This window comes from Dryobates pubescens, chromosome 31, assembly GCF_014839835.1.
Source record: "Dryobates pubescens isolate bDryPub1 chromosome 31, bDryPub1.pri, whole genome shotgun sequence".
NCBI lineage: Eukaryota > Metazoa > Chordata > Aves > Piciformes > Picidae > Dryobates > Dryobates pubescens.
The window spans coordinates 7884016-7951004 of record NC_071642.1 but is presented as its reverse complement, the minus strand read 5'-3'; the positions used below and the strand labels follow the sequence as shown (position 1 = coordinate 7951004).

At 60.1% G+C, this 66989-nt stretch overlaps 2 protein-coding genes across 2 annotated transcripts in view; both read right to left on the bottom strand.

Moving 5' to 3' along the window:
* NCAPH (non-SMC condensin I complex subunit H) overlaps nucleotides 1-9315 on the bottom strand; it is a 14664-nt gene extending 5349 nt beyond the window's left edge. Inside the window, exons 1-9 of the mRNA XM_054174901.1 lie at nucleotides 9253-9315; nucleotides 8125-8263; nucleotides 6783-6901; nucleotides 5410-5584; nucleotides 3519-3610; nucleotides 2723-2894; nucleotides 1384-1560; nucleotides 540-646; nucleotides 1-8 (exon numbers count right to left, since the gene is read on the bottom strand). The exon at nucleotides 1-8 is cut by the window's left edge and continues 115 nt beyond it. Coding sequence (XP_054030876.1) covers nucleotides 1-8; nucleotides 540-646; nucleotides 1384-1560; nucleotides 2723-2894; nucleotides 3519-3610; nucleotides 5410-5584; nucleotides 6783-6901; nucleotides 8125-8263; nucleotides 9253-9300 — 1037 coding nt within the window. The 5' untranslated portion in view covers nucleotides 9301-9315. The remainder of the gene's footprint in view (nucleotides 9-539; nucleotides 647-1383; nucleotides 1561-2722; nucleotides 2895-3518; nucleotides 3611-5409; nucleotides 5585-6782; nucleotides 6902-8124; nucleotides 8264-9252) is intronic.
* Nucleotides 9316-29643: 20328 nt separating this feature from the next.
* TACR1 (tachykinin receptor 1) lies at nucleotides 29644-56035 on the bottom strand. Its single transcript, XM_054175300.1, has 5 exons — nucleotides 55635-56035; nucleotides 40217-40411; nucleotides 33110-33260; nucleotides 31776-31972; nucleotides 29644-29976 (listed from the first exon to the last, which is right to left on the bottom strand). The coding sequence occupies exons 1-5, from the start codon at nucleotides 56033-56035 to the stop codon at nucleotides 29685-29687; spliced, it is 1236 nt and encodes a 411-aa protein (XP_054031275.1). The 3' UTR covers nucleotides 29644-29684.
* Nucleotides 56036-66989: the final 10954 nt, after the last annotated feature.

Below are 66989 nucleotides of genomic sequence, written 5' to 3'. Positions count from 1 at the left end.
ACAGGAGCCTGGAGAAGGGGACAGATACCATCAGCTCAGAAGGCTGAAGCAGAAAGAGGGCTTTGGAACTTAGTTTGGTGTCCAAAGAAAGGCAACAGAGGTGGGGAAGGGTCTGGAGAAGAGGGCTGAGGAGGAGCAGCTGAGGGAGCAGGAGGCTGAGGGGAGACCTTGTGGCTCTCTGCAGCTCCCTGCCAGGAGGCTGGAGCCAGGTGGGGGTTGAGCTCTTCTGCCAAGGAACAAGGGACAGGACAGGGGGAAATGGCCTCAGGGCACCCCAGGGCAGGTTCAGGTTGGCCCTGAGGAACAATTTCTTGCCCTTGAGGGCTGCCCAGGGCAGTGGTGGAGTCCCCAGGCCTGGAGGGCTTTCCAAGCCCTGGAGCTGTGGTGCTGAGGGCCATGGGGTGGTGGTGCCCTGGCAGTGCTGGGTGAAGGGTTGGGCTCCATGGTCTTGAAGGTCTCTTCCATCCCAGATGATGCTGTGCTTCTCTGAGCCAGAAGAGAGCAGAGCAGGCAGGAGCAGGCAGGGCCTCAGCACCTACCTTGGTCTCACGGAAGTGCCCCTTGAACTCCATGGCCTCATCAAAGCCCAGCTCAAAAGCTTTCCTCATGGCCCTGCTCTTCCTCTCTCCCACAGTCTGAGTACTAGCTGCAGGAGGGAAGGAAACTGTCAGGACCTTCCCTTTTGTTAGGGGAAAGCAGTGGGTGTTGCTCTGGGTTTCATGCTTCAGAGAGGTCAACATCATCTGCAGGAGGGCCCAACCCTGAGCCCAGCCCTCAAGCTGTGGCCTCCCCAGTGCCCAGCCCAGGGGCACCATCCCTGCCCTGCTCCTGCTGCCCACTCCAGGCCAGGCTGCTGGTGACCTTCTTGGCCACCTGGGCACCCCCTGGCTCCTCTCCAGCTGCTGGCACCCAGCACCCCCAGGGCCTTTCCCACCAGGCACTTTCCAGCCTGGAGCCTTCCTGGGGTGGTTGTGGCCCAAGGGCAGGACCCAGCCCTTGGCCCTGCTGAACCTCATCCATTGGCCTTGGCACATCCACCCAGCCTGGCACAGCTCCCTCTGCAGAGCCTCCACCCCTCCAGCAGCTCAGCTCTGCCACCCAGCCTGGTGCCAGCTGCAGAGTGGCTGAGGGAGCCTCCATCTCCTCCTCCAGATCATAGCTGAAGGCATTGAAGAGCCCTGGCCCCAGCCCCAAGCCCTGGGGAGCACCACCGGTGCCCAGCTCCCTGCTACCTCAACTTCGGTGCCTTCAGACCCAGCCATCTCCCCCCCTCCAGGAGCTGCAGGAGCCAACCCTTGGCCTGGTGCTTGAGCTCAGTCCCCAGGGTGCAGCCCAGCAGGCCCTGGGCAGCCCCTCCAGGCTGCTGCCCCCCCAGGTACCTACATCTGTGGGGAGGTTTGAAGCGCCAGTGCTCGGGGCCGGCCCACATGGAGAGCGTGCGGGGGCTGAAGTAGGAATACTCTCCTGCCTTCAGGGAGAGGTGCAGGCTCATGGTGCAAATGTCTCCTCCTTCCAAGCTCATCACATCCCCCCTGGAAGGAGCAGAGATGCTGCTGAGTGCTCTGCCCTCAGCAAGCCTCCTGAGCAGCACCCTGGGGCTGGGGCTGAGCCGGGGCTGCCCAGCCGGCCGTGAGGCTGCTGCTGGAGCCAGGGCTGGGCTGGGCCCAGGGCAGGGGGCAAGAAGAGGGAGCAGAAAAGGAAGCACTCCAGGGAAAGGTGGCCCTCAAAAAGGTCCTCTTGGAGGGTGGAGAGATTCTTATTGCTGGGGGTGGGCAAAACTGGAGTGGAAAGCAAGCCACAGCCCGCTGGGAGAGAGCAGGACCTGGAGCTGCTGGAGAGGGTCCAGGGGAGGCCATGCAGGAGGGCAGAGGGCTGCAGAACCTCCCCTGTGGGGACAGGCTGAGAGAGCTGGGGCTGCTCAGCCTGCAGAAGAGAAGGCTGCAGGGAGACCTTGGGGCTGCACTTCATTATGTGAAGGGGAGCTGCAGGCAGGCTGGGGAGGGACTGCTCAGCAGGGGCTGTGGGGATAGGCCAAGGGGCAAGGGACTGGAGCAGGGCAGAGTTAGGCTGGGCACAGGAGGGGGTTCAAGGGTTGGGAGCTGGAGCAGGGCAGAGTTAGGCTGGGCACAGGAGGGAGTTCAAGGGTTGGGAGCTGGAGCAGGGCAGAGTTAGGCTGGGCACAGGAGGGAGTTCAAGGGTTGGGAACTGGAGCAGGGCAGAGTTAGGCTGGGCACAGGAGGGAGTTCAAGGGTTGGGAACTGGAGCAGGGCAGAGTTAGGCTGGGCACAGGAGGGAGTTCAAGGGTTGGGAGCTGGAGCAGGGCAGAGTTAGGCTGGGCACAGGAGGGAGTTCAAGGGTTGGGAACTGGAGCAGGGCAGAGTTAGGCTGGGCACAGGAGGGAGTTCAAGGGTTAGGAGCTGGAGCAGGGCAGAGTTAGGTTGGCCATCAGGAGGGAGTTCTGCACAGTGAGGCTGGGGAGACACTGGGACAGGCTGCCCAGGGAGGTGGTTGAGGATCCCTGCAGACATTCAAGGCCAAACTTGGTGTGGCCCAGAGCAACCTGCCCTAGCTGGAGGTGCCCTGCTGCCTGCAGGGGGCTGCACCAGCTGCCCTTGGGAGGTCCAAGGCCCCCAGGCGACTCGAGCCCTCCCCCTGGGGGGCAGCCCAGGTGGATTCCCAGGGGGTGCTGACCTGTTGCTCTGGCTGGTTATCCCAATGGTGCTGAGGTCTTCCTGGAAGTGCCCCAGCTGAGTTGCTGCTGCCCCCCCGGGGGAGTCTGAGCCGGAGGGGCTGTGGGGCAGGCCGGGAGGCTCCTCGGGGTCGCTCTCGGGCGCCGCGGTGACATCGAAGGCCTGCTCGCTCCTCCTGAGCTTCTCCAGCAGGGCTGACACCGACTGCAGCAGCAGGGCAGGGGCTCAGGACAACCCAGGGCAGGCCCCCAGCGTCCCCACAGCACCACAGCCTCAAGGCCTGGGGGGCACTGCTGGCCTCCTCACGCCCAGAAGGGCACTGAGGGGCTGAAGAAGAGGGCAAGGAAGGTGGGGAAGGGGCTGGAGGAGAGGGCTGGGGAGGAGCAGCGGAGGGAGCTGGGCAGAAGGAGGCTGAGGGGAGACCTCCTGGCTCTCTGCAGCTCCCTGAAGGGAGGCTGGAGCCAGGTGGGGGTTGGGCTCTTCCACCAAGGAGCAAGGGACAGGATGAGAGGAAATGGCCTCAGGGAGCCCCAGGGGCAGGTTCAGGTTGGGACACGAAGAGAAACTTCCCTCCTGCAGGAGGGCTCAGGGAGGTGCTGCCCAGGGAGGTGGTGGAGTCCCCAGCCCTGGAGGTGCTGCACAACCCTGTGGCCATGGCACCTGGGGCTGTGCTTTGGTGGCCAGGGTGGGGTTGGGCTGATGCTGGACTGGGTGAGCTCAGAGAGCTTTTCCAGCCCAAGCAACTCTGTGGCTCCCTCATCCTCTGGGCCTCCAAGGTGGCTCTGGAGGTGGTGAGCACAGCAAGCAGCACAGAACTGCTTCACCTACCTCAGCATGGCTGTCAGCATCCCACTTGGTGAACTGGAAGCCAGCCAGGGAGGAGCAGATGGGACGTTTCTCAAGGCATTCTTCAAGCAGGGCTGGAGACAACAGGGAACAAATCAGCCAGAAGATGAAGCCAGCAAGGGCTGAGCCCAGTGCCTGGTCCAAAACCATTCTTGGAGTCAGGCTGCAGGCAGCTCTCCTGGCACCCAGGGCAGCACAGGGCTTGCTGCAGAAGCACTGTGGTTCAAGCAGGGCAAGGGCAGGGTCCTGCCCCTGGGCAGCACCAACCTCCTGCAGCACAGGGGAGGGGAACCTGCTGGGGAGCAGCTCCAAGGAGAAGGAGCTGGGAGGGCTGGGGGACAGCAAGGTGCCCAGGAGCCAGCAGTGTGCCCTGGGGGCCAAGAAGGCCTCAAGGGTGTCCTGGGGGGCATGGAGAAGAGTGTGGGCAGCAGGGTGAGGGAGGTTCTCCTGCTCCTCTGCTCTGCCCTGCTGAGGACACAGCTGCAGCCCTGAGTCCAGCTCTGGGCTCCCCAGCTGCAGAGGGGCAGGGAAGTGCTGGGGAGAGTCCAGGGCAGGCTGGGAGGCTGCTGAAGGGCCTGGAGCAGCTCTGGCAGCAGCAAAGGCTGAGAGCCCTGGGGCTGAGCAATGTTCACAAACATCTGGAGGGTGTGGGGCAAGGAGCAGGTGCCAGGCTCTTGCCACTGGTGCCCTGTGGATGAGCTGCACTGGGCACAAAGTGGCCCCCAGGAGGTTCCACCTGAGCAGGACAGGACATCTCTTTGGTGTGAGGGTGCTGGAGGCCTGGAGCAGGCTGCCCAGAGAGGTTGTGGAGTCTCCTCTGGAGGCTTTCAGAAGCCATCTGGATGTGTTCCTGTGTGGCCTGCCCTGGGTGACTGCTCTGGCAGGGAGGTTGCACTCAGTGATCTCTGGAGGTCCCTTCCCAGCCCCTCCCACTGGGTGGTCCCATGATTTGGGTTCATTTCTCAGCAGAAAGGGAGGCTGGCAGAGCCTGCCCTGCATGCAGTGATCCAAAGCCTCCAAAGCCCTTCCTGTTCCCAGCTGCAGCTGCAGCAGAGGCAGAGCAGTGGTGCCATGGGGAAGCCAAAACAAAAGCACCAAGCACTAGTGGATAGCTTGGGTTGGAAAGGATCTTCAAGGGCATCTGGTTGAAAGCTGCCTGCCCCAGGCAGGGACACCTCCCACCAGCCCCAGCTGCTCAAGGCCTCATCCAGCCTGGCTTTGGACACTTCCAGCCTTGGAGCCTCCACAGCTTCTCTGGGCAGCCTCTTCCAGAGCCTCACCACCCCCCTGGGGAAGAATTTGCTCCTCATGTCCAGTCCCCATCCAGCTTCTTCCAGTCTGAAGCCATCACCTCTGGTCCTGTCACTCCAGGCCTTTGGCTAAAGTCCCTCCCCAGCTCTCCTGTGCCACTCCTTCAGGTGCTGAAAGGCCACTAGAAGGTCTCCCTGGAGCCTTCTCTTCTCCAGGCTGAACAACCCCAACTCCCAGCAGAGCCCTTCCAGCCCTGCCAGCATTGCTGTGGCCTCCTCTGGCCCTGCTCCACCAGGTCCCTGTCTGTGCTGAGGGCTCCAGAGCTGCCCCAGCACTGCAGGGAGGTCTCAGCAGAGCACAGCAGAGAGGCAGAATCCCCTCCCTGCCCCTGCTGCCCACACTGCTGGGGCTCAGCCCAGGGCAGGCTGGGGCTGGGCTGGCAGTGCTTGGTGCCAGCTCCTGTGCAGCTTTGCACCCCCAAGGCCTTCTCCTCAGGGCTGCTCTGCAGCCATTCTCCACCCAAGCTCAGTCAAGCTGGGTCAGACTCAGGGAGGACACCTGGAAGATGAAAGGGCTGGGAAGGGCTGGATGTGGCCCATGCTCAGCAGCCAGCAGCACTCACCCTTCAGTCCTGGCACTGCCACAGGCTCAGTGCTGGGTGCAGCAGGCAGAGGAAACAGCTTGGAGTCAAAGAGCAGCTCACTGTGGCAGCCTGAGGTGTTTGTCCTGCTGAGGAAGACACCAGCTGTGCTGCACTGGTCAAAGGCTGCAGCTGTCCTCTGGAACATGGGATTGACCTGCAGGCAGGCAAGGGGAGAATCAAAGGCTGGAGCAGAGGCAGAGGATGGAGGTCTCAGCATCAGGGATCCAAAGGGAGAAGGACCCAGGAGGTGGCTTCTGCTAGGAGAGGGCTCCCAGCTGCCCCAGCCAGGAGGAGCACACAGGGGGAAGAGGGGGGGGATAAGGGGGACGGAGGGGGGGGCAAGAGGGGAAGAGGGCGGGAAAAAGGGGCAAGAGGGGGGGGAAAAGGGGGGAAGAGGGGGGGGAAAAGGGGGGAAGAGGGGGGGGAAAAGGGGGGAAGAGGGGGGGGAAAAGGGGGAAGAGGGGGGGGAAAAGGGGGGAAGAGGGGGGGAAAGGGGGGAGAGGGGGGGAAAGGGGGGGGAAGAGGGGGGGGAAAAAGGGGGAAAGAGGGGGGAAAAGGGGGAAAGAGGGGGGGGAAAAAGGGGGAAAGAGGGGGGGAAAAGGGGGAAAGAGGGGGGGGAAAAGGGGGAAAGAGGGGGGGAAAAGGGGGAAAGAGGGGGGGAAAAGGGGGAAAGAGGGGGGGAAAAGGGGGAAAGAGGGGGGGAAAAGGGGGAAAGAGGGGGGGGAAAAGGGGGAAAGAGGGGGGGAAAAGGGGGAAAGAGGGGGGGAAAAGGGGGAAAGAGGGGGGGAAAAGGGGGAAAGAGGGGGGGAAAAGGGGGAAAGAGGGGGGGAAAACGGGGAAAGAGGGGGGGAAAAGGGGGAAGTGGGGGGGAAAAGGGGAAAAAAGGGGAGGAAAAGGGGAAAGAGGGGGAAAAGAGGGAAAGAGGGGGGAAAAGGGGGAAAGAGGGGGGAAAAGGGGGAAAGAGGGGGGGAAAAGGGGGAAAGAGGGGGGAAAAGGGGAAAGAGGGGGGGAAAAGAGGGAAAGGGGGGGGAAAAGGGGGAAAGAGGGGGGGAAAAGGGGGAAAGAGGGGGGGAAAAGGGGGAAAGAGGGGGGGAAAAGGGGGAAAGAGGGGGGGAAAAGGGGGAAAGAGGGGGGGAAAAGGGGGAAAGAGGGGGGGAAAAGGGGGAAAGTGGGGGGGAAAAGGGGAAAGAGGGGGGGAAAAGGGGAAAGAGGGGGGGAAAAGGGGGAAAGAGGGGGGGAAAAGGGGGAAAGAGGGGGGGAAAAGGGGGAAAGAGGGGGGGAAAAGGGGGAAAGAGGGGGGGAAAGGGGAGGGCAGGTGAGCTCTGCCTGCCCAGCAGCTGCTCCCCACACACCTCACAGCGGCGGCTGGCCTCGGGCAGGTTGATGCTGCTCATGTCCTGTGCGATGGTTTTGAAGCTTCGTTTGCTCTTCTTCTGAGCTCTCTTGGCAGCCTCAGGAGCTGTGCTGGCTTCTGAGAGCAGAAGGGGAACAGCCTGGGCTTAGAAAACTTGGGTGACATAGCCTGGGGTAGGCTGGCAGAGCTTGCACTGGGGAGCACTAACCTCCCGCAGCAGCACAGGGGAGGGGAACCTGCTGGGGAGCAGCTCCAAGGAGCTGGGAGGGCTGGGGGACAAGAAGGTGCCCAGGAGCCAGCAGTGTGCCCTGGGGGCCAAAAGGGCCTCAAGGGTGTCCTGGGGGCATGGAGAAGAGTGTGGGCAGCAGGGTGAGGGAGGTTCTGCTGCTCCTCTGGCTCTGCCCTGGTGAGGCCACAGCTGCAGCCCTGGGTCCAGCTCTGGGCTCCCCAGGTGCAGAGGGACAGGGAAGTGCTGGAGAGAGTCCAGGGCAGGCTGGGAAGCTGCTGAGGGGCCTGGAGCAGCTCTGGCAGCAGCAAAGGCTGAGAGCCCTGGGGCTGAGAGCCTGCAGAAGAGCAGCCCCAGAGGGCAGCTGAGCAATGCTCAGCAAGAGCTGAAGGAGCTGTTGGGGGGCAAGAGGCTGGGGCCAGACTCTGCTGAGTGGTGCCCAGGGCCAGGCCAAGGGGCACAAAGTGGCAGCCAGGAGGTTCTGTTTGCCCCTGAGGAGAAAGTTGTTTGTTGTGAGGGTGCTGGAGGCCTGGAGCAGGCTGCCCAGAGAGGTTGTGGAGTCTCCTGGTGTGGAGAGCTTCCAACCCCCCCTGGGCACTGTGCTGCTGGGCAAGCTGCTGGGGGTGCCCTGGTGGGGCAGGGGACTTGGACTGGGTGAGCTCCAGGGCTCCCTTCTCCCACTCTCCCTCTGGGATTCAGGGGTCAGTCTGTGACAAGCAGACCCAGTGGGCAGGGAGCACCAGCCAGGGGCTCATGAGCACAACCCCCCAGTGGCTCTGGGCCGGGTGCTGCAGTTCTCTTTCTTGCCTATTTTACCTTAACAGCACAAGTTTGCTTTCTCAGCAGAGGACAGCAAAGAGTGGGACACTTCCTTCTGAACATCCCAGCTGGGTCAAAGTCCCTGACTACAGCCCTGAGCCCCAAACTGATGCTCTCCTCTCAACCCTTCCTGCTCCAGCACCACAGAAACCAAGCTGGGGCTTCCCCGCCCCCCGGCAAAGTGAAGTCGGAGGCACAAAGCCCTGGTGAAACCCAGGGGTGCTGCTTGAGACCTGAGGGCTCTTCCATGGGGGTGGAATGGGAAGAGCTTAACAGGAAAGGAGGGAATTCAGACCTCCTTCTGGGCTCTCCACGTCGTCTGCAGGTGCCACATCCTTGCCCAAGCCTCCCAGCACCCTGTAGGTGTTGGTGTGGATGACGTCCACCCGCGCCGAGTAGATCTTGGCGCTGGCATCCAGAGTGCCAACGGCCACCTGGGAGGAGGAACACAGGGAGTGAGGGAGGGAGAAGTCTCACCTGGAATCAGGGAGTTGTTTGGGTTGGAAAAGCCCTCTGAGATCATCCAGTCCAACCATCAAGCCGGCACCAGCACGGGCAGCACACCGCCGCCCCCAGCGCCGCGGCCCAGCGCTCCGGAGAGCGATGCGCAGGGCAGGGGCAGGATGGGGCTGCTCAGCTGCAGCCCAGCTTGCTCCTGGGCCCTCTTGGAAGGGATCACACAACAGAATCTGAATCCCAGGAGCCAGCAATGTGCCCTGGGGGCCAAGAAGGCCTCAAGGGTGTCCTGGGGGGCATGGAGAAGAGTGTGGGCAGCGGCAGGGCAAGGGAGGTTTCTCCTTCCCCTCTGCTCTGCCCTGCTGAGGCCACAGCTGGAGTCCTGGGTCCAGCTCTGGGCTCCCCAGCTTAAGAGGGACAGAGAACTGCTGGAGAGGGGCCAGGGCAGGCTGGGAAGCTGCTGAGGGGCCTGGAGCAGCTCTGGCAGCAGCAAAGGCTGAGAGCCCTGGGGCTGAGAGCCTGCAGAAGAGCAGCCCCAGAGGGCAGCTGAGCAATGCTCAGCAAGAGCTAAAGGAGCTGTGGGGGGCAAGAGGCTGGGGCCAGACTCTGCTGAGTGGTGCCCAGTTCTTATTCTGCTCCACCCTGGATCAAAATCAGACCTGGAGTTGCCCACACTGACTCCCTTTCTTTTCCAGCCTTGCCTTGGTGCTGGTTGTACCACCCAGCAGTTACCTCAGAGGCCTCCCAAGTCTCCCTTTGAACCAAGTTCTCCTTCTGAAGGTCCCTGACTGAAAGAGTTCAGCTTTCAGTTGAATCCAAGAGGCTTCAACACCCAAAAGCTGCTGTGAAAAGAGGCTGTGCTGCCCCTACCAGCTGGTTTTTGGTGGAAGTGATCAGCTTCAGAGGTTTGTTATTGACTAAACCCCTGGGAACAAACCACCCCCAGGAGCAGGCAGATTCCTCTCACCTTGAAGTTAGTCTCCTTAGACTCCTTCTGTTCCAGGATTTCAGCCATGTAGTCTATCAGGTGTAAGCCAAAGGCATTCTTTGTGGTGATTTTCTGAAAGAAAGCACAGCTCAGGAGTGATCCCCTGGCAGGGGAGCCCTGGCCAAACACTCTGACCCCAGCAGGACCCAGGGGATGTGCTCTGTGCCACCTCCTGCTTCGTTACTGCAGGCAGAGCAGCAGCAGGAGCCCAGATCCGGCCACGGTTTGTGCCTGAAGAGGGCCTGGGGGAAGCATAATGACACAGCCAAGGCTCCAAGGAGTTTGAAACCCCTGCTGGCCTTGCAAGCATTGGCAGGGAGAGGTGGGGAGAGAGGAGGCAGGATGAGGAGCCCTCCCTGGGGCAGCACAACTCACGTTCTCCGTGGAGAGCTTGATGCAGGTGTTGTAATGTTCTGCAATCTGAGCGTTGGTCCATTGCAGGGGCTCCTGCAGCCTTGCCTCTGCCTGCCTGGGGGGCACAGGGGGGGTTGGGGACCCTCTCCTTCCTCCTCACACAGCCCTCCTCCTCCTCCCCCCTGTACCCTCCCTCAGTCCTTTGCATTGGGCCCAGCCACACCTGGGCACAGAGGAGGCAAGGCCCAGAGACAACTGTCACAAAAGCACAGAACTGTCAGGGCTGGAAGGGAGCTCAAGGCTCAGCCAGCTCCAAGCCCCCTGCCATGGGCAGGGACACCTCACACCACAGCAGGTTGCTCACAGCCACCTCCAGCCTGGCTGCAAACACCTCCAGGCATGAGGCTTCCACCACCTCCCTGGGCAGCCTGTGCCAGGCTCTCACCACCCTCCTGGGGAACAACTTCTTCCTGATTGCCAACCTGAATCTACTCTTTTCTACTTTTTGTTCCATCCCCCCCAGTCCTATCAATTCCTGACACCCTAAAAAGTCCCTCTCCAGCTTTCTTCTAAGGCCCCTTATGACTCTGGAAGGCCACAAGGATGATCATAATGATGACAGCAACAGGGGTCTGGGGATGTGATCACTCCCCTCTGCTGAGCACTGGGGAGGCCACAGCTTGAGGGCTGGGCTCAGGGTTGGGCTCCTGGCTGCCAGAAGGACTTTGAGGGCTGGAGCAGGGCCAGAGAAGGGCAAGAAACATGGGGAAGGGTCTGGAGGATAGGGAGGAGCAGCTGAGGGAGCTGGAGGTGTTCCATCTGGAGAAATGGAGGCTGAGGGGAGACCTTCTGGCTCTCTGCAGCTCCCTGAGAGGAGGCTGGAGCCAGGTGGGGGTTGGGCTTTTATGCCAAGGAATAAGCAAAACAAGAAGAAGAAACAGCCTCAAGTTGCCCCAGGGGAGGCTCAGGTTGGGTGTCAGGAGCAATTTCTTCCCGGGAAGGGCTCTCAGGCACCGACCCAGGCTGCCCAGGGCAGTGGTGGAGTCTCCATCCCTGGAGGGATTTAAAAGCCGCCTGGATGTGGTGCTGAGGGCTGTGATTCAGGGGCTCAGCAGCAGCGGTGGATTGTGAGCTCCGGGTGAGCAGCTGGGCCTGATCTCCAAGCTCTCTTCCAACCTCAGCAGTTCCCTGGTTCTGTGATTCTGAGACAGTGCTGCCGAGCTGGACAGCGGCGCCTCGGCGACCTTCCTCCTCCTCCTCTCTATTCCCCCCTCAGCTCCTCACACCTGGCTGTACCTGGGCTCAGGTGAGGCGAGACCGAGCAGCGAGCCGGTGCTGGCGAGCCGGACACGGTGCTCCTCCCCGCACCCCATTTCCCTCCCCTCAGCCCCTCCCGCCCGGGCCCAGCCGTACCTGGGCAAGGGGGAGCCGAGGCCCAGCGGCGAGTCGGTGGCGCCGAGCTGGATGTCGGTGATCTTCGAGCGCCGGCGCTGCCGCCTCTCGCGTTCATCGTCGTTGCCGGGACAGTCGGCTAACACAGGAGTGCTGCTGCCGCCGGTGTTACCGAGTGACCGCGGCCCGGGGGAGACGAAGGATGCGCGGCGCGGGGTTTGCTCGGTCCCGCTCATTCTCACGGCGGCGCCGGAATAGGGCGGGGCGGGCCCTCGCTGCCATGCGGACCAATCACGGAGGGGCTCTGGGAAGGGTGACCAATCGGAAAGGCCGGATCCAGCCCCGCCCCGGCGGTTTGAATGGCTGCGCGGGGCGAAAATGCGCATGCGCTGTCAGTGGACTCGCCGCCCCGCGGACCAATCACGGCGGGGCTCTGCGGGAGGCTGACCAATCGAAAAAGAGGAAGCCGGCCCCGCCCCGGCGGTTTGAATCGCTGCGCGGGGCGGGCAGTGCGCATGCGCGGCAGTGCCGGCGGCGTGGGGCGCGCCCGCCGCGGGGTCGCGCTTGGAGCTTTCCAGGGGGCTCCTTAAGGCCGTCCGGGCCGCGGCTCCGCCTGTGCTGCTTCCTGGGTTGCGTCCTCAGGGCTCTTATCAGCCCTGGGGGCTATCCCAGGGCTGCCTGGCGCCTGCGGAGCTCCGCTCGGAGGATGGAGGAGCGCCCCCGCGGTTGCTCCGCGCCCCCGCGGTTGCTCCGCGCCCCCGCGGCTGCTCCGCGCCCCCGCGGCTGCTCCGCGCCCCCGCGGCTGCTCCGCGCCCCCGCGGCTGCTCCGCGCCCCCGCGGCTGCTCCGCGCCGGTTCCCCAGGCGGGAGGTTGCACCTGCAATGCTGGCTTCGGTTTTGGGGCCCTCGCTCCAGCAACGCTGGAGTGTGTCCAGAGAAGGGCAGCGGAGCTGGTGAGCAGCCTAGAGAGCAGGTATGGAGAGGAGCAGCTGGGGATGGTGAGCCTGGAGGAGGCTGAGGGAGACCTCATCGCTGTCTGCAGCGTCCTGAGAGGAGGCCGGAGCCAGGTGGGAGGTGCTCCCTTCTCCCCAGGAGCAAGGCACAGGACAAGAGGAAAGGGTCTCAGGTGTGCTTTTGGGGTTTGCAACTCGGGAGGAGCTTCCTAAGACCCCAGAATCCCAGCACGGTGGAGGCTGGAAGGGGCTTGTTGGGATCATCCAGTTCAAGCTCTCTGTTAAAGCAGAGTCCCCCACAGCAGCTTGCCCAGCAGCACAGTGCCCAGCGGGGGTTGGAAGCTCTCCACACCAGGAGACTCCACAACCTCTCTGGGCAGCCTGCTCCAGGCCTCCAGCACCCTCACACCAAACAACTTTCTCCTCCTCTTCACATGGAACCTCCTGAGTGCCACTTTGTGCCCTCTGCCCATTGGGTTTTATTGACTAAACCTCAGGGAACAACACACACACTCCCCACCCCTCCACCCCCCCAGGAGCAGGCAGATTCCTCTCCCCTTGAGGTCAGTTCCCCCAGACTCCTCCTGCTGCAGGATTTCAGTCTATCAGGTGTAAGCCAAAGGCATTCTTCACGGTGGCCTTCTGAAAGCAAGCACAGCTCAGGAGTGATCCCCTGGCAGAGGAGCCCTGGCCAAACCCTCTGAACCCAGCAGGACCCAGGGGATGTGCTCTGTGCAGGAAAAGCTCTTTAAGGTCATCCCCTCCAACCCAACACCACAGAGTGCCATGGCCCAAAGCTTCCTTCTGAAAGGCACTTGGAGGGCAAGGTGCAGAGCAGGGCTCAGGATGTGGCTGCTCAGGTACAGTCTGCTCCTGTGGCCTCTTGGAGGGCATCACACACAGCCTGTGAAGGCCATGAGGCAGCAATGTGCCCTCCTGGCCAAGGATCCAAATTGCCTTTTGAGTGTGGCCAGCAGCAGGGCAAGGGAGGTTCTCCTCCCCTCTGCTCTGACCTCCAGGCAGGAGGCAGCCACAGCCTCCCTGGGCAGCCTGTGCCAGGCTCTCCCCAGCCTCACTCTCAAGAAATTCTTCCTCATCTCCAGCCTCAGTCTCCCCTCTCCCAGCTCAAAGCCATCCTGGCACTCCCAGCCCTTGTCCAAAGTCTCTCCCCAGCTCTCCTGGAGCCCCTTCAGCTACTGGGAGGCTGCTCTGAGGTCTGCCTGGATCCTTTTCAGGCTGCACAGCCCCAGCTCTCCCAGCCTGCCCGCGCAGGGCAGCTTCTCCAGCCCTCTGATCATCTTTGTAGCCTCCTCTGGACCCTCTCCAGCAGCTCCATGTCCCTCTTGCTCCATTCACCTTCTCCCCATCGTGGAGGCTCTCCGGCCCTCTGCTCATCCTGGTGGCTTCCTCTGGACCCTCTCCAGCAGCTCCCACGTCCAGGTCGCTGCGGTTCGGTCGTCAGCTCTCCTGCCAAGTGCTCTTCCAGCCTGCGCCGCTGGATGGGGCAGGAGGCGAAGCTGTGCTTAGGGCTCGGCCGCGCTCCCGCAGGCAGCTCCCGGAGCGGCCGAGGGCTGCTGCCCTCAGCTCCTTTCTGCTCTGCCTCCAGCCGCCCCCCAAACGGCTAAAGAATCGACCTGTGTGCTCCTAAGCGCTGCTGAAGGCCCACAGCGCTTCTGCAAGCTGCAAGAGACCTTCTTCCTGGAGACAAAGCCACCCTGTAGATCATTTGTGTGTGTGTCCCCCCCGGGTAACTCAGGCTCTGAGCAGAGGGATCTGCTGCCTGCCCTTCAGCTGCTCCAGCAGGGCCAAAGGAAACTTGGGGATGGCTCAAACCCTCGAGATGCCTTCCAGGGGGCAGAAGCCTCCTGCTGGAGCTTTCAGTGGCCTCTGTAAACAAATCAATATCTGCAGCTCTGCACCAGAACTGGAAGGGGCTGTGAAGGGACTTGGGAAGGAGTTTAATGTCCAAATCAATTCTCCTGCTGTGGCAGCAGCAGCAGCAGCAGCAATGTGTGCAGTGTTTGATTATTCCCAGCCTTTGGTGATGCTGATGGAGGGGAGGAACATTTCCCACTCTTGTATTTCACTTGGAAATGAAGGGAATGGATCATTCAGTGACAGGAATGTTTGCAGAGGGCTGCTCCCCACCCTCCCAGCAGCTTTCCCTCCTTCCCTCCCTCCTTCCCTCCCTCCCCAACACCAATAAATCACTGGCAGGACTTTGGGACCCACTTTGATTTAGAGCAAGGAGCTGCCTGTGGGTGTTTGCCTGCAGGATGCCTTCCTGACAGCCTCCCCTGTGCTGGGATTCTGCTCATGGAGGGAAGTGCTGGAGGCTCAGGCAGGCTTTGAGAGCTGGGAGGAGTGACAGGAGGGGGGGAGCCTGGCTGGCCACCCACTGCCACCACCAGCAGCTGCTGCTGCTGTGCTCCTGGTACTTTTCCACCTGCCTGCACCCTGCCAGGCTTGTGGGAAGCAGGATGGGGCTTGGACAAGATGTCCTTTGAGGGTCCCTTCCAACCCCCAAACCATGCCATGACATCTGAGTGCAGAGAAGTGCTGGGGGTGGGGTGGGTGGGAAGCTGAAGAGAGGAGCAGGGAAGGGGGGGAAGGGGTCCTGTGTGGTGCTGCAGCTGTCCTGATGGGCTTGAAACCCTGCTGAGCTGCTCAGCAGGTCCCAAGGGTGGGATGTGCTGAAGCTTTGGACCCACAACAGCAGTAGCATGGCAACAGGGAGCTTCCTCAGCTGCAGGGCTAAAAATAAGAGCTGGGGAGGGTTGAACTTGCAGCCTTCTGGGCTTCCTGGCACCTCTGCCCCTCCACCAGCATCCCCCTTTGGCTGGCTGGGGATGGAGCTGCTGGAGGTTGGGCTTCTGGGCTGCACCCACATCCTTCCCCAAGCACCTGAGGACCTTCCTGCTGTGGCTGAGACTGGTGGTGCCACACCAGTGGGGGTCTCCTCTTGTGGAACTGGTGCCACCCCTCCAGGAACAGCCTGTAGATGGAAGATGGTTTGGTGACTTCCACCCTCTGGAGCATGTCTGAAGCCTCTGGTGCTATCCTGATGCAAAGAGTGAGCTCATGGCCACACAAAATGGGAGCTTTAATACCAATAAAAGTGGTGATTTAATGCCTGAGCTGCTGACAGCCACTGAGAGGAGCCTTGGACTTCCTTTTCAGTGCAGATCCCTCCTGCAGACAGACACCCTGGGGTCAGCCTCTTTGGCTGGCTGCTCTCAGCCTGGCTGCAGAGCTGCTTCTGGCCATGCTTCTGGTTCAGGGTAGGAGGAAGAGGTTGAGACCTCAGCAAGAGGTAAGTGGTTTGCTTTCTCTGAGGCCTGGTCAGGGAAGAGCATTCCTGAGCAGCCCTGGGCTCAGCACCACAGCTGCCAAGGCTGCAGCACCCAGCTTGGGTTACTTTTCACCCTTAGAAACAAGGAGTCTGCAGGAATGTGGCCAGCCCATGGGATATCAGAGCTCAGGAGGGCCACACTGATCTCCCCTCACAAATGCCTGGCCCCTTGGTGGTGAGCAGGGATGATCCAGCCTCCTGGGCTCTGGCTGGTTTGGTTTCATCAGCAAGTAAAGCACTTAGAATCCCAGCATGGCTCAGCTTGGGAGGGACCTCAGAGATCATCTGCTGCGACCAAAGCAGAGCTGCTGTGGGGGATAGCACCTCCAGCCCTGCAGGCTCCAGCCCCCTGAGCATGCCAAGGGACACAGCAAGTCCTGGAGAGCTGCCCAGTGTGCCTCTGCCACCAGCTCTGGCTGCTGAGCAGAGCCTGGTGTGGGTGGTGCCTGCTGCTGCCATGTGGGTGCTGAGCACCAGGGTGCTCATGGAAGGAATCCCAGCATGGCTCAGCCTGGGAGGGACCTCACAGAGCAGCTACTGGCAACCTCCCCACCATGCCCAGGGACAGCTCTCAGCTACACTCAGCAGCTCAAGGCCTCATCCAGCCTGGCCTCCAACACCCCCAGGCAGGAGGCAGCCACAGCCTCCCTGGGCAGCCTGGGCCAGGCTCTCACCACCCTCACACTGAAGAGCTTCTTCCTCAGCTCCACTCTAACCCTGCTCTGCCTCAGCTCCAAACCATTCCCCCTTGGCCTGGCTCTAGACCCCCTCAGCAAAAGTCTCTCTGCAGCCTTCCTGCAGGATCCCTTCAGGTCCTGGCAGCAGCTCTGAGGTCCCCCTGGAGCCTTCTCCTCTGCAGGCTGCACAGCCCCAGCTCCCTCAGCCTGTGCTCACAGCAGAGCTGCTCCAGCCCTTGGAGCATCTTTGTGGCCTCCTCTGGCCTCACTCCAGCAGCTCTGTGTCCTTCTCCTGCTGGGGACACCAGAGCTGGAGGCAGGATTGGAGGTGAGGTCTGAGCAGAGCCCAGGGGCAGAATCCCCTCTGCTGCCCTGCTGCCCACCCTGCTCTGGCTGCAGCCCAGCACCCAGCTGCCTTTGGGCTGCAGGAGGGCACTGCTGGCTCCTGGGGAGCTGCTCAGCACCCAGCACCCCCAAGGCTCTTTCTGCAGGGCTGCTCTCAACCCACTCTGCCTGGAGCTGTGCCTGGGGCTGCCCTGAGCCAGCTGCAGGACCTTGCCCTCATGCTGCAAGCTCCAGGATTTCACAGCCCTGGCAATGGCCACAAAGCCTCCCTGGGGAGCAGTGCTCTGTAAGTCACTGGCAGCCTGCTCACAGCTCCAGCTGAGGAGGAGTCCTCAAGGTCCCAGCAGAGCAGTCCTGAGAGGATTTGTGGGCTGGGTGATGTGCTGAGCTGGGAATCCTCTGGAGCTGTGAGCAGGAGGAAGCTTCCCCTCTCCCCAGCTCCAGTCTGGCTGTGCCCACGCAGCGTCTCGAGCTGCTCTTGGCACCTTTCCCTGCCAAGTGAAGGAAGCAATGCTCAGGCTGGTCCAGATGCCAGCCTGCAAGTCCCTGTTGGAGCTGCTGCAGCAGCAGTGGCTGCTGCCTGCAAGGAAGCTGCTGCAGGGAGGCCTGGGTGGGCTGAGTGCCTCTGGGCCTGGATCTGTGGTGGAGTTTAGGGCTCTCAGCAGCCTGAAGTCACTTCAGAGCAGGCTGATGGGCTTGGGGCAGAGCCTGGCTCCTGCAGCTCTCTCTGCCTCAGGGAGAGGAGGGAGGGAGTGGGGTGGATGCAGGAGCTGAACCCTAGGGCAAACTGGGGGGGCTCAGTCATGGAATCATAGAAAGCATCGAGTTGGAAGGGACCCCTGAAGGTCATCTTCTTCAACCCCCCTGCAGTCAGCAGGGACATCCCCAACTACAGCAGGCTGCCAAGGGCTGGAGCAGCTCTGCTCTGAGCACAGGCTGGGGGAGCTGGGGGGCTTCAGCCTGGAGAAGACCCCAGGGGGACCTCAGAGCTGCCCTCCTGAAGGGATCCTGCAGGAAGGCTGCAGAGAGACCTTTGCTGAGGGGGTCTGGAGCCAGACCAAGGGGGAATGGTTTGAAGCTGAGGCAGAGCAGGGTTAGAGTGGAGCTGAGGAAGAAGCTCTTCAGTGTGAGGGTGGGGAGAGCCTGGCCCAGGCTGCCCAGGGAGGCTGTGGCTGCCTCCTGCCTGGGGGTGCTGGAGGCCAGGCTGGATGAGGCCTTGAGCAGCTGAGTGTAGCTGAGAGCTGTCCCTGGGCATGGAGGGGAGGTTGCCAGTAGCTGCTCTGTGAGGTCCCTCCCAGGCTGAGCCATGCTGGGATTCCTTCCATGAGCACCCTGGTGCTCAGCACCCACATGGCAGCAGCAGGCACCACCCACACCAGGCTCTGCTCAGCAGCCAGAGCTGGTGGCAGAGGCACACTGGGCAGCTCTCCAGGACTTGCTGTGTCCCTTGGCATGCTCAGGGGGCTGGAGCCTGCAGGGCTGGAGGTGCCATCCCCCACAGCAGCTCTGCTTTGGAGATGAGCTCTCAAAATCTGCCAGCAAAATCCTCCCTGGGGATTCCACCCAAGGCCAGCAGGAAGTCTCCCTGGAGCATTCTCTTTGCCAGGCTGCACATCCCCAGCTCCCTCAGCCTGTCCCCACAGGTAGTGATGCTGACACTCTTCATGCTGCAGGACAAAACCCTTGACCCCAAGCCCTCTCTAATGGGGATCTGCTCCAGAGGGTTCTTGCTGTGCTGTGGTGCAGGTGTGGGCCACAGAATGGTTTGGGTTGGAGAATCTCTCTGAGCTCATCCAGGCCAACATCAACCCAGCACCACCATGGCCACCAACCCATGGCCCCAAGTGCCACAGCCAAAGGTTTCTGGAACACCTCCAGGGCTGGGGACTCCACCACCTCCCTGGGCAGCCTCCTCCAATCCCTGAGCACTCTTGCAGCAAAGAAAGGTTTCCTCCTCTCCAGCCTCCCCTTCCCCTGGCACAATTTCAGGCTATTTCCTCTCCTCCTCCCTGATGCTGGGGAGAACCAACCCCAGCCTCACTGCAACCTCCTCTCAGGCAGCTGCAGAGAGCAGTGAGGTCCTGCACCACCCTGAGCAGTGCTTTGGGTTGGGTGATCGAGTCCCAGCTGCAGGACAGGCTTGGGGCTGGCAGTTGGAAGCCACAGAGAGGTTTTAGCTCCCCCTGTGAAAGCTGAGAGCCACCAGAAGCCTCCCTGGAAGGCAGCTCCCTTCCTCTTTGGCCTCTGGATCCCTGAATTCCTCCATTGAAATGCAAATTCCCGAGGCAGTTGATTGTGCCATGCATCAGAGCAGCTTCTGGAGGGTGAACGGCTTGTGATGATCAGCCCTCAGTGCAGAGATCATTGTCTGCTCCTGTGATGGCTGCAGAGAGCTTCAGAACCACCCTGCTCTTCCCTCCTCCTCCTCCTCCTCTCACCTCCCTTGCAAATTGCTCTCATTACCTCCCTGAAACCTTTTTAATCAACCTGGACAGCTCAATCTGCTTTGCATCGGCAGGGAGAGTGGTGGTGGAGGTGCTCTGCATGGTAATGACCTTCCCAGCCTGACAGCTGCTCCTCAGAGCTGCTGTGGCCCCAGGAAGGCCTCAGATTTGCTCCTGACACCTCAGGCTTGGAAGTGTCAAATGGGTTGGGTTGGAAGGGACCTTCAAGCTCAGCCAGTTCCAACCCCCTGCCAGGGCTCCTCCCAGAGGAGGCCACCAAGATGAGCAGAGGCTGGAGAACCTCTCCTATGGGGACAGGCAGGGAGAGCTGGGGCTTGTTGGGAGGTGTCCCTGCCCATGGCAGGGGGCTGGAGCTGGCTGAGCCTTGAGGTCCCTTCCAGCCCTGACAGCTCTGTGATTCTATGACTCTGAGTGCAAGATTCCTGCACCTGGGTCAGGGCAATCCCAAGCACAAACCCAGGCTGGAGAGGAGAAGGCCATGGGGGTGTCAGCTGGTGACAAAGTCCCCAGGAGCCAGCACTGGTCCCTGGCAGCCCAGAGCCAGCTGAGTGCTGAGCTGCAGCCAGAGCAGGGAGAGCAGCAGCACAGGGAGGGGATTCTGCCCCTCTGCTCTGCTCTGCTCAGCCCCCACCTGCAGCACTGCCTCCAGCTCTGGGCCCCCAGCACAGGAAGGACCTGGAGCTGCTGGAGAGGCTCCAGAGGAGGCCACAGAGATGATCAGAGCCTGGAGAACCTCTCCTATGGGGACTTGTGCAAGGAAGACCTAAACCAGATCCCCAGAGATCTGTTGGAGGAGGTCCAGAGTTGCCCACAAGGATGATCAGAGGGTCGGAGCAGCTCCCCTGTGGGGCCAGGCTGGGAGCCTGCAGAAGGCAGCACTTAGGAAAAAGGCAGCTCTGGAGCCCTCAGCACAGGCAGGGAGCTGGGGGAGCAGGGCCAGAGGAGGCCACAGCAATGCTGGCAGGGCTGGAAGGGCTCTGCTGGGAGGCCAGGCTGAGAGAGTTGGGGTTGTGCAGCCTGGAGAGGAGAAGGCTCCAGGGAGACCTCCTGGTGGCCTTGCAGTGCTCCAAGGGCTGTCAGAAAGCTGGGGACAGAGTTTTGAGCAGGGCCTGTGGGGGACAGGCCAAGGGGGGATGGCTTGAACTCAAAGAGGGAGATTGAGAGTGGAGAGAAGGGAGAAATGTTTGACCCTGAGGGTGGGGAGAGCCTGGCCCAGGCTGCCCAGGGAGGGGAGAGCTGCCCCAGCCCTGGCACCATCCCAGCTCAGGTTGTTTGGGGCTGGGAGCAGCCTGCTGTGGTTGGGGATGGCCCTGCTGGCTGCAGGAGGGTTGGACTGGAGGAGCTTTGAAGGTTTTATCCCACCCCAATGATTCTGTGATGATGAATTGATCTCCTGTGTGGGCCTGGTGTGCTGAATGCTGCCCTGCAGAGGGATCTCAGGCTCCCGCTGCTGGGAGGCTCAGCTGGAAGCAGGCACTGGTGTGGAGCAGGGAAATCAATGCCAGGAGCTGAGCTGGCACTTGGGAGAGGGCCCCTGGCAAGTGGTGCCAATCAGCTGTGCCTCAGTGATGCTCCTCTAATTAAACCCTGCCAATTAGAGCTGGCAGGAGCTGGCTGCTGGGAGCCGGAGCAGGGCTGGGGGCTCCTCACGTTCATGCAGCCACACAACGGCCTTGGGCTGGAAGGGAGCTCAAAGCTCAGCCAGCTCCAACCCCCCTGCCATGGGCAGGGACACCTCCCACCAGCACAGCTTGCTCAGGGCCTCATCCAGCCTGGCCCTGAGCACCTCCAGGGAGGAGGCAGCCACAGCCTCCCTGGGCAGCCTGTGCCAGGCTCTCCCCTCCCTCACTCTCAACAATTTCTTCCTCATCTCCAGTCTCAGTCTCCCCTCTCCCAGCTCAAAGCCATTGTCTCTCATCCTGGCCCGCCCAGCCCTTGCCCAGAGTCCCTCCCCAGCTCTCCTGGAGCCCCTGCAGGGACTGGAAGGCTGCTCTGAGGTCTCCCTGGAGCCTTCTCTTCTCCAGGCTCAACAGCCCCAACTCTCTCTGCCTGTCCCCACAGGGCAGCTTCTCCAGCCCTCTCATCATCTTTGTAGCCTCCTCTGGACCCTCTCCAGCAGCTCCAGGTCCCTCTTGCTCCATTCACCTCTTCCATCAGGGAGGTGATGAGGCCTTGGACAAAGCAGGGATTGTGCAGTGCCAAGGCCTGACCTGGAGGGCTCTGGGAACTCCAGGGCAGAAGGTGGAGCCAGGCTTCATCCAGAGCCTTTGGGAAGCTTTGACACGCAGCTGGCTCTGCAGGTGCCACAGAGGTGTTCAGAGCCAGGCTGGATGGGACCTTGAGCAAGCTGGGCTGGGGGGAAGTGTCCCTGCCCATGGCAGAGGGATGGAACTGGCTGAGCTTGGAGATCCCTCCCAAGCTAAAGCTTTGGATGATCTCTGAGGGTGGGCAGGAGACAGCAGCTCTGCTCCTGCCTCCCTTTGTGGCACAGCACAGAGATGCCAGCCCTAGGCTGGATGGGACCTTGAGCACCCTGGGCTGGGGGGAAGTGTCCCCTGGCCATGGCAGGGGGTTTGGATCTAGAAGATCTTGAAGGTCCCTTCCACCCCTAAGCCATTTGATGACTCTGGGACAATTTGGGCTGTGCAGAGCAGAACTCTCACACTGAAGGGTCCCCAACCCCCCCCCCGAGCTGCCCTTCACCTCTCCTCCCATTCAGTTTTGGCTTCTCCATCTTTCCACCCCTCTCCCCTTCCCCCTCTCCCCTTCCCCCTCTCCCCTCCCCCCCTCTCCCCTTCCCCCTCTCCCCTTCCCCCTCTCCCCTTCCCCCTCTCCCCTTCCCCCTCTCCCCTTCCCCCTCTCCCCTTCCCCCTCTCCCCTTCCCCCTCTCCCCTTCCCCCTCTCCCCTTCCCCCTCTCCCCTTCCCCCTCTCCCCATCCCTTGGAGCTAATGAAGCAGCTGCCAAACGATCTCCCCCAAAGCAACATTTATTTCTGCCCCTCCATTTGGCTGAACCAGCCCAGAAAGACCATGCTGGGGGGGGAGGGAGGAGGGTTGGAACCTCATTGGTTTGGTTTGGTGGTTTTGTCTTTGCAGAAATGCTGCTGGAAGAAAGGACTTCACAGCCAGCTCCCCTCAGCTGCCACCCCCCAACACAGCAGCCCCCAGCAGTGTGGCACAGCTCCTCCTGGCCCCTCCTGGCCCTGCCTGGCTCCTGTTGCACAGAAGCAGAGGGCTTTGTGTCTGGGATGGAAATGTTTTCAGGGCAGAGACACTTGAGAGCCTCCTCTCATCCTCAGCTGCTCTCAGGACTCCCTCTGGCCCTGCTCTGGGCTGCTGAGAGCTCTGTGAGGGGGATGCAGCTTCCAGCAGGGATGGAGGTTTGGGTGGATGCAGCACAGGGAAGGAGGATACTTGGGTGGTGACCACAGAATGGCAGTGTGGTGGGAAGGGAGCTCTGGAGCACACCCAGTCCAACCCCCCCTGCCCCACCAGGGGCACCCCCAGCAGCTTGCCCAGCAGCACAGTGCCCAGGGGGGGTTGGAAGCTCTCCACACCAGGAGACTCCACAACCTCTCTGGGCAGCCTGCTCCAGGCCTCCAGCACCCTCACAACAAACAACTTTCTCCTCAGGGGCAAACAGAACCTCCTGGCTGCCACTTTGTGCCCCTTGGCCTGGCCCTGGGCACCACTCAGCAGAGTCTGGCCCCAGCCTCTTGCCCCCCACAGCTCCTTTAGCTCTTGCTGAGCATTGTCCAGGCCCTCCCCACCCTCCCTCTAAAGAATTTCTTCCTCATCTCCAGTCTCAGTCTCCCCTCTCCCAGCTCAAAGCCATTGTTCCTCATCCTGGCACTCCCAGCCCTTGTCCAAAGTCCCTCCCCAGCTCTCCTGGAGCCCTTCAGGTACTGCAAGGCTGCTCTGAGCTCTCCCTGGAGCCTTCTCCTCCCCGGCCTGAACAGCCCCAACTCTCCCAGCCTGTCCCCACAGGGGAGGTTCTGCAGCCTCTGATCACCTTGGTTGCCTCCTCTGGAGCCTCTCCAGCAGCTCCAGGTCCTTCTTGTGCTGGGGGCCCAGAGCTGGAGGCAGTGCTGCAGGTGGGGGCTGAGCAGAGCAGAGCAGAGGGGCAGAATCCCCTCCCTGTGCTGCTGCTCTCCCTGCTCTGGCTGCAGCTCAGCACTCAGCTGGCTCTGGGCTGCCAGGGACCAGTGCTGGCTCCTGGGGACTTTGTCACCACCTGACACCCCCAAGGCCTTCTCCTCTCCAGCCTGGGTTTGTGCTTGGGATTGCCCTGACCCAGGTGCAGGAATCTTGCACTCAGAGTCATAGAATCACAGAATTGTCAGGGTTGGAAGGGACCTCAAGGCTCAGCCAGCTCCAACCCCCCTGCCATGGCCAGGGACACCTCACACCACAGCAGGTTGCTCACAGCCACCTCCAGCCTGGCTGCAAACACCTCCAGGCAGGAGGCTTCCACCACCTCCCTGGGCAGCCTGTGCCAGGCTCTCACCACCCTCCTGGGGAACAACTTCTTCCTCACAGCCAATCTCAATCTCCCCACTTCTAGCTTTGCTCCATCCCCCCCAGTCCTGTCCCTCCCTGACACCCTCAAAATCTCCTCCCTTGGCCTTGTTGAACTTCCTGAGGGTGGCTTGGGCCCAGCTCTGCAGCCTGGCCCAGTCCCTCTGCTTTGTCCCCTGGGATTTCAGGAGCCACTGCTCTCCAGGAGGCAGAAGGAGCAGCTGGGGGCTGTGAACTGTCAGCTCGAGTTGAAGCCTCCTTGCAGCCCCCTGGGCTCTCAGGCTGAGTGGTGCTCCCAAGGAGGCAGTTGTCAGCTCTCTGCACATCTCATGGGGCATCCTTGGGCCACAAAGCATGGAGGGCAGAAGGGCAGAGTGTCCCTGTGCCGATACAGAGCTGGAGAGCTCTGCAGTCCCTCTTCTCTCAGAGGGTCATGGGATGGGTTGGGTTGAAAGGACCTTCCAAGGTCATCTCCTTCAACCCCCCTGCAGCCAGCAGGGCCATCCCCAGCCACAGCAGGCTGCTCCCAGCCCCAAACAACCTGAGCTGGGATGGTGCCAGGGCTGGGGCAGCTCTCCCCTCTCTGGCAGCCTGGGCCAGGCTCTCCCCACCCTCAGGGTCAAACATTTCTCCCTTCTCTCCACTCTCAATCTCCCTCTTTGAGTTCAAGCCATCCCCCCTTGGCCTGTCCCCACAGGCCCTGCTCAAACTCTGTCCCCAGCTTTCTGACAGCCCTTGGAGCACTGCAAGGCCACCAGGAGGTCTCCCTGGAGCCTTCTCCTCTCCAGGCTGCACAACCCCAACTCTCTCAGCCTGGCCTCCCAGCAGAGCCCTTCCAGCCCTGCCAGCACTGCTGTGGCCTCCTCTGGCCCTGCTCCCCCAGCTCCCTGCCTGTGCTGAGGGCTCCAGAGCTGCCTAAGTGCTGCCTTCTGCAGGCTCCCAGCCTGATCCCAGCTCTCATGCTGGGGAGGGGGTCTGGAGCAGGTCTCTGCTTGCTTCAGTTGTCTCTCTCCTCCCATTTGGAGATATTTGGTTTCATTTTGACCTGGGATTTGGGTTGGCAGTTGGGAGTGACACCTCCCTCCCACCCCCCCCAGTTTGGCTCTGGTTTTGTAGCACCTTGAGTACTGGCAGCACAGCTCCTGGGGGCTGGGGGAGAAGTTTTCTGCTCCATCATCTCCCAGCCCTTCCATCACTGGTGCCTGGGCCTGGTGCCCAGGCAGTCCCTTGGCATTCCCCTTTGCCACACCACCCAAGCCCAGGAGGCAGCAGGGTGGGGATGCCACCTGAAGGTGAAGGAAAAGCAAGGAGTGGAAGTTGTAGCAGACAAAAGCTCTCCTCCCCCAGCCTGTCCATGAGGCATGTGGCAGTTTGTCACCTCCAGCTGCCACAGCAGGCAGGAGGAGTGAGGAAGGGGCTGGGAGAGCTGCTGCCCCCTCCTTGGTGGCACTTGGCAGGGGCTGGGAGAGCTGCTGCTCCTCCTTGGTGGCACTTGGCAGGGGCTGGGAGAGCTGCTGCTCCTCCTTGGTGGCACTTGGCAGGGGCTGGGAGAGCTGCTGCTCCTCCTTGGTGGCACTTGGCAGGGGCTGGGAGAGCTGCTGCTCCTCCTTGGTGGCACTTGGCAGGGGCTGGGAGAGCTGCTGCTCCTCCTTGGTGGCACTTGGCAGGGGCTGGGAGAGCTGCTGCTCCTCCTTGGTGGCACTTGGCAGGGGCTGGGAGAGCTGCTGCTCCTCCTTGGTGGCACTTGGCAGTGGCTGGGAGAGCTGCTGCTCCTCCTTGGTGGCCCTTGGCAGGGGCTGGGAGAGCTGCTGCTCCTCCTTGGTGGCACTTGGCAGGGGCTGGGAGAGCTGCTGCTCCTCCTTGGTGGCCCTTGGCAGGGGCAGCTGCTGCCCCTCCTTGGTGGCACTTGGCAGGGGCTGGGAGAGCTGCTGCTCCTCCTTGGTGGCACTTGGCAGGGGCTGGGAGAGCTGCTGCTCCTCCTTGGTGGCCCTTGGCAGTGGTTTGGGGTCCAGGTGGAGAGGGTCCTCTTGCTTGCAGTCAGTTTGGATGCTGATGGATCCATCCAGTGCCGCCTTTGTGTAGCTTCTGGGTGGAGTCCTCGCTCTAGGAGGAGTATTTGCAGCTCCAGGTGGCTGAGGCTGTGTTGCTGCCTGGCATCTTCCACCAGTCCCCTTGGGGAGGCTGAAGAGTTGAAAAGCTCCAAAAAGGTCATCTGTGGCTTGCTTGGCTTCCAGCATCCCCAGGCCCAAGCCAGCTCTGTTGGGCTTCCAGCATCCCCAGGCCAAAGTCAGCTCTGCTGGGCTTCCAGCATCCCCAGGCCAGAGTCAGCTCTGTTGGGCTTCCAGCATCCCCAGGCCAGAGTCAGCTCTGCTGGGCTTCCAGCATCCCCAGGCCAGAGTCAGCTCTGCTGGGCTTCCAGCATCCCCAGGCCAGAGTCAGCTCTGCTGGGCTTCCAGCATCCCCAGGCCAGAGTCAGCTCTGCTGGGCTTCCAGCATCCCCAGGCCAGAGTCAGCTCTGCTGGGCTTCCAGCATCCCCAGGCCAAAGCCAGCTCTGCTGGGCTTCCAGCATCCCCAGGTCCAAGTCAGCTCTGCTGGGCTTCCAGCATCCCCAGGCCAGAGCCAGCTCTGTTGGGCTTCCAGCATCCCCAGGCCAGAGTCAGCTCTGCTGGGCTTCCAGCATCCCCAGGTCCAAGTCAGCTCTGCTGGGCTTCCAGCATCCCCAGGCCAGAGTCAGCTCTGTTGGGCTTCCAGCATCCCCAGGCCAAAGTCAGCTCTGCTGGGCTTCCAGCATCCCCAGGCCAGAGCCAGCTCTGTTGGGCTTCCAGCATCCCCAGGCCAGAGCCAGCTCTGTTGGGCTTCCAGCATCCCCAGGCCAGAGTCAGCTCTGTTGGGCTTCCAGCATCCCCAGGCCAGAGTCAGCTCTGTTGGGCTTCCAGCATCCCCAGGCCAAAGCCAGCTCTGCTGGGCTTCCAGCATCCCCAGGCCAGAGTCAGCTCTGCTGGGCTTCCAGCATCCCCAGGCCAGAGTCAGCTCTGTTGGGCTTCCAGCATCCCCAGGCCAGAGTCAGCTCTGTTGGGCTTCCAGCATCCCCAGGCCAGAGTCAGCTCTGTTGGGCTTCCAGCATCCCCAGGCCAGAGTCAGCTCTGTTGGGCTTCCAGCATCCCCAGGCCAGAGTCAGCTCTGCTGGGCTTCCAGCATCCCCAGGCCAAAGTCAGCTCTGTTGGGCTTCCAGCATCCCCAGGCCCAAGCCAGCTCTGCTGGGCTTCCAGCATCCCCAGGCCAAAGTCAGCTCTGCTGGGCTTCCAGCATCCCCAGGCCAAAGTCAGCTCTGCTGGGCTTCCAGCATCCCCAGGCCAGAGTCAGCTCTGCTGGGCTTCCAGCATCCCCAGGCCAGAGTCAGCTCTGCTGGGCTTCCAGCATCCCCAGGTCAAAGCCAGCTCTGCTGGGCTTCCAGCATCCCCAGGCCAAAGCCAGCTCTGCTGGGCTTCCAGCATCCCCAGGCCAGAGTCAGCTCTGCTGGGCTTCCAGCACCCCCCCGGAGTGCTCAGCAGGGGCTGATGTTCAGCCTCTTCACCACCAACCAGCAGCTTCCTTGCCCTGGGCAGCAGCCCTCTGCTCTTGCTGGGAGGTTTCCCACCCCAGCCAGGAGTGATTGGACCAGCAGCAAGGAGCAGCCAGCACAGCAGCCCCCAAACTGCCCTTGGATTGCCTCCCTCCCCCACCCCCAGAACCTCTGTGGGTTTGTTCCCAGCCAGCCGAGTTTGCTCCTTTGCTCCTTTCAGCGCTCAGCAGAGCAGAGGAAGCCTCAGTAGGAAGAGCCCCAGGGGACAATATCCAGCAGGAGGGGACTAAAAGATGAGCTCTGTCCACGCAGGCATCATCAGCTTCAAGGTTTATGCAGGGGGAGGAGAGACAAAGGTTTCCTGGTCCAAACAAAGGCCAGGAAGGGGAATTGAATCATTTGAACCTTCCTCAAAGAGAGAGAGAGAGAGAGGGAAAAATGCCTCTGAGGTTCTTCTCTCCCTTCCCCCCCTCCTTGCCTGCAGAAATGTTCTTCTCCTGCTGCAATTCCAGCCCTGTGCAGCTCCAGCTTTGGGGGACACACACACACACACACACAATAACAACCACAAACCAGCAGCACTCAGTTGCCTTCTCCAGCCCTCCACAGGCTTCCAAAATCCACCCCAGAGAGCTCAGCTCAGGACCTTTAGGGAATCACAGTGATGGCTTTTGGCATGAGAGGTTGGGGAATACAGAATTAAGCAGGTTGGAAAAGGCCTCAGAGGTCATCAAGGCCAACCTCTCACCCAGCACCACCTGATCACCTCAGCCATGGCACTGAGTGCCTCAGCCAGGCTCTTCTTAAACACCTCCAGGGCTGGGGACTCCACCACCTCCCTGGGCAGCACATCCCAAGGGCCAATCTCTCTTGCTAGGAAGAATTCCTTCCTCACCTCCAGCCTAACCCTCCCCTGGCACAGCTTGAGACTGTGTCCTCTTGTTCTGTCAGAGAGCCCTGGGGCTGTTGAGCCTGGAGGAAGCTGCAGGGGGATCACTTGGGCCAAGAGGTTTGCAGTGTGACTTAGAATAAACCAGGTTGGAAGAGACCTTCAAGAGCATCGTGTCCAACCCATCACCCAACCAAAGCAGCAACCAAAGCCTGGCTGAGCTCAGGAATCCTCCTCCACAGCCCTGCCTGGAGCAGCTGTGGGGTGGGGTGGCCACAGAAGACCACAGTGCAGAGGGCTGCAGGCGGCAGGGGTGAGCCAAGGCTGTGTGGCAATGCTGGGAGCTGAGGGGGAGGCTGCCTGGCCAGTGGTGCCCCATGGCTCCTGGAGCTGAAGGCAGCATCTTTGGGCTGGATTCTTGAGTTGAAGGCTCATAGGATCATGGAGCCATGGAATTGTTAGGGCTGGAAGGGACCTCAAGGCTCAGCCAGTTCCAACCCCCTGCCATGGCCAGGGACACCTCACACCACAGCAGGTTGCTCACAGCCACCTCCAGCCTGGCTGCAAACACCTCCAGGCAGGAGGCTTCCACCACCTCCCTGGGCAGCCTGTGCCAGGCTCTCACCACCCTCATGGGGAACAACTTTTTCCTCACAGCCAATCTGAATCTCCCCACTTCCAGTTTTGCTCCATCCCCCCCAGTCCTATCCCTCCCTGACACCCTCAAAAGTCCCTCCCCAGCTTTCCTGGAGCCCCCTGCAGATCCTGGAAGGCCACAAGGAGGTCTCCTCAAAGCCTTCTCCTCTCCAGACTGAACAGCACAGACTCCTCTGGATCTTCAGCCTGGAGACTGAAATGAAAGATGGGAGGAGGAGAGTGGGGCTGGGATGCACTGGGAGATCCTTGTTGCCTTGCAGGAAGCAGGGAAGCAGCTGCTGCTGTGTGGTTGGAGGAAGAGAGCTCAGCTGTGTCCCATCCCTGCATCATTTCAGTCTGGAGAAGAGAAGGCTCCAAGGAGACCTAATTGTGGCCTTCCAGGATCTGAAGGGGGCTCCAAGAAAGCTGGGGAGGGACTTTTGAGGGTGTCAGGGAGGGATAGGACTGGGGGGGATGGAGCAAAATTAGAAGTAGGGAGATTGAGATTGGATGTGAGGAAGAAGTTATTCCCCAGGAGGGTGGTGAGAGCCTGGCACAGGCTGCCCAGGGAGGTGGTGGAAGCCTCCTGGCTGGAGGTGTTTGCAGCCAGGCTGGAGGTGGCTGTGAGCAACCTGCTGTGGTGTGAGGTGTCCCTGGCCATGGCAGGGGGGTTGGAGCTGGCTGAGCCTTGAGGTCCCTTCCAGCCCTGACAATTCCTTGATTCTATCCTAGCCACGGGGTGGGTTGGGGAAGCAGTGAGCAAGGCAGCAAGCAGCCAAACCCAGCCTTGTGGTTGGGCATGAGCCATGGTGGAGCACAGGAAAACCCCAAACCCAACCCTGCTCCAACTCTTTTTGCTCGTGGGATCTCCCAGGGAGGAGGAGTGGAAGAGCAGGAGGGAGGAAAACAGCACAGAACAAAGCTGCCACGGGAGCACAGGGTGGCCACAGGATGGCAGGGGCTGGAAGGGACCTCTGGTGATCCTCCAGTCCAACCCCCTTGCCAGAGCAGGGTCTGTAATCTAGTGCAGGCCACACAGGAACACATCCAGATGGCTCTTGGAAGCTCTCCAGAGCAAGGGGCTCCACAGCCTCCCCGGGCAGCCTGCTCCAGGGCTCCGTGACCCTGACGCTAAAGCTGAGGCAGCACAGAGGGGAGGCGACGAGGGGGGTGGGGGTGTGGAGGGCACAGCTGGAGCATCCCACCCAGGAGAGGGGGATGGTGGCAGCCTGGTGAGCAGCTGCTGGAAGGCAGGAGCCTCCTCTCTCTTAGGTGAGAGTGTTGGAGTAGAAGCTGAAGCTCTCCGAGACGGTCTTGGAGTCGCTGCGGGAGGAGCCGTTGGAGGTCATGTCCAGGGAGAGACGTTTGGCCTTGCTGCCCTCCTCCAGCTCCTCCTCCGCCGCTCCCACCGCCGAGGACACCGTGGTCTCGATCCTGCTGACCTTGTACATGCTGCTCTGGGTCTGCAGGAACCTGGCTGACTTCATCTCCAGCCCCTCGTACTCGGCAGCGCCGACGAAGGGGCACCAGCGGAAGGCCTGCTTGAAGCCCACGCGGAACCTGGGCAGGGAGCAGGAGGGCAGCGGTGAGAGGGGAGCTGGGCAGGGAGGAGGAGGGCAGCAGTGAGAGGGGAGCTGGGCAGGGAGGAGGGCAGCAGTGAGAGGGGAGCTGGGCAGGGAGGAGGAGGGCAGCGGTGAGAGGGGAGCTGGGCAGGGAGCAGGAGGGCAGCGGTGAGAGGGGAGCTGGGCAGGGAGGAGGAGGGCAGCGGTGAGAGGGGAGCTGGGCAGGGAGGAGGAGGGCAGCGGTGAGAGGGGAGCTGGGCAGGGAGGAGGAGGGCAGCAGTGAGAGGGGAGCTGGGCAGGGAGGAGGGCAGCAGTGAGAGGGGAGCTGGGCAGGGAGCAGGAGGGCAGCGGTGAGAGGGGAGCTGGGCAGGGAGCAGGAGGGCAGCAGTGAGAGGGGAGCTGGGCAGGGAGGAGGAGGGCAGCAGTGAGAGGGGAGCTGGGCAGGGAGCAGGAGGGCAGCAGTGAGAGGGGAGCTGGGCAGGGAGCAGGAGGGCAGCAGTGAGAGGGGAGCTGGGCAGGGAGCAGGAGGGCAGCAGTGAGAGGGGAGCTGGGCAGGGAGGAGGAGGGCAGCAGTGAGAGGGGAGCTGGGCAGGGAGGAGCAGGAGGGCAGCGGTGAGAGGGGAGCTGGGCAGGGAGCAGGAGGGCAGCAGTGAGAGGGGAGCTGGGCAGGGAGGAAGGCAGCGGTGAGAGGGGAGCTGGGCAGGGAGGAGCAGGAGGGCAGCGGTGAGAGGGGAGCTGGGCAGGGAGCAGGAGGGCAGCAGTGAGAGGGGAGCTGGGCAGGGAGGAAGGCAGCGGTGAGAGGGGAGCTGGGCAGGGAGGAGGAGGGCAGCAGTGAGAGGGGAGCTGGGCAGGGAGGAGGGCAGCAGTGAGAGGGGAGCTGGGCAGGGAGGAGGAGGGCAGCAGTGAGAGGGGAGCTGGGCAGGGAGCAGGAGGGCAGCAGTGAGAGGGGAGCTGGGCAGGGAGGAGGAGGGCAGCAGTGAGAGGGGAGCTGGGCAGGGAGGAGGGCAGCAGTGAGAGGGGAGCTGGGCAGGGAGGAGGAGGGCAGCAGTGACTTTCTCTTCAGGGGCAAACAGAACCTCCTGGCTGCCACTTTGTGCCCCTTGGCCTGGCCCTGGGCACCACTCAGCAGAGTCTGGCCCCAGCCTCCTGCCCCCCACAGCTCCTTCAGCTCTTGCTGAGCATTGCTCAGCTGCCCTCTGGGGCTGCTCTTCTGCAGGCTCTCAGCCCCAGGGCTCTCAGCCTTTGCTGCTCCCAGAGCTGCTCCAGGCCCCTCAGCAGCTTCCCAGCCTGCCCTGGACTCTCCCCAGCACTTCCCTGTCCCTCTGGAGCTGGGGAGCCCAGAGCTGGACCCAAGACCCCAGATGTGGCCTTATCAGGGCAGAGCAGAGAGGGTAGGAGAACTTCCCTTGCCCTGCTGCCCACACTCTTCTCCATGCCCCCCAGGACACCCTTGAGGCCCTTCTTGGCCAGAATACCACAGGAGAGACTTCCTTAGGTGCTGTTGTCTCACCTGAGTGCCTGCATCTACTGGAACAGCCCCTGGCAGAGGATGGAACAGAACCATCCTGGGAAAAGTCTCCATCCCTGCTCTCCTCCACCACACCCTCTTCATCTCCTCCTCCTTCCCTCCCTAACATGGAATCATTTAGGTTGGAAGAGACCTTCAAGACTATCAAGTCCAACCCTTAACCCAGCACTGCCAGGCCAGCATGGAGCCACATCCCTGAGCCCCACATCTCCACAGTCACTCCCCCAGAGTCCCTCCAAACCAGCCCAGCAGTGACCCCCCAAGCCCACCTGTCGTTGAGGCAGCAGTAGATGATGGGGTTGTACATGGTGGAGCTCATGGCCAGCCACATGACAGCCAGGTAGACCTGCTGGATGAACTTCTGCAGGTACCACTCAGGGCTGAAGTACTGCAGGGTGAAGTAGATGTGGTAGGGCAGCCAGCACAGGGCAAAGGTGCACACCACGATGATCATCATCTTCACCACCTGGGAGGAGAGGAGAGGGCAGGGAAGCAAAGGCATCCACCAGGCACCTCCAGGAGGGGAAAGCTTTTTGCCTTCCAGACCTTCCCACCACATCTGGGCAGCATGTTGGTTAAGCCACACAGAGGATCACACAGGAGGTCAGGGGGTGGAAGGGACCTCCAAAGAGCTCCCAGCCCCCTGCCAGAGCAGGAGCAGAGAACCCAGCCCAGGGCACACAGGAACACATCCAGACAGGGCTGCAAAGGCTCCACACAAGGAGACTCCACAACCTCTCTGGACAGCCTGCTCCAGGCCTCTGGCAGCCTCCCAGGGCAGAAGTTCCTCCTCCTGCTGAGCTGCAACCTCCTGTGCTGCACTTTCCATCCCTTGCCCCTTGGCCTGTCCCAGGGTGCAGCTGAGCAGAGCCTGTCCCCTCCCTCCTGCCCCCCAGCCCTCAGCTCTTGAGAGCCATTGAGCAGATCCCTCTCAGCCTTCTCCTCTCCACACTCAGCACCCCCAGGGCTCTCAGCCTCTCCTCCCCAGGCAGTGCTGCAGTCCCTTCAGCAGCCTTGCAGCCCTCCCTTGGCCTCTCTGCAGCAGCTCCCTGTCCCTCCTCAGCTGGGGAGCCCAGAGCTGGATGCAATATTCCAGGTGTGGCCTCAGCAGGGCAGAGCAGAGGGGGAGGAGAAGCTCCCTGGCCCTGCTGGCCACACTCCTCTGAATGCCCCCAGGACCCCCTTGGCCTTCTTGGCCCCCAGGGCTCATTGCTGTGCCCTGCAGCCCTTGCTGCCCAGCAGCACTGCCAGCTCCTTCTCCTTGGGGCTGCTCTGCAGCAGATCCCCTCCCAGCTGTGCTGCTGCAGCTTCTGCCTGCCCAGCTGCAGGACTCTGCTCTCCTCCTGGCTGAGCCTCAGCAGGTTGCTCTCTGCCCAGCTCTCAGCCTCTCCAAGCCTCTCTGAGTGGCCTCACAGCCTGACCTGGGCGGACTGAGCGCTGGGCAGAGAGGCTGATGAAGGATACCGCTCTGGAGGGCAACTGCTCCACTGGCAGCCATGCAACAAGTCCTGGCTCCCTTTGCACCCCCAGGGAAGGCATTTTGGCCGTGGCTGGGTGGGGTTGGAGGTGAGCTCTGGCTCCTGCCACGCTGGGAGCTCCTCACCTTCCGCTTCGCCGAGACCTGCTCGTGGTAGCGGTCAGAGGAGTCCCCAGGGATCTCACTTGCCCACAGGGTGATGCCCACCACGGTGTAGGCACAGCCAATCACCAGCAGTGGCAGGAAGTAGATCAGGATGGTCATGCAGAAGTGATACCTAGAGAGGAAAAACAAATGGTGGAGGCTGAGCGTGGCCTCCAGCCGCCCAGGGCTGTGTCCTGCGAGCTGAGCTCGGAGGCAAAGAGCTGCCCTGGGACAAGGAGAACTTGGCCTGGGGCCTGCAAACACCTTGGCTGCACAGCTTGGGATGGCAGTCATGGGATGGTAGAGGAGGGAAGGGAGCTCTGGAGCTCATCCTTGGGGACTTGCTGAGCTGGATGAGCTTTGGGTGAGCTTCATCCCAGGGGCCAGAGAGGGTTACCTTGGGGAGGGGATGTCAAGAGGCAAGAAAGCCTCAAATGCCAGCCTGGGGTGGGTAGGAAGGGAGCTCTGGAGCTCACCCAGGCCAACCCCCCTGCCCCACCAGGGGCACCCCTAGCAGCTTGCCCAGCAGCACAGTACCCAGGGGGGGTTGGAAGCTCTCCACACCAGGAGACTCCACAACCTCTCTGGGCAGCCTGCTCCAGGCCTCCAGCACCCTCACACCAAACAACTTTCTCCTCAGGGGCAAACAGAACCTCCTGGCTGCCACTTTCTGCCCCTTGGCCTGTGCCTGGGCACCACTGAGCAGAGTCTGGCCCCAGCCTCTTGCCCCCTACCCTTTAGCTCTCACTGAACATTGCTCAGCTCCCTTCTTCTGCAAGCTCTCAGCCCTAGGCTATGAGGATGATGAAGGGACTGGAACACATTTGATGAGAGCAAGAGCTAAAGGAGGGTGGGGGCAGACTCTGCTCAGTGGTGCCCAGGGACAGGCCAAGGGGCACAAACTGGCACCCAGGAGGTTGCATCTGATCAGGGCAGGACACTTGTTTGCCATGAGGGTCCCAGAGCCCTGGGGCAGGCTGCCCAGGGAGGCTGTGGTGCCTCCCTCTCTGGAGACTTTCAGGCCCCACCTGGATGTGTTGTGTGTGACCTGCCCTGGCTGCCCCTGCTCTGGCAGGGGGCTTGCACTGGGTGATCTCCACAGGTCCCTTCCCACCTCCACCACTCTGTGGTTTGGCTGAAGTGAAGCAGCTCCAGCTGGCAGCTGTGGGATGCCTGAGCCTCCAGGTGCAGGCTGTCAGCTCCCTGACAGCTGAAGGGAATGAATGGAGCACTCTGAGGTGCTCCAACACTCCTGGTAATGAAGTCACAGCTGGGGGGCAGCCAGGGTGGCCCTGCCTTCACCCCAGGCTTTCCCAAGCCTCTGCTGCCAGCCTCTGGCATCCACATGGCTGCCAGCTCACAGAACCATGGAAGCCCAGACTGGTTTGGGTTGGAAGGAACCTTTCAAAGCTCCTCCAGTCCAAGCCCCTGCAGCCAGCAGGGCCATCCCCACCCACAGCAGGTTGCTCCCAGAGTCCCATCAAGCCTGACCTGCACTGGTGCCAGGGCTGGGGCAGCTCTCACCTCTCTGGGCAGCCTGGGCCAGGCTCTCCCCACCCTCAGGGTCAAACATTTCTCCCTTCTCTCCACTCTCAATCTCCCTCTTTGAGTTCAAGCCATCCCCCCTTGGCCTGTCCCCCACAGGCCCTGCTCAAAACTCTGTCCCCAGCTTTCTGACAGCCCTTGGAGCACTGCAAGGCCACCAGGAGGTCTCCCTGGAGCCTTCTCCTCTCCAGGCTGCACAACCCCAACTCTCTCAGCCTGGCCTCCCAGCAGAGCCCTTCCAGCCCTGCCAGCATTGCTGTGGCCTCCTGCTCCAGCAGGTCCCTGTCTGTGCTGAGGGCTCCAGATCCTCTCTGCCAGGCTGGGGACAGGACACCCAGCAACCCCCTCCTGCTCCAGGCCATCAGCCAGCAGCTCCCTGCCCCCAGCCAGCCCCAGCAGCCTGCCCTGCTTCCCAGCAGAGCTGTGCTCCACAGGGAATGCCCTTCCAGCCCCTGCTGGGGCTTTGCCTGGGTGCCTCTGGGAGCTGTGCCCAGCTCCAGGCAAGGTGCTGCATCTGCTGCAGGCACTCCAGGCCCTGCAGCTCACTTGTCCTCCTGGGAGCTTTGCTTGACCAAATGTCTCCAAAGTGGTAATGAATGAATCAGGTCCCCAGGGAGCTGTGCTGGCCCCAGCCCTGTGCTCCCAGGCCAGCTCCTCCTGGTTTTCCACCTGCAATCTCATTTGGGCTCCTCTTGGCCCAGCACTAATCACATTTGGGCAGAGCTTTTGGTGAGCTGCTTTCTATTTGGCCAATTAGAGAGGAGCCTCTCTGGCTCCACCAGGCAGGTTTGGTGGTGGCTTCCCATGGGGGGGTCTGCAAGCTGCTGCAGGCAGCTGGGAGAGGAGGAGCAGAAATGCCCCAGAGGGGATGGGGCACTAGGGAAGAGAAGCAGGGTGGACCTTGGAGGACCAGGCACAGGATGGACCCTGGAGTGCCACAAGCAAAATGGACCTTGGAGGACCAGGCACAGGATGGACCCTGGAGGGCCACAAGCAAAATGGACCTTGGAGGATCAGGCACAGGATGGACCCTGGAGGGCCACAAGCAAAATGGACCTTGGAGGACCAGGCACAGGGTGGACCCTGGAGGGCCACAAGCAAAATGGACCTTGGAGGATCAGGCACAGGATGGACCCTGGAGTGCCACAAGCAAAATGGACCTTGGAGGACCAGGCACAGGATGGACCCTGGAGGGCCACAAGCAAAATGGACCTTGGAGGCACAGGGAGGATCTTGGAGGCCCAAACACTGATGGCCCTTTGAGGACCATGCACAAGGTCATGGAGCCATAGAATGGTTTGGGAAAACCTCTCTGAGCTCAACCCAGCACCACCCTGGCCACCAAACCACGGCCCCAGGTGCCATGGCCACAGCTTGCTGGAACCCCTCCAGGCATGGGGACTCCACCACCTCCCTGGGCAGCCTGGGACAATCCCTGACCACTCTTGCAGGGAAGAAATTTTCCCTCCCCTCCAACCTAATCCTCCCCTGGCCCAGCTTCAGGCCATCCAGAAGGACCATCTTGGACAAGGTGACCTTCCAGAGTCCTCTGCAACCTGAGGCATCCTGTGCCCCTTGCTTGCAGAGCTGCCTGGGCAGGGCAGGGGTCTCCAAGGAGTCCAAGGAGTCTCCAAGGGTTGGGAGCCTGGGGGCTGAGAAGCCTTCTCCATGGGCACATCTCCTCACCTTGGAGCATCACCACTGAGCCCAAGCAGCACAGGCTGTGTCACACCCCCAGGGCTCTGCCTGGGGCTGAGCTCTGAGCTCTCTGCTGCTGCTCAGCTGGCTGGGAAGGAGCCACGAGGGCTTGGCCCTTTCTTTGCTGTCACAGACTCATGGAATGGGTTGGGTTGGAAAAGCCTTTCAAGGTCATCCACCCCAACCCTCCTCTGGCTGTGCCAAGGCTGGGAGATCTCCCAGGGTGGAGATGCCAGCTGGGAGAGGCTTCCTGGGGCTCTCAACTCACTCCTGTGCCACACTGCCCCTGCTTTCCCCCTTCCCTGCTCCTGTAATTAGCTTCACATCAGGCAATTGGAAGCCTTCCCATGTTAGGATCATCAAATGGGTTTGGGTGGAACAGACCTTCAGGGTCATCCAATCCTTCTCTGGCTCTGCCAAGGCTGGGGCTGAACCATGGCCCCCAGCACCACAGCTCTGAGGCTTTGAAAACCCCTCCAGGCCTGGGGGCTCCACCACCTCCCTGGGCAGCCTGGGCCAGGCTTTGAGAACCCTTTCAGGGCAGAAGTTTCTTCTGAGGACTAACCTAAACCTCTCCCTGAGGCCATTCCCCCTTGGTCCTTGGCACAGGAGCCCAACCCCCACCTGGCTCCGAGCTTGGAACCATCCAAACCCCAAAGCATTTGGTGAGGGGGCTGAAAATAGCTCCCAGCTCAGCAGGGTCTCTCCAGCCCACAGGAAGCCACTTGCAGAGCCCAGGGTGGGATTTTCCTGCCCCAAAATAACTCTGCAGGGACAGGTGGTTGGGGCACTGTCACTTCCCCCTCCTCTTCTGCTCCTGTGGCCTTGGGGCTGTTATTTAAGGCAGGTGCTGGCAGCAGCCACCCTGCTCACAGTGTCCTGCTGGAAACTGCTGTCCTGTTTGCAGTGCAGGGGGAGGAGAGAGGACTGCTGAGGGGGAGACCTTCTGGCTCTTCCCAGCTCCCTGGCAGGAGCTTGGAGCCAGGTGGGGGTTGGGTTCTTCTCCCTAGGGGCAGGACAAGGGGAAATGGCCTCAGGCTGCCCCAGGGCAGGCTCAGGTTGGCCAGGAGGAACAATTTCTTGCCCTTGAGGGTTGTCCAGGCCTGGCTCAGGCTGCCCAGGGCAGTGGTGGAGTCCCCATCCCTGGAGGGGTTTCAGAGCTGTAGAGATGCAGCCATGGAATGGGTTGGGAGGTCATAGAATCAATAAGGTTGGAAGAGACCTCAGAGCTCATCGAGCCCAAGCTGTCCCCCAACACCTCCTGACAGCCAAACCAGGGCTCCAAGGGCCACATCCAGTCCCCTCTTGAACACCTCCAGGGATGGGGACTCCACCACCTCCCTGGGCAGCACATTCCCATGGCCAACAGCTCTCTCTGGGAAGAGCTTTCTCCTCAGATCACCCAATTCCAACCCCCTGCCCTGGGCAGGGACACCTCCCACCAGCCCAGCTTGCTCAAGGCCTCATCCAGCCTGGCCCTGAGCACCTCCAGGCTTGGAGCCTGCACAGCTTCTCTGGGCAGCCTGTTCCAGAGCATCACCACCCTCAGGGGGAAGATTTATTCCCTAATGTCAAACCTCAATCCAGTCTGAAACCCTTCCCCCCTCACCCTGGCACTCCCAGCCTATGTCCAAAGTCTCTCCCCAGCTCTCCTGGAGCTCCCTTCAGGTACTGGGAGGCTGCTCTGAGGTCCCCCTGGAGCCTTCTCTTCTCCAGGCTGAACAGCCCCAACTCTCCCAGCCTGGCCCCACAGGGGAGCTTCTCCAGCTCTTAGATCATCTTTGTGGCCTCCTCTGGACCCTCTCCAGCAGCTCCAGGTCTCTGTTGTGTTGGGGGTCCCCTGTCTGGGCACAGCCCTGCAGGTGAGGTCTCACAGAGCAGAGCAGAGGGGCAGGATCCTCTCTCCCCATCTCTGGCCACACTGCTTTGGATGCAGCCCAGTGGAGGTTCTCCAGCCCTCTGCTCATCTTTGTGGCCTCCTCTGGACCCTCTCCAGCAGCTCCAGGTCCTTCCTGTGCTGGGGGTCCCCTATCTGGCCCCAGCCCTGCAGGTGAGGTCTCACAGAGCAGAGCAGAGGGGCAGGATCCTCTCTCCCCATCTCTGGCCACACTGCTTTGGATGCAGCCCAGGCTGCCCTTGGCCTCCTGTGCTGCCAGTGCCCAGTGCTGGCTCCTGCCCAGCCTCTGCCCCAAGTCCTTCTCTGCAGGGCTGCTCCCCATCCTCTCCTCCAGTGCCAGCCTGGATTTGTGCTTGGCACTGCCCTGCCCCAGCTGCAGGACCTTGTTGCACCTCCCTGTGGCTGCCCCCCAGCTCTCTGCACCCCACCACCCCCTGCTGAGGGACAGAGTCCTCTCCTCTGCCTCCCAGCAAGACCTTCCCCATGCTGAGCTTGGCTTTGACCACCTCCTGTGTGCCCTGCTCTGGCTGCAGCTCCATTTCCCAGCCCCCATCGATTGGCTCCTCAGGGGCTGGAGGTCTCCAAAGCCTTTTGTTTCCTCCTCTCCTTTGGTTTCCTCACTTCCCACCCCTGACATTTACCTCACTGCAGGGCTTCAAAGATGAAGGCCCCGAGGAGAGCTGAGCTGGCAGGGCCAGCAGGGGTGCCCAGGCCCTTTGGAAATGCCAGGTGTCATTAGTCAGCACCTGAATGAGAAGGGAAAACAGGAGCCCTGCTGAGTCCTCCCTCCCAGCCCAGTGACTGCCTCCCAGCCTGAGCTGATGGCACAGAGCCTGAGTTTGGGGTTTAATCAGCTGAGTGAGCTGTGGAGCATTTGGAATGGGGAGATCCCAAGCCTGGTTGGCTTTGGTTTGTCTCTGCCCAGGGGAAATCCTGGAGTGATAAACTCATAGCCCTGTGGAACTGGGGGCGTTGGAAGAGGCCTCTGAGGTCACCCAGAGCTCTCAATCCACCACTGCTGCTGAGCCACTGCCCCTGAACCACTTCCCTCAGCACCTCATCTCCAGGGCTCTGAAACCCCTCCAGGCATGGGGACTCCACCACCCCCCTGGGCAGCCTGGGCCAGTGCCTGAGAACCCTTGCTGGGAAGAAATTGTTCCTCCTTGCCCACCTGAACCTGTCCTGGAGCAGCCTGAATCCATTTCCTCTGGTCCTGTCCCCTGTTCCTTGGCACAAGAGCCCAACCCCCCCTGGCTCCAGCCTCCTCTCAGGGAGCTGCAGAGAGCCAGAAGGTCTCCCCTCAGCCTCCCTCTCCCCAGCTCCCTCAGCTGCTCCTCCCCAGCCCTCTTCTCCAGACCCTTCCCCACCTTCCTTGCCCTTCTCTGGCCCTGCTCCAGCCCTCAAAGTCCTCCTGGCAGCCAGGAGCCCAACCCTGAGCCCAGCCCTCAAGCTGTGGCCTCCCCAGTGCCCAGCCCAGGGGCACCATCCCTGCCCTGCTCCTGCTGCCCACTCCAGGCCAGGTTGCTGCTGCCCTTCTTGGCCACCTGGGCACCCCCTGGCTCCTCTCCAGCTGCTGGCACCCAGCACCCCCAGGGCCTTTTCCCCACCAGGCACTTTCCAGCCTGGAGCCTTCCTGGGGTTGCTGTGCCCCAGGTGGATTGGTTTGCATCAAGGATGAGGACCCAAGGAGCTCAGGGTCCTTGGTGTCTTGGGGCAAGCACGAACTCAACTTCATCAACCTCCCTGTGCTGCTCTGGGGCACGGCTGGAGGGTTCTCCACCACACAGCTGCTTGGGGGAGGGATTCCCTGGCCCAAGGCATTTTGCCATCCTTCCTCTCTTCCTCTTCTCAGACCTCCTGTGGTGGTGTTTGCCTGCAGGCTGCTCCTGGCCCACCCCCACCCCCAACCCCCCTGCTCCCCCCCTGGCTGCTGCCAGCCTTCCACTCACGTCTTGCCATACAGGTTGGTGCTGTGCTCTGGCCACTCCACCAGGCACACCAGGCGGCCTGGCAGCTCCTCCATCACCGAGTAGTATCCCTGGGGAGATGCCAGCAGGAAAGCCAGGAGCCAGATGACTCCAATGACCACCTTGGTGGCGGTGGCCGAGAGGCGAGGCTGCAGCGGGTGGATGATGGCCATGTACCTGCACGGGGGGGAGAGGAGAGAAAGCAGACATCAAGGCTGGGAAGCAGCTGCTGGAGCTGCTGGGGCTCAGTGGGGTGGCTTGGGAGGGACCTTCAAGACCAGGTGGGCTGCTGGGAGGTGTCCCTGCCCATGGCAGGGGGGTTGGAACCGGCTGAGCTTCAGGGTGGCAGGGAGCTGCCGATGGCAGCACCCAGAGCCATCCTCAACCCTTTCCATCCCAAAGCTCCCATCCAGATCCAGCTCCAACCCCCTGCCCTGGGCAGGGACACCTCCCACCAGCACAGGCTGCTCAGGGCCTCATCCAGCCTGGCCCTGAACACCTCCAGGCAGGAGGCAGCCACAGCCTCCCTGGGCAGCCTGTGCCAGGCTCTCCCCAGCCTCACTCTCAACAATTTCTTCCTCATCTCCAGTCTCAGTCTCCCTTCTCCCAGCTCAAAGCCATTGTCCCTCAGCCTGGCACTCCCAGCCCTTGTCCAAAGTCCCTTCCCAGCTCTCCTGGATCCCCTGCAGGTACTGGAAGGCAGCTCTGAGGTCTCCCTGGAGCCTCCAGGCTGAACAGCCCCAACTCCCAGCCTGGCCCTACAGGGGAGTTGCTCCAACCCTCTGATCATCCTTGTGGCCTTCTCTGAACCTTCCCCAACAGATCTCTGGGGTTTTAGGTCTTCCTTGCACAAGTCCCCACAGGGGAGGGTCTGCAGCCTCTGATCATCTCTGTGTCCTCCTCCAGACCTTCTCCAACAGACCTCTATGGATCTGGGTTTGATCTCCTTGCATGGAGATCTCCTTGCTTTTGACACCTCCTGCCCTCCCCCTGCCCTGCACAGCAGCAGCCCCAGGCAGTGCTCTGATTAGAATCATAGAATCACAGAACTGTCAGTGTTGGAAGGGAGCTCAAGGCTCAGCCAGCTCCAACCCCCTGCCATGGCCAGGGACACCTCACACCACAGCAGGTTGCTCACAGCCACCTCCAGCCTGGCTGCAAACACCTCCAGGCAGGAGGCTCCCACCACCTCCCTGGGCAACCTGTGCCAGGCTCTCACCACCCTCCTGGGGAACAACTTCTTCCTCACAGCCAATCTCAATCTCCCCACTTCTAGCTTTGCTCCATCCCCCCCAGTCCTATCCCTCCCTGACACCCTCAAAAGTCCCTCCCCAGCTTTCCTGGAGCCCCCTGCAGATCCTGGAAGGCCACAAGGAGGTCTCCTGGGAGCCTTCTCTTCTCCAGCCTGCACAACCCCAACTCCCTCAGCCTGTCCTCCTAGGAGCACCATCTCACCCTCAAGCCCTGAATCCTCTTGGAGACACTTTCTGACTTCTCAGCTGACAAACAGCTTCTGCCCCACAGCCAGCCCTGAGCTGTGGCCTCAAGGAACCAATCTGTCCAAAGCTCTGGCAGCAGCAGCCTGGGCAGCACCCAGGAGTTTTGCACCCCCCACGAAATCCTCTCTCCATGATGGATCCCAGGGCCAAGTGTTACAGGAGAAGCAAACCCAGGAGAGCTGGGCTTGAATTTATCCCCCCTGCAAATCTCCTCCTGGGCTGCAGGCAGGTGCTGGAAGGCCTCAAGTCACAAATCTCTGCTCTGATTTCCCTCCCAGCTCCACATCAGGGCTCAGGGAGAGGAGAAACAGCTTCAGTGCTGTGCATGAATCACAGGAGCAACCAGGTTGGAAAAGACCTCAGGGATCAGCAAGTCCAACCTGATACCTAGCCCCTAACACCTCCTGACAGCTCAACCATGGCTCCAAGGGCCACATCCAAGCCTTTCTTGAGCACCTCCAGGGATGGGGACTGCACCCCTGAGGGGCCTGCAGCCTCCTCTGCTTCTCCCTTCAGCCCTTCTCCTTTCAGAGAATTGTCTGGGTTGGGGAAGGACAAAACCCTTGCCCCAAACCCCTCTCTAATGGGGATCTGCTCCAGAGGGTTCTTGCTGTATTGTGCTCCAGGTGTGGATCACAGAATGGTTTGGGCTGGAGAAGTTCTCTGAGCTCACCCAGGCCAACATCAACCCAACCCCACCATGGCCCCAAGAGCCATGGCCACAGGGCTCTGGAACACCTCCAGGGATGGGGACTCCATCACCCCCCTGGGCAGCCTGGGACAATCCCTGACCACTCTTGCAGCAAAGAATCTTTTCCCCAGTGCCAACCCAACCCTCCCCTGGTGCAGCCTGAGGCCATCTCCCCTCCTTCTATCACCTGAGACTGGGGAGAAGAGCCCAGCCCCCAGCTGGCTCCAGCCTCCTTTCAGGGAGCTGCAGAGAGCAATGGGCTCTCCCCTCAGCCTCCTTCTCTCCAGACTGAACAACCCCAAGCTCCCTCAGCTGCTTCTCAGCAGTGCCCTGGATAAGGGACAGAGAGGACCCTCAGAGAGTTTGCTGATGGGACCAAGCTGGGAGGAGTGGCTGACACCCCCCAGGCTGTGCTGGCAGCCAGGGAGCCCTGGGCAGGCTGAGAGCTGGGGCAGAGGAACCTCATGGAGGGCAAGCAGGGCAAGGGCAGGGTCCTGCCCCTGGGGAGCAACAACCTCCTGCAGCAGCACAGCTGAGGGGGAACCTGCTGGGGAGCAGCTCCAGGAGAAGGAGCTGGGAGGGCTGGGGGACAGCAAGGTGCCCAGGAGCCAGCAGTGTGCCCTGGGGGCCAAGAAGGATCCAGTGGTGTCCTGGGGGGCATGGAGAGGAGTGAGGGCAGCAGGGCAAGGGAGGTTCTGCTGCTCCTCTGCTCTGCCCAAATCTGCAGCCCTGTTTCCAGCTCTGGGCTCCCAGCTCCAGAGGGACAGGGAAGTGCTGGGGAGAGTCCAGGGCTGGCTGGGAAGCTGCTGAGGGGCCTGGAGCAGCTCTGGCAGCAGCAAAGGCTGAGAGCCCTGGGGCTGAGAGCCTGCAGAAGAGCAGCCCCAGAGGGCAGCTGAGCAATGCTCAGCAAGAGCTGAAGGAGCTGTGGGGGGCAAGAGGCTGGGGCCAGACTCTGCTGAGTGGTGCCCAGGGCCAGGCCAAGGGGCACAAAGTGGCACCCAGGAGGTCCCATGTGAAGAGGAGGAGAAAGTTGTTTGGTGTGAGGGTGCTGGAGGCCTCAGTGGTGTCCTGGGGCGCATGAAGAAGAGTGTGGGCAGCAGGGAGGGGAAGGCTCTCCTGCCCCCCTGCCCTGCTGAGGCCTTCACAGCACCGAGAGGTTTTTCCCTTTCAGTTTTCCCTAGGTGCCAAACCCTCCCTGGGTGGCATTTCTGGGTGGCCACTTGCAGAGGTAGAGATGCAGAGAGGGAGCTGTGACTGTGCAGGAGGTACCTCTGGCAGCCCTGCCTCAGGAGACCAAACCTTATCAGCTCCCTGCAGCTGTAAATCCACCTCAAGCCCCTGATCATTATCCCTCCCAAAGCTGCCTGCAGATGAAGCTGGTCAGGAAGAGATGAGGAATTGGGTGATGCATCAAGGTCTCCTGCTTTCTGCATCCCCATGTCTCATTTCCCCCTAGCTGGACACTGATTAGATTCCTGAGGCCACATGAGGCCTCATCTCCTTCCCCTTCCTCATCTTTCAAGCTCTTGGTGTTGGTTGAGCCTCTCCTTAGGGACTTGCTGAGCTGGATGAGCTTTGGGTGAGCTTCATCCCAGGGGCCAGAGAGGGTTACCTTGGGGAGGGGATGTCAAGAGGCAAGAAAGCCTCAAATGCCAGCCTGGGGTGGGTGGGGAGGGAGCTCTGGAGCTCAGCCAGTCCAAGACCCCTGCCCCACCAGGGCACCCCCAGAAGCTTGCCCAGCAGCACAGTGCCCAGGGGGGGTTGGGAGCTCTCCACACCAGGACACTCCACAACCTCTCTGGGCAGCCTGCTCCAGGCCTCCAGCACCCTCACAACAAACAACTTTCTCCCCAGGGGCAAACACAACCTCCTGGCTGCCACTTTGTGCCCCTTGCCCTGTCCCTGGGCACCACTCAGCAGAGCCTGGCCCCAGCCTCCTGCCCCCCACAGCTCCTTCAGCTCTTGCTGAGCATTGCTCAGCTGCCCTCTGGGGCTGCTCTTCTGCAGGCTCTCAGCCCCAGGGCTCTCAGCCTTTGCTGCTGCCAGAGCTGCTCCAGGCCCCTCGCAGCTTCCCAGCCTGCCCTGGACTCTCCCCAGCACTTCCCTGTCCCTCTTGACCCAGAAGTGGCTGCAGGGCTGCAGCTGTGTCCTCGGCAGGGCAGAGCAGAGCTGGAGCAGAGCCTCCCTGGCCCTGCTGCCCACACTCTCCCTGCTGCACCCCACTGCACCTGCATGCAAGCCACGCTCAGGGCTGCCCAGCTCCTTGCAGGACAGAGCCAGCTCCCAGTTCCTGCTGCCTTTCCAGGCACCTGGAATGCTTTCACCCCAGGCTGTCGCAGGAGCTGGGCTCTGGAGCCCCGCTGGGTGACGTCAGCCAGGGCTTGGCTGCTGCTGAACTCTCTGCTGGTGTTTGGGGGGGGTTACCATGACGATGCAAGGAGCACTGGGAGTCCAACCTTGTGGCAGGGAAGCTCCAAGCAGATGGATGATTAGATCTTGCCTTGGAGGCAGCAGTGGCCAGCTCTTAATTGCATCTGGAGATCTGGAGTCTGCCCTGGACAAGGAGCCTTATGCAAGGAGGAGGGGAGAGGGAGGGGAGAGGGAGGGGAGAGGGAGGGGAGAGGGAGGGGAGAGGGAGGGGAGAGGGAGGGGCGAGGGAGGGGAGAGGGAGGGGAGAGGGAGGGGAGAGGGAGGGGAGAGGGAGGGGAGAGGGAGGGGAGAGGGAGGGGAGAGGGAGGGGAGAGGGAGGGGAGAGGGAGGGGAGAGGGAGGGGAGAGGGAGGGGAGAGGGAGGGGAGAGGGAGGGGAGAGGGAGGGGAGAGGGAGGGGAGAGGGAGGGGAGAGGGAGGGGGATGCAGCAGCAGGAGTCAGGAATATCTGAAAGCCTCTTTCACCCCTGGGTTCCCTTCTGCTGCTTCCCCAAGCAGTGAGGATATGAAGATGTGGGGTGAGTACCCAGCAGGGTGAGGAGGCTGTACTCAGTGCTTTGCTGCACAGCCACTTCCCCTCCTGAGCCGAAGGAGAGGTTTGGTGCAGAGTCCTCCCCCTGGGGCAGTTTGCAACTGACTGGCACAGAATCCCCAAATCCCAGCCTGGGGTGGGTGGGAAAGGAGCTCTGGAGCTCATCCAGTCCAAGCTCATCCAGTCCAAGCCCTCCCTGCCCCACCAGGGGCACCCCCAGCAGCTTGCCCAGGGGCACAATGCCCAGTGGGGGCTGGGAGCTCTCCACACCAGGAGACTCCACAACCTCTCTGGGCAGCCTGCTCCAGGCCTCCAGCACCCTCACAACAAACAACTTCCTCCCCAGGGGCAAATAGAACGTCCTGGCTGCCACTTTGTGCCCCTTGGCCAGCTGACACTGGGCAGAAGAGACCTTCTGGGCTCTCTCCAGCTCCCTGAGAGGAGGCTGGAGCCAGGTTCCACCTCTCAGGGAGCTGGAGAGACCCCAGAAGGTCTCCCCTCAGCCTCCTCCTCCCCAGCCCTCTTCCCCATCTTTCTTGCCCTTCTCTGGCCCTGCTCCAGCCTCTCAATGCCCTTTCTCGGACCAAGGAGCCCCAGAGAGCTGCCCCCCGAGGATTCGCCTCCCGGCGCTGGTTTGCAGCTGGAGAGTGGAGGAGGAGAAGCAAAACCCTCCGACGAAAAAGCAGAGCTGCAGGGGTGGTTCCCCGCTCCCCCCTCCCACCCCCCACCCTCCGGACCACTGCAGGATGAAGGCTAAATTAAGGAAGGCGATTAGGGAAGCCGTCGAATAGCCCAAATGTGTCACCGGAGGCCCTCAGGGTGCTGCGGAGGGGTTGGTGGCAGCAGCCCGGCGGCTTGCGGGGCACCGCGCTCCGCGCCGGAGCTCTCCCGGACGCCGAGGCTCCGGCAGCCGCCAAACCGTCACCGATTCCCCGGAGCTCTGCCTTCATTGCCATGGGGACGTCAGCCCTGAAAGGGGAGGGAGGAGACCGCATCCCCACTGGGTTCTTTGACAGGCTGAAGCCCTACCTGGAGAGGACCTGGGGCGCGGGAGGGGGAGAGGGAGAGAAGGGGAGAGGGGAAGAGGGGGAGATCCGTTGCAGTTCTGCTCTGCTGGGAGCAGGGGGCATGAAGCAGCCCTCGGGAGGGAGCTTCTCCATCCCCACCTCCCCTCCCCACCCCTCCCCTTCTGCAGCCCCAATCGATGCTTCGAGCCAGCTCCATGCTGGGTACCCAGCAGCTTCCTTAGGGGGTTGGCTGTGGGCAGTGGTCCCTGGCGGCCTGGGGATGCTCAGAGCTGCTTCCATTGATTGCTGGCTGGGGCTGGGGGCCCTAAACTCCAGGCTCCTTTCACAGAAGCCCCCAGTCCCAGCATGGTGTAGGTGGGAAGGGAGCTCTGGAGCTCACCCAGTCCAAGCCCCCTGCCCCACCAGGGCACCCCCAGCAGCTTGCCCAGCAGCACAGTGCCCAGGGGGGCGTTGGAAGCTCTCCACACCAGGACACTCCACAACCTCTCTGGGCAGCCTGCTCCAGGCCTCCAGCACCCTCACACCAAACAACTTTCTCCTCAGGGGCAAACAGAACCTCCTGGCTGCCACTTTGTGCCCCTTGTGCTGTCCCTGGGCACCACTGAGCAGAGTCTGGCCCCAGCCTCCTGCCCCCCACAGCTCCTTCAGCTCTTGCTGAGCATTGCTCAGCTGCCCTCTGGGGCTGCTCTTCTGCAGGCTCTCAGCCCCAGGGCTCTCAGCCTTTGCTGCTCCCAGAGCTGCTCCAGGCCCCTCAGCAGCTTCCCAGCCAGCCCTGGACTCTCTCCAGCACTTCCCTGTCCCTCTGCAACTGGGGAGCCCAGAACTGGAAACAGGGCTCCAGATGTGTCCTCACCAGGACAGAGCAGAGGAGCAGCAGAACCTCCCTCACCCTGCTGCCCACACTCTTCTCCATGCCCCCCAGGACACCACTGAATCCTTCTTGGCCCCCAGGGCACACTGCTGGCTCCTGGGCACCTTGCTGTCCCCCAGCCCTCCCAGCTCCTTCTCCTGGAGCTGCTCCCCAGCAGGTTCCCCTCCCCTGTGCTGCTGCAGGAGGCTGTTGCTCCCCAGGGGCAGGACCCTGCCCTTGCCCTGCTTGCTCCTCCAGGAGGTTCCCTCTCACTTCCTTCTTCCTCATCCATCTTCCAAATCACAGCCCAGCAGAGCAACTCCTGCTCTGCAAGCCCCAGAGCTCCATTAAGTCAGGATGAAGCTAACTCCACCTCTCTGGTGCTCTATTAGGGTGTAAATGACTAATTAATCTGTCTGTGCACTGCTGCAATTTGTCCTCTCCAGAGGGTTGCTTTCTGCAGCAATCACCTCTGAGGGACAGCCCAGGGGGGGCTGAGGCTGGCAGCTCTGTTCCTGGGGGGGAAGGGGGGGGGAGGTTTGGGCCAGCCTGGCACTTCAAGCTTGCAAGCAGTAAATAATTGCTGGGTGGGTTTGGGGTTGTTCTGCTTCTGCTGCACATAAAGAGGGGCCTGGGGAGACAGGGAGTGGGGCTTGGCTGCAGCTGAGCACGTTGAGGAGCTCAGGAAACCAAACTGGATGTTTCCTCTGCTTCTTTTCTTTTTGGGGGGGGTGGGGAATGGATGGATCTTGAGGCACTTCAGAATCCAAGGGCAGGAGATTGATCACATCCAAGTGCCAGGGGCTGCACTTTGGCCACAGCAACCCCAGGCAGTGCCACAGGCTGGGGACAGAGTGGCTGAGAGCTGCCAAACAGAGAGGGACCTGGGGGTGCTGGTTGATGGCAGGCTGAACATGAGCCAGCAGTGTGCCCAGGTGGCCAAGAGGGCCAAAGGCATCCTGGCCTGCATCAGGAGCAGTGTGGCCAGCAGGAGCAGGGAGGTCATTGTGCCCTGTGCTCAGCACTGGTTAGGCCACAGCTGGAGCCCTGTGTCCAGTTCTGGGCTCCTCAGGTTAGGAAAGATGTTGAGCTGCTGGAAGGTGTCCAGAGAAGGGCAACAAAGCTGGGGAGGGGTCTGGGGCACAGCCCTGTGAGGAGAGGCTGAGGGAGCTGGGGTTGCTTAGCCTGCAGAAGAGGAGGCTCAGGGGAGACCTTCTTGCTCTCTCCAACTCCCTGAAGGGAGGTTGTAGCCAGGTGGGGGTTGGTCTCTTCTCCCAGGCACCCAGCAGCAGAACAAGAGGACACAGTCTCAAGCTGTGCCAGGGGAGGTTTAGGATGGAGGTTAGCAAGAAGTTCTACCCAGAGAGTGATTGCCCATTGGAATGGGCTGCCCAGGGAGGTGGTGCAGTCAGCATCACTGGAGGTGTTCAGGAGGACACTTGATAGGGTGCTTGGTGCCATGGGTTAGTTGATTAGCTGGTGTTGGATGATAGGTTGGATGTGATGATCTTGAAGGTCTCTCCCAACCTGGTCTATTCTACTCAAGTCTGTTGGAGCAATCATTTGGAAATGAAATGGGAATAGAAAGAGGGCAGCAGGGAGCTGGGCACCGGTGGTGCTCCCCAGGGCTTGGGGCTGGGGCCAGGGCTCTTCAATGCCTTCAGCTATGATCTGGAGGAGGAGATGGAGGCTCCCTCAGCCACTCTGCAGCTGGCACCAGGCTGGGTGGCAGAGCTGAGCTGCTGGAGGGGTGGAGGCTCTGCAGAGGCAGCTGTGCCAGGCTGGGTGGATGTGCCAAGGCCAATGGATGAGGTTCAGCAGGGCCAAGGGCTGGGTCCTGCCCTTGGGGCACAGCAACCCCAGGAAGGCTCCAGGCTGGAAAGTGCCTGGTGGGGAAAAGGCCCTGGGGGTGCTGGGTGCCAGCAGCTGGAGAGGAGCCAGCAATGCCCAGGTGGCCAAGAAGGTCACCAGCAGCCTGGCCTGGAGTGGGCAGCAGGAGCAGGGCAGGGAGTGTGCCCCTGGGCTGGGCACTGGGGAGGCCACAGCTTGAGGGCTGGGCTCAGGGTTGGGCTCCTGACTGCCAGAAGGACTTTGAGGGCTGGAGCAGGGCCAGAGAAGGGCAAGGAAGGTGGGGAAGGGTCTGGAGAGCAGGGCTGGGGAGGAGCAGCTGAGGGAGCTGGGGAGAAGGAGGTTGAGGGGAGACCTTCAGGCTCTCTGCAGCTCCCTGAGAGGAGACTGGAGCCAGGTGGGGGTTGTGCTCTGTTCCCAGGGCTCTGTGCTCACCCTGCTCCTTGGGCTTTGTTCACCTGTGCTGGTTTCCTCATTGCTCTCTTGCTGTTTGCCTGCATCCCTGCTCCTCCCTCACTCCTCCAGCTGAAGGCTGCTGCAGCAGGTGAGTGGTGATGCTCAGGCAGCAATCCAGGTCCCGAGGAGGGAGAAGTCCACAGCTTATCCAAGGATGCTCCATCCCCTTGCAGCTTAGGGCTGGGTTTTCAACCCTCCCCATGGCCACTGCCCACCTCTTGCTCTTCCTGCAGATCCCCCAGGATTTTCTCTCTCTTTCCAGTGAAGGAATCCCCAGGGAGGGCTGGGAGCAGGAAAGGGAAATCTGAAGTTCTTTTGGCACCCAAGTGCCCCCAGATGAAGGTCAGGGTGAAGGCTGTGGTGCCAAAGCTTCTGCAGGATGCTGAGCAGCAGCACCATGGCTTTTCCTGAGCAGACCTTACCAGCTGCCAGCCTTGACTCCTGCATTTCCTGCCATTGTTGTTCAGCAGAGCCCTGGCTATAGGATTAACTCTTTTTTATATGGCTCAGAGTGGTTGTCACACACAGAGGATCACACAGGAGGTCAGGGGGTGGAAGGGACCTCCAAAGAGCTCCCAGCCCCAGCCCCCTGCCAGAGCAGGAGCAGAAAACCCAGCCCAGGGCACACAGGAACACATCCAGACAGGGCTGCAAAGGCTCCACACAAGGAGACTCCACAACCTCTCTGGGCAGCCTGCTCCAGGCCTCTGGCAGCCTCCCAGGGCAGAAGTTCCTCCTCCTGCTGAGCTGCAACCTCCTGTGCTGCACTTTCCATCCCTTGCCCCTTGGCCTGTCCCAGGGTGCAGCTGAGCAGAGCCTGTGCCCTCCCTCCTGCCCCCCAGCCCTCAGCTCTTGAGAGCCATTGAGCAGCTCCCTCTCAGCCTTCTCCTCTCCACACTCAGCACCCCCAGGGCTCTCAGCCTCTCCTCCCCAGGCAGTGCTGCAGTCCCTTCAGCAGCCTTGCAGCCCTCCCTTGGCCTCTCTCCAGCAGCTCCCTGTCCCTCCTCAGCTGGGGAGCCCAGAGCTGGATGCAATGTTCCAGGTGTGGCCTCAGCAGGGCAGAGCAGAGGGGGAGGAGAAGCTCCCTGGCCCTGCTGGCCACACTCCTCTGAATGCCCCCAGGACCCCCTTGGCCTTCTTGGCCCCCAGGGCTCATTGCTGTGCCCTGCAGCCCTTGCTGCCCAGCAGCACTGCCAGCTCCTTCTCCTTGGGGCTGCTCTGCAGCAGATCCCCTCCCAGCCTGTGCTGCTGCAGCTTCTTCTGCCTGCCCAGCTGCAGGACTCTGCTCTCCTCCTGGCTGAGCCTCAGCAGGTTGCTCTCTGCCCAGCTCTCAGCCTCTCCAAGCCTCTCTGAGTGGCCTCACAGCCTTCAGGGGTCTCAGCCAAGCCTCCCAGGATCATCAGCACACTTGCTGAGGCAGGAGAGGAGGGAGTGGGATGAGGAGGGAGGAGGGCAGGAGGGAAGGCTGGGAGGGGAGGGGGGCAGGCAGGGAGGGAGGGGACGGAAGGGGAGCAAGCAGGGAGGGGGGAGAGAGCAGGAAGGGAAGGGAGAGAGCAGGCAGGCAGGGAGGGAGGGGGGAGAGCAGGCAGGCAGGGAAGGGGAGAGAGCAGGCAGGCAGGGAAGGGGAGAGAGCAGGCAGGCAGGGAGGGAAGGGAGAGAGCAGGCAGGGAGGGAGGGAAGGGGGAGAGCAGGCAGGCAGGGAGAGAGCAGGCAGGGAGGGAGGGGGGAGAGAGCAGGCAGGCAGGGAGAGAGCAGGCAGGGAGGGAGGGGGGGGAGAGCAGGCAGGGAGGGAGGGGGGAGAGCAGGGAGGGAGGGAAGGGGGAGAGCAGGCAGGGAGGGAAGGGGGGAGAGCAGGGAGGGAGGGAAGGGGGAGAGCAGGGAGGGAGGGAAGGGGGAGAGCAGGGAGGGAGGGAAGGGGGGAGAGCAGGGAGGGAGGGAAGGGGGAGAGCAGGGAGGGAGGGAAGGGGAGAGAGCAGGCAGGGAGGGAAGGGGGGAGAGCAGCAGCCTCACAGCCTTCAGGGGTCTCAGCCAAGCCTCCCAGGCTGGCATGGTCTGTGCCCAGGCTGACCCAGGTGCTGCTGGAAGTGCAGATGGTTGAAGCCCCAGCACACAGAGCCCTCTTCCCTTTCTCCTGTGGGTGTCTTTCCCAGAGCCAGGCCATCCAAAGCAGGCCAGGGGGGTGCAAGCAAAGCCACCTCCCCACTTGCTCTGTGCTGAGCCTTTCACCCTGCAGTGAGGAGGATGCTCTGGCAGCTGCTGTGCTGAAAGCAGAAGCTGAGATGATTGAGGGCAGCAATCTCCAAGCTGAGGCTCCTCTGAGCCTTCAGCTTCTGTTTCCAGCTGCTCAGCCCTGCTGGCTTCCTCCACTGGGGCTCCAGCAGGTACCTTTCCTTCAGCTTTCCTTGGGTTCTGTTGGGCTTGGTGGTTGCTTTGGGGTGATTTTTTTTCTGCTGAGCATCAGCAGCCAGCTTTGATTTCAGCTCCCTCCTGGCTGTGTCCCTCCAGCCCTCTGGCTGAGCTGGAATCTGGCTGAGCCTACCTGGCTCTGCTGCTCTCCAGTCAGGTACTTGCTCTGCTTGTTCCCATCCTTCCTGCCAGGACAAATTCTTCCCCTTTTGGGTTCCTGGAGCAAGTTCCTGCATTTCAGCTACTTAAGTTGCCCCTGGCAGGTCTCAGCAGCAGGACAAGAAGCCAGGTCCTACTGCCTGGGGGCTGGAGTGGGGGCTGTGTGCCTGGGGGGTGGTTAACCAGCACAGGGCTGCTGGCCAGGAGGGGCAGGGGAAGGGATTTGTTGCCTTCACCTTCCCCATTTTCTACCTGGCTGGCAAGTTGAGGTCAAGAAGTGCAGTTGGTAGCTGCACTGTGGTCCTGCTCTGGTGTGTGTGGGGGGGTTGGAGTCGATGATCTCTGGGGGTCCCTTCCAACCCCTAACCTCCTGTGATGCTCTGTGCAAGGAGAGCTTTGCACACCCAGGCTGCAGCCCCTTCTGCTTCCACCTCAGGGGGTGGGGGCTGAGCCAAGCTGGCAGGCAGAGGGGTGGGCAGCCCAGCCAGAAGAAAGCCAAACCTCTGGGGAGGGTTTGCAGATGCAAGGAGGAAGCTGGAAACCCCAACTCCTGTCCCCCAGATTCCAGCCCCAGGCTCCCAGACTTCCTCCTGCTCCCTGGGGGTTTTAGAGCTGCTCCTCCAGCTTCCCCCTGGCTTTTCTGGTTAGTCCAGGGAGTGAGACAAGGGCTGGAAGTCAACCAGTGGGAAAAAGGAAGAGGTCTGTATGAGATCCTGACCCAAAAGAGGCTTTGCCAGCTGGTCCCCCAAACCTTCAGAGAGCAGCCAGCAGCAGCACAGGGCAGGGGCTGGGGGCAGTCCTCTTTTGTCCTGTTCTTGCTTCAATTCTGCTGCCAGCTCCAGTGTGAGAGCTGGGCTGGGCCTGATGTGGCTTCCTCTGCTCCAGGCTCAACACCCCCAGCTCCCTCAGCTGCTCCTCCCCAGCCCTCTTCTCCAGACCCTTTCCCACCTTCCTTGCCCTTCTCTGGCCCTGCTCCAGCCCTCAAAGTCCTTCTGGCAGTGAGGAGCCCAACCCTCAAGCTGTGGCCTCCCCAGTGCCCAGCCCAGGGGCACCATCCCTGCCCTGCTCCTGCTGCCCACTCCAGGCCAGGCTGCTGCTGCCCTTCTTGGCCACCTGGGCACCCCCTGGCTCCTCTCCAGCTGCTGGCACCCAGCACCCCCAGGTTCTTTCTCTTCCAGACAGCTTTCCAGCCACTCTGCCCCAGGCATTCCCCTCTTCCTGGGCTGTGCTCCCCAGGCTGCCAGGCTGGGAGCTGTGGCATCAGGATCATCCCTCACAGGGAGGTCTGGGTGCCAGCTCAGACAGCAGCTCAGAATGTGCTGGCACACGGCGAGGCAAACCTTCCCCCCGACCCCCCCATCCCTCTGTCCACAGCCAAAATGTCTTTGACTCCCTGGGAAGGACCATAAAGAGGCCTTGCAGAGCCCAGCTGCCTCCAGGAATTATGTGGGCAGGAAAAATCTCTTGCTCTTGAGAGGCTCTGCACGGAGCAGGGACAGCAAAGCTGCTCCAGAGCCTGGGGTGGGCTTCAGAGCCTGGGGAGAGCCTCTCCAGAGCCTGGGGTGGGCTTCAGAGCCTGGGGAGAGCCTCTCCAGAGCCTGGGGGCTGAGCCTCTCCAGAGCCTGGGGGCTGAGCCTCTCCAGAGCCTGGGGGCTGAGCCTCTCCAGAGCCTGGGGGCTGAGCCTCTCCAGAGCCTCTCCAGAGCCTGGGGTGGGCTCCAAGGAAGATTTCTTGGAGGGGGAGAGGAGAGAGGGCAGCTGCATGCTGGAGGTGCTCCCCCTGGGGTTCCTTTGGGTCCCCCAAGCCTGGCAGCTGCCCCCAGTGCCATCAGACCTCACCAAGCCCTGGGTGAGCTTTGGGTGGTGGCAAAGCACCAGTGGGGTCTGGCTGTGCCAGCAGCAACCAGGCAGAGGAATGAAACCAACTCAGCTCTGCTGGCAGCAGCCCAGCCTGAGACATCCCTGCTGTTGTTACCTCTCCCCCTTGACCCTCACTAATCAAATCACGGTGGGGGAGGGGAGGGGAATTGCTTGCAGGCAGACACCAGCACACGAGGTGACCCCTGCCGAGTCCCCGAAGCCTTTCCAAGCCCAAGCTGCTCCCCAGGCTGCCCCTTAGATGCTTCCCAACCTGGAGCAAGCAAATGAAAGAGCTCCTGCAGCACAGTGAGGGCACACTGGGCGTGGGCATGGCTTTGATGGCAGGAGGGGACGTGGGTTTGTGCTAAACATCCATCCTGGTGAGGGGGTTGGGAGAGAAATGGATGGCTCTGCAGAGGAGGTGGGAGGGAGAGGACAGACATGCTCCAGAAGCACACCAAGACATGTTCTGAACACAGATGGTGCTCCAGAAGCACACCAAGACACGTTTTGAACACAGATGGTGCTCCAGAAGCACACCCAGGATGCCACCAACACAGATGGTGCTCCAGAAGCATATCCAAGACATGCCCTGAACACAGATGGTGCTCCAGAAGCACACCCAGGATGTCACCAACACAGATGGTGCCCCAGAAGCACACCAAGACATGCCCTGAACACAGATGGTGCTCCAGAAGCATATCCAAGACATGCCCTGAACACAGATGGTGCTCCAGAAGCACACCCAGGATGTCATCAACACAGATGGTGCTCCAGAAGCACACCCAGGATGCCACCAACACAGATGGTGCCCCAGAAGCACACCCAAGCCAAGCCACCAACACCCCCAAGGCTCACCAAGCTTTTTCTAGAGCCTTTCCCAGAGCTGACAAAGGATTCCCAAAGCCACCCCGAAGCAGGGGGAGGGAAATTGGTCATTTCTAGCCCTTTTTGACCCAAAGAAAGCTTCATTTTCATTGCAGTGTCCTCTCCCGAGCACAGCCCAGACCCGAGCACAGCCCAGACCCGAGCACAGCCCAGACCCGAGCACAGCACCTGGGTGGAGGCAGCCCTTGAGTGGAAGGGAGGGGGTCGGGGGTGTAGTCGCAGCTCTGGGTGGAGGGGAAGGGATCGGGGGGTTGGCCGCAGCCCGGGGTGGAGGGGAAGGGGTCGGGGGTTTAGTCGCAGCCCTGGGTAGAGGGGAAGGGGTCGGGGGTTTAGTCGCAGCCCTGGGTGGAGGGGAAGGGGTCGGGGGTTTAGTCGCAGCCCTGGGTAGAGGGGAAGGGATCGGGGGTCTGGCCGCAGCCCGGGGTGGAGGGGAAGGGATCGGGGGTTTAGTCGCAGCCCCGGGTAGAGGGGAAGGGGTCGGGGGTTTAGTCGCAGCCCTGGGTGGAGGGGAAGGGGTCGGGGGTTTAGCCGCAGCCCTGGGTAGAGGGGAAGGGGTCGGGGGTCTGGCCGCAGCCCGGGGTGGAGGGGAAGGGATCGGGGGTCTGGCCGCAGCCCGGGGTGGAGGGGAAGGGATCGGGGGTCTGGCCGCAGCCCGGGGTGGAGGGGAAGGGATCGGGGGTTTAGTCGCAGCCCAGGGTAGAGGGGAGGGGTCGGGGGTCTGGCCGCAGCCCGGGGTGGAAGCGCTCGGGGACTCACCTGTCCAGGGCGATGGCAGTCATGGAGTAGATGCTGGCGAAGACGGCGGCGATGGGGAAGAAGTTGTGGAACTTGCAGTAGAGCAGCCCATAATACCACTCGTTGTGGATGGCATAGGTGAAGTTCACCACCGTGTTGAAGGCAGCCATGGAGGCTTCGGCGAACGCCAGGTTCACCAGGAAGTAGTTGGTGACGGTTCGCATCCTCTTGTGAGCCAGGATGATCCACATCACCACCACGTTGCCCACCACCGACACCACCACGATGAGGGCATAGGCGACGGCCCAGAGGGCCACCTGCCACGGGGGCTGCACGAACTGGTTGCTGAGGGACTCGTTGAGGGAGGCGTTGAGCAGCCAGCGCTGCTCCAGCTCCGCTTCCAGCGGCACGGAGTTATCCATCGCGGCGCCGGCAGCGCCGAGCCCTGCGCCGGGCACCGGGGCGTTGGGGTGCAGCTGGCTCCTGCTCGGGGTCAGGCAGGGGGCACGGAGGATTTGGGGTGCAGCTGGCTCCTGCTCGGGGTCAGGCAGGGGGCACGGAGGATTTGGAGTGCAGATGGCTCCTGCTTAGGGTGCAGTAAGATCAAGGTGCACAAGAGGATTTGGGGTGCAGCTGGAGCAGGCTGCAAATTTGGGGTGCAGAGCTCGTTTGGGGTGCAGGTCGCTCCTGGTTCAGGGTGCAAGCATTTGGGGCTGCATGGGGGGGTTCAGAGCATGGGTACCTCCCAGTTCCTCCCAGGGCAGAGCTGGTTTGGGGTGCACAGCTCGTTCGGGGTGCACAGCTCGTTTGGGGTTCAGGTTCCTCCTGGTTCAGGGTGCAGCCAGTTTGGGTACAGAACCCTCCCGGTTCAGGGTGCAGTCGGTTTGGGGTGCATGGCTGGTTCGGAGCGCAGGTCCCTCCCGTCTCTGGGTGCTGGTGGAGCAGGGCGCTCGGCCGTGTCAGGACACATCACTGGTTCGGGCACAGCTGGGCTGGGCTGCACAGCTGGTTTGGGGCCAGGGTCCTCCCAGTTTTGGCACAGCTGGGCTGGGCTGCACAGCTGGTTCGGAGCCAGGTTCCCTCCCGGCTTGGCTGCAGCCGAGACGATCCAGGCTGCAGCGGGTTCGGGATGCAGGTGCCTCCAGCTCCAGGACCGGAGTAGGATGAGAGTCCCTCCCGGTTCAGGGTGTGGGTGGCTCCCGGTTCAGGATCGGAGAAGGGTCGGGGTGCAGCAAGATGGGGATGTGGATCCCTCCTGATTCGGGATGTAGCCTGTTCGGGGTGCAGGTCCCTTCCCGTTCAGAACCGGAGCAGGGTAAGGGTTCCTCCCGGTTCAGGGTGCGAGTCCCTCCCTCCCCGTTTAGGACTGGAGGAGGGTTCAGGGTGCAGGCGGTTGGGGATGCAGGTCCCTCCCGGATCGGGGTGCAGCCGGTTGGGGATGCAGATCCCTCCCGGATCGGGGTGCAGGCGGTTGGGGATGCAGGTCCCTCCCGGATCGGGGTGCAGCCGGCTGGGGATGCAGGTCCCTCCCGGATCGGGGTGCAGCCGGCTGGGGATGCAGGTCCCTCCCGGATCGGGGTGCAGCCGGCTGGGGATGCAGGTCCCTCCCGGATCGGGGTGCAGCCGGCTGGGGATGCAGGTCCCTCCCGGATCGGGGTGCAGCTGGTTGGGGATGCAGGTCCCTCCCGGATCGGGGTGCAGCCGACTGGGGATGCAGGTCCCTCCCGGATCGGGGTGCAGCCGGCTGGGGATGCAGGTCCCTCCCGGATCGGGGTGCAGCTGGCTGGGGATGCAGGTCCCTCCCGGATCGGGGTGCAGGCGGTTCAGCGTGCGCGTCCCTGCCGGTTCGAGGTGCGCGTCCCTCCCGGTGCGGGGTGTGGATCCTTCCCGGTGCGGGTCCTTCCCGGTGCGGGTCCCTGCCGGTGCAGGAGCGGAGCAGGGCTCGGGCTGCAGCTGGGGCCGGTGCCGCGCAGGCGGCGGCTGCGGGCGAGCCACGATCGGCGCTTTTATCAGCGGGGCGGGCGGTGCCAGCGAGCACTGGGCAGAGCCGGCACCGAGAGCCCTCCCCCGGGCCCCCTCGGCCCCTCCCGACCCCCCTTAGTCACCGACAGCCTTTCTCCGGCCCCCCTCTGCCCCTCCACCCTGCCGGGGGTGTTGTCCAGCACCCCTCCCCACCCCCAGACCTGCCCTTCCCGGCGGGCAAGGAGCCTCCAGGACCCCTCATACCCCTTCGCTCACCCCCATTTTCACACCTCCTCATCCTCTGTCCAACTACATTGCCCTCGGAGTCTCTCTGTGCTTTGCATCTTGGGGAGGGGGCTGCGAGATGTCTAGGGCCAAAGAATTGTAAAGCTGCTGCCTTTTGTGTCTGATGTGACAGCCATGGGATGGCTCCGAGAGGCTTTGCATCGTGGGCACTGAGTGCTTTGCATCCCCCATGATCAAAGCAAACGTTTGGCTTTGTCAAAGAAGGGAAAGCTCTTCCCACTCCACTGGGACCGGGGGGTACCCGAGGCGGTCAAAAAAGCCTCCAGCAGCCTAGCCTGGAGCAGGGCAAGGATTGTCCTCCTGTGCCGGGCACTGGTGAGGCTACAGCTTGAGTTCTGGGTTCAGTTTTGGGCTCCTCACCCCAAGAAGGACATTGAGGAGCTGGAGCAGAGCCAGAGAAGGGCAAGGAAGATGGGGAAGGGTCTGGAGAACAGGGCTGGGGAGGAACAGCTGAGGGAGCTGGGGGTGTTGAGCCTAGAGTAAAGGAGTCTGAGGGGAGACCTTCTGGCTCTCTCCAACGCCCTGAGAGGAGGCTGGAGTCAGGTGGGGCTTGCTCTCACCTCCCAAACAAGCAACAGGAGAAGAGGAAATGGCCTCACTTTGTGCCAGGCTGCCCCAGGGTGGTGGTGGAGTCCCCATCCCTAGAGGTGCTCAAAAGCCACCTGGATGTGGTGCTGAGGGAGGTGGTTCAGTGGCAGTGGCTCAGCAGCAGTGGTGGATTGTGAGCTCTGTCTGGGTGAGTGCTTGGACTGGGTGAGCTCAGAGGTCTCTTCTAAGCTCATCAGTTCCATACTTCTGCATTCCAAATCGCTTAGCCTCCAAAATCGCTGGGAGAGGAGCTCAGAGGTGGAGGAGGTGTGCCCAGCTAGAGCTGCTGCTCCCTGCAAACTGGCAGCAGGTGAGGTTTGGATTGCAGCCAGAGTTGTGAAGGGAGGATCCAAGGATCTTCCTTAAGGAAACCTGAGGGACTGAAGACCTTCAGTCCCCAGCACCAGGTCAGTTGTTGAAGCCAGGCTGAGCTTTTCGACCCGAGGATGGATGAAGGAGGAGGAGGATTTCAGCGGGGTCTCAGCAGCCCTGGGTGACACCCAGACTGGTGGCCCAGGGCTCTCCCCACATCCGGATGCTCCTGGACCACTCGATGGCAGCATTGCCTAGAAATGCAGGAGGAGGATGGGCGAGCGGCAGCCAGGGCTGGAGGAGCCTCCCTGCTGATGGCAGCTCCAGTCCTCCCCCAATACTAGGCTGGTATCAATTTGGCAAAGGGGGAACCCCAAAGCAGAGGATGAGCTGGGGGTTGGGGACAAGATTTGATGCTATCTCAATCCCCCCCCGGCTTAACCCTTTCCCACCCCAGCAAACCCTTTCCCACCCCAGCAAAGCCCTTCCAGCTCCATCCATCCCTGAACTGCTCCAAGCTGGAGCTGCATCACCTCAATGATCACTGCAGGGCAGTGAGGGAGCAGATTCCTGCCTCCTGCCTCAGTTTCCCCATGAGAAGCCAGGGCTCGATGCCTTTGCAAGCTCCTGCTGTGAGGAAGCAGCTCCTTTGTTCCTGCTGCCGTGTGAGGAATTGCAATGCAGGCTGCAGAGAGCTGGCTGGGGAAGGGCTGGGGAAAGGCTGGGGAAGGGATGGGGAAAGGCTGGGGAAGGGCTGGGGAAGGACTGAGGAAGGGCTGGGAAAGGACTGAGGAAAGGCTGGGAAAGGGCTGGGGATGAGCTGGGGCTGTCTCAGTGTTGAGGCTGCAGAGTTGGTGAGTCACATTGCTGGTGAGGCCAAATCTGGAGCCCTGTTCTAGGCTCCCCAGCTCCAGAGGGCCAGGGAAGTGCTGGAGAGAGTCCAGGGCAGGCTGGGAAGCTGCTGAGGGGCCTGGAGCAGCTCTGGCAGCAGCAAAGGCTGAGAGCCCTGGGGCTGAGAGCCTGCAGAAGAGCAGCCCCAGAGGGCAGCTGAGCAATGCTCAGCAAGAGCTAAAGGAGCTGTGGGGGGCAAGAGGCTGGGGCCAGACTCTGCTGAGTGGTGCCCAGGGACAGGGCAAGGGGCAAGGGGCACAAAGTGGCAGCCAGGAGGTTCTGTTTGCCCCTGAGGAGAAAGTTGTTTGTTGTGAGGGTGCTGGAGGCCTGGAGCAGGCTGCCCAGAGAGGTTGTGGAGTCTCTTTGTGTGGAGAGCTTCCAACCCCCCCTGGGCATTGTGCTGCTGGGCAAGCTGCTGGGGGTGCCCTGCTGGAGCAGGGAGGGGTTGGACTGGGTGAGCTCCAGAGCTCCCTTCCAACCATCACCACGCTGGGGTCCTGGGATCCTGTCCTGCCCATGTGGGCTGAGGCCAGCAGCGCAGAGGAGCTGTCCCTTCAGGGCTGGAGAGGTTCTGCTGCTGGGACTGGGGGATTGTACTTGGAGCAGTTTCATCCCCAGGTCTCCTTTCTTTGGGAAGAGATTTGCATCACAAGGGAAAATAAAAAGAGAAGAAATCAATCCTGGTGCAGGAAGCAGGCTGAGGACCACAGACTGAGTTATTGGAATAGAATAAACCAGGTTGGAAGAGACCTTCAAGATCATTGTGTCCAACCAATCATCCAACACCACCCAACCAACTAAACCATGCAACCAAGCACCCTGTCAAGTCTCCTCCTGAACACCTCCAGTGATGGTGACTCCACCACCTCCCTGGGCAGCACATCCCAGTGGGCAATCACTCTGGGAAGAATTTCTTCCTAACATCCAGACTGAACCTCCCCTGGCACAGCTTGAGACTGTGTCCTCTTGTTCTGGTGCTGGGTGCCTGGGAGAAGAGACCAACCCCCACCTGGCTACAACCTCCCTGCAGGGAGTTGGAGAGAGCAATGAGGTCTCCCCTGAGCCTCCTCTTCTGCAGGCTAAGCAACCCCAGCTCCCTCAGCCTCTCCTCCCAGGGCTGTACTCCAGACCCCTCCCCAGCTTTGTTGCCCTTCTCTGGACACCTTCAAGTCTCTCAATGTCCTTCTGGAACTGAGGAGCCCAGAACTGGACACAGGACTCCAGGTGTGGCCTAACCAGTGCTGAGCACAGGGCACAATGACCTCCCTGCTCCTGCTGGCCACACTGTTCCTGATGCAGGCCAGGATGCCCTTGGCCTTCTTGGCCCCCTGGGCACACTGCTGGCTCATATTCAGCCTACCATCAACCAGCACCCCCAGGTCCCTCTCTGTTTGGGAGCTCTCAGCCACTCTGCCCCCAGCCTGTGGCACTGCCTGGGGTTGCTGTGGCCAAAGTGCAGCCCCTGGCACTTGGATGTGTTCAATCTCCTGCCCTTGGACTCTGCCCATCTGCCCAGCCTGGCAAGATCCCTCTGCAGAGCTCTCCTACCCTCTCACAGATCAACTCCTGCCCCCAGCTTGGTGTCATCAGCAAACTTACTGCTGATGGACTCAATGCCCTCATCCAGATCATCAATGAAGATGTTAAAGAGCATGGGGCCCAGCACTGATCCCTGGGGCACACCACTGGTGCCTGGCTGCCAGCTGGCTGTGGCACCATTCACCACCACTCCCTGGGCTCAGCCTCCAGCCAGTTCCTAACCCAGCTCAGAGAGCTGCTGTCCCAGCCAGGGGCCAGACCCTTCCCCTCCCCATTCCTCAGTTTCCCCTTTTTTATTTCCCCTTCTTATCCTCCCCTCCTTATTTTGACAGAGCCACAGAATGCAGCAGGCTGGGAGGGAGCCCCCAGGGTCGCCTTGCCCACCCCCCCTGCAGGCCGCAGGGAAACCTCCCCTGCGGCTTCCCTTTCCCTTCCTCTTTTCTGCTCCATGATTTCATCTCATTTGCTGTCTTCTGCTTTCCTTTCTTCCTCTCTTCTTTCCTATCCATTCTTTCTGATTGGTTATTCCTGATCAGTCATTGATCAGTGACGACTTCCTAGCCCTTCTTTTTGAGTAGTTGTTTCCCCTTATTATTTATTTATCATTAATGATTTCTGATTACTGACTTCTGATTATTGACTTCTGATTATTGGTTTCTGATTATTGACTTCTGACTATTGATTTCTGATTACTGACTTCTGAGTACTGACTTCTGATTATTGATTTCTGATTACTGACTTCTGATTATTGACTTCTGATTATTGACTTCTGATTACTGACTTCTGATTATTGATTTCTGATTATTGACTTCTATTGATTTCTGATTACTGACTTCTGAGTACTGACTTCTGATTATTGATTTCTGATTACTGACTTCTGATTATTGACTTCTGATTATTGACTTCTGATTACTGACTTCTGATTATTGATTTCTGATTATTGACTTCTATTGATTTCTGATTACTGACTTCTGAGTACTGACTTCTGATTATTGATTTCTGATTACTGACTTCTGATTATTGACTTCTGATTATTGACTTCTGATTACTGACTTCTGATTATTGATTTCTGATTACTGACTTCTGAGTACTGACTTCTTATTATTGATTTCTGATTACTGACTTCTGATTACTGACTTCTGATTATTGACTTCTGATTACTGACTTCTGACTATTGATTTCTGATTACTGACTTCTGATTATTGACTTCTGATTATTGACTTCTGATTACTGACTTCTGACTATTGATTTCTGATTACTGACTTCTGATTATTGACTTCTGATTATTGACTTCTGATTACTGACTTCTGATTATTGATTTCTGATTATTGACTTCTGACTATTGATTTCTGATTACGGACTTCTGACTATTGATTTCTGATTATTGACTTCTGATTATTTCTGATTTCTTTTGATTTCTTAACATTTATTTTGGATTCTTTATTTCCTATTAATTATTTCCAATTATTTCCTATTAATGATTTCCTTTTTTAGTTCTTAATGTTTGGCTCTCATTAACCATTTCTGATGATTTCTCATTGTTAATCTCTTAACATTGATTCCTGATTATTGATTTCCTATGATTTATTTCCCATTATTTATTTCCCATTAATTACTTCCTATTATTTATTTCCAATTACTTCCCATTAATGATTTCCTTTTTTAGTTCTTAATAGTTGGCTCTCATTAACCATTTCTGATTATCTCATTGTTAATCTCTTAATATTGATTCCTGATTATTTATTTCCTATTATCTATTTCCCATTAATTATTTCCTAGCCATTATTTCCTATGATTTATTTCCTATTAATTATTTCCCATTATTCCCTATTAATGAGTTCCTTTTTTAGTTCTTAATATTTGGCTCTCATTAACCATTTCTGATGATTTCTCATTGTCAATCTCTTGATATTGATTCCTGATTATTTATTTCCTATTGTTTATTTCCCATTCTTTATTTCCCATTCTTTATTCCCTAGTAATTACTTCCTATTATTTATTTCCTATCAATGATTTCCTTTTATGTTTCTTCATCCTTATTTCTCATGAACCATTTCTGATTATTTCTCATTTTTAATGTCTTAATCTTTGTTCCTGATTATTTATTTCCTATTATTATTTCCTTCTTTATTTCTTCTTTGTTTCTTCTTTATTCCTCATTAGCTGTTTCTGATTCTTCCCCATTAAGACCTTCCTTTGTTATGCCTTATTATTTTTATTTCTCATTAATAATTTCTGATTATTCCTTTCTTATTAGTTCTTATTTTTTAATTTATTAATATTTATTTTGTATTATTTATTTCCTATCAATTATTTCCTTCTTTATTTCCTACTATTTACTTCTCATTAAGTATTTCTGATTATTGGCTACTAATAGCTTCCTTTTTTGTGCCTTATTATTTGTTTCTCATCAATAATTTCTGATTATTTCTTTCTTATTAGCTCTATTTTTTTTTATTCCTCACTATTGATGTCTGATTGTTTACTTTTTATTGATTAATTTTATCTCTTAATATTTATTCCTGATTGTTTATTTCCTATTAACTATTTCCCTTTTTATTTCTCATTACTTATTTCTCATTAATGATCTCTTATTAATTTTCCTATTAACTATTTCCCTTTTTATTTCTTATTCCTTATTTCTCATTAATGATCTCTTATTAATTAGTTCTTATTTTTTTCTTTCTTAATATTTATTTCTGATTATTTCCTTCATTATTTGTATTTCTCATTAATGATCTCCTATTAATTATTTCTTCTTTTTTACTTCTTCAGATTTAATTCTTATTATTTATTTCTCATTAATTATTTCTTTTAAAAATCCTTATTTATTTCTCATTAATGATTTCTTATTAATTATTTCTTTTTTACCTCTTCATTTTTAGTTCTTATTATTTAGTTATTTTAAAATTTCTCATTATTTATTTCTCATTAATGATCTCCTATTAATTATTTCTCATTAATGATCTCCTATTATTTCTTATTAATTATTTCTTATTATTTGTTCTTATTATTTATTTCTCATTATTTACTTCTTATTTACTTCTTATTTATTTCTTATGATTTATTTCTTATTATTTATTATTATTTATTTCTCATTATTTACTTCTTATTAAATTCTTATTATTTATTTCTTCATTTTGAGTTCTTATTATTTATTCTTATTTAATTATTAATATTAATTATTTATTATTTACTTCTTCTTACTTATTCCTTACTTTGTAGCTCCTATCATTTCTTGCTCATTACTGGCTTCTCACTCACGGTTTCCCATTATTGATGTATTAGCAATTACTTCCTCTAATGATTTCCCTTAATGATTCCTCCCCCTCTTTTGACAACTAATTAACCTCTCTGGCTCCCTGGGCTGCTGGTGGTGCCAGCCTGGGCTGCTGCTGCTGGTGCTAGCCTGGGCTGCTGCTGCTGGTGCTAGCCTGGGCTGCTGCTGGTGCCAGCCTGGGCTGATGGTGGTGGTGCCATCCTGGGCTGCTGCTGTGGTGCTAGCCTGGGCTGCTGCTGCTGCTGTGGTGCTAGCCTGGGCTGCTGCTGCTGCTGGTGCCAGCCTGGGCTGCTGCTGCTGCTGGTGGTGCCAGTCTGGGCTGCTGCTGCTGATGCTAGCCTGGGTTGCTGCTGGTGCCAGCCTGGGCTGCTGCTGGTACCAGCCTGGGCTGCTGCTGCTGGTGCTAGCCTGGGTTGCTGCTGGTGCCAGCCTGGGCTGCTGCTGCTGGTACTAGCCTAGGCTGCTGCTGCTGCTGGCCTGGGCTGCTGCTGCTGCTGGCCTGGGCTGCTGCTGCTGGTGCTAGCGTGGGCTGCTGCCGGTGCCAGCCTGGCCAGCATGGCCCTTCCTTGCCAGCCCCCAGGGATGCTCAGCTCCCTTCACAGCAAGAGCCAAGCCCTTGCAGGGCACAGGGAAAGGCTTTGTGAGAGGCAGCTGGGGAAACCTTTGCCTTTTCCTGTTGTGTTTTCCTGAAGGACAGGAACCTCTTACGCTGGTGTGCTCCCCCCAGGCCGATGTGACATCAAGAGCAGACAAAGCAGGAGGGAACAAAGCCCTTCCCGTGTCCTTCAGGGAGCTCTCAGAGGTGCTGACTGTTCCAGCTTTTGAGGTGGTGATTCCTCCATCCACCCTGGCCAGGGGGGCTTCAACCTCAGCTGGTGGCAGAAGGCTGGGTGTGAGCGACACCCAGAACAGCTTTGGGTTTTGCTGCCTCCCCAGCTTGTGGCTGCAGGGCCTGAAGGACAAATCAGCCCTGGCAGAGGAGGCTGCAAGGGTCTTTGCTTGGGGAAAATAAAGGCAAGCTGGGCTCTGGGGTTGGGGGATGGCACCAGGAAAGCTTGCAGCCAGCAAGGCAGTGATGTCTGCTCAGAAAGCAGCTGGGTCCAGAGGGGTAGGGGCTGAAGGGCTGGAGAGCAGCCCTGAGGAGAAGGACTTGGCTTAGGAGCTAGGGCTGAGAGCCCTGGGGCTGAGAGCCTGCAGAAGAGCAGCCCCAGAGGGCAGCTGAGCAATGCTCAGCAAGAGCTAAAGGAGCTGTGGGGGGCAAGAGGCTGGGGCCAGACTCTGCTGAGTGGTGCCCAGGGACAGGGCAAGGGGCACAAAGTAGCAGCCAGGAGGTTCCATGAGGAGAAAGTTGTTTGGTGTGAGGGAGCAGAGCCCTGGAGCAGGCTGCCCAGAGAGGTTGTGGAGTCTCCTGGTGTGGAGAGCTTCCAACCCCCCCTGGGCACTGTGCTGCTGGGCAGGATGCTGTGGGTGCCCTGGTGGGGCAGGGTGGGGGTTGGACTGGCTGAGCTCCAGAGCTCCCTTCCCATCCTACCCTGCTGGGACTGGGGGGCTTCTGCCTCATCATTTAGTCAAGCCACCCATCCTGCTGGGTCTCCAGCCAGGAGCTGCTGGAGGAGTCCTTCATTTTTGGAGTGTGAGAGAAGAAAACCTGGGATGATATTTACATGTAAAAGAGAGCAAAAGCTGCACCAGCAGAATGAAACACAGGCAAAGGGAAAGGCTGAGCCAGGAGGGACTGGAGAGCAGGTTCCTGAAGAAACCACCCCAAACAGCTAGTGCTGGGGCTGGTCTAGCTCCTGGGCTGTGGGTGATGGTTTGCTGATGGAATCCAGCCTTGTGTTAGGTTTGCTGTTTCCTTTCAGGGCAGGTTCTCACCAGCAGCACTGCCTTGGCCCCAAGTGTTTCCTGCTGGAAGTTATTTGCAGTTTGGTTTCTCACACACACACCACCCTGGAAGAAGCCTCAGGGAGGGAGGGAGTCACTGCAAGGATCATTCTTCACTGTCACAGAGTGCAGCAGGTTGGAAGGGACCTTCCAAAGGCATCTTGCCCAACCCCCCTGCAGTCAGCAGGGACACCTCCAGCTGGAGCATGCTGCCCAGGGACACAGCCAGGCTGACTTTGAAGGTCTGCAGGGATGGAACCTCCACCCCCTCCCTGGGCAGCCTGTCCCAGTGTCTCCCCAGCCTCACTGTGCAGAACTTCCTCCTGATGGCCAACCTAACTCTGCCCTGCTCCAGCTTCAAGCCATTGCCTCTCATCCTATCCCCACAGCCTCTTCTGAGCAGCCCCTCCCCAGCCTGCCTGTAGCTCCCCTGCAGATATTGAAGTGCAGCTCTAAGGTCTGCCTGGAGCCTTCTCCAGGCTGCACAGCCCCAGCTCTCCCAGCCTGCCCCCACAGCAGAAGTTCCCCAACCCCCTGATCACCTTGGTGGTCTCCTCTGGACCCCCTCCAGCAGCTCCATGTCCTTGTTTTGGTGTCCCCATCTCTGGCCCCAG

Coding starts and splice junctions, on each gene's coding strand:
- TACR1 (XM_054175300.1), bottom strand. CDS start 56,035: ATGGATAACTCCGTGCCGCTGGAAGCGGAGCTGGAGCAGCGCTGGCTG. Junction 40,412..55,634: donor ACTGCCATCGCCCTGGACAG/GTGAGTCCCCGA, acceptor CCCCCCGTGCAG/GTACATGGCCATCATCCACC. Junction 31,973..33,109: donor AGGTCTCGGCGAAGCGGAAG/GTGAGGAGCTCC, acceptor CTCTCCTCCCAG/GTGGTGAAGATGATGATCAT.